At 39.8% G+C, this 72,089-nt stretch overlaps 1 non-coding gene and 1 pseudogene across 1 annotated transcript; both read right to left on the reverse strand.

The window, feature by feature from the left end:
- Positions 1 to 35,152: 35,152 nt before the first annotated feature.
- LOC149493677 (uncharacterized) lies at positions 35,153 to 37,027 on the reverse strand (annotated as a pseudogene).
- Positions 37,028 to 46,615: 9,588 nt separating this feature from the next.
- LOC119370685 (small nucleolar RNA R71) lies at positions 46,616 to 46,722 on the reverse strand. The gene has a single exon (XR_005178246.2). It is a non-coding gene; the product is annotated as a small nucleolar RNA R71 (small nucleolar RNA).
- Between the last annotated feature and the right edge of the window lie 25,367 nt (positions 46,723 to 72,089).

Raw genomic sequence — 72,089 nt, forward strand, 5'->3', positions numbered from 1 at the left:
ATATGCAACTCCTTTATGTATGCATGAACCTACTGAGTGCTAAGGTTTTATCCATGGTTTTGATCGATCTTTCCAAGGAAATCACTGAGAAAATGGCATTTGTTCTCCTGATCGATGTTTAAAAGAACTCATTACTCAGGCAAGACCAATAGCCAGGACATTTTCAAAATAGATGAGCAAGTCTTGATCAAATAAGCAGAGAGGAAGGTCTTGCATTCCTTAATCATATCCCCGAAACAAAAAGGAAGAGAAATTTGAAATTCCAACTCTTTATTAATCCCATTTCTTTCAACATTATACAGAAGTAAAGAAAACTATTTTAATACAATGGTCATTCATTCTAACTACTCATTTACCTATTCTCCTTCTAATCAAGTTGATGACATTGATTAACCAATCACAAATCTGTCACAAACGCATGGCATAGATTTCGCATTTAAACTAAGCACACGCGTTAATCCCGAAAGTTTTATTTGTTTTTATATTCTTATGCTCTAACTTTTGCCTAGGCCACCCTTTGCGGGTTTTCAACCTAGCGAGCTCATTTCTTGCCTAGGTCGCCCTTTCGAGTTTTCAACCTAGCCTCTTTTTTTTTTTTTAATCGAAATCATCATTTCAGACATAGAACCTTTTCATTTGGTCCTGATTTATAATCCGATTGACAGGCTTCCCTTCCATAGTGATCAATTCAGCGGCACCTTTAGCTAATAGCTTCTGAATTCTGAATAGTCCATGCCAGTTGGGTTTGAATTTCCCTCCAGGATCATTCTGGGATTCATGGTCCAACAACCTGATCAATACTAAATCCCCATTTTTCAAGGCCCTTGGGTGTACCCGTTTGTTATAGAAACGAGCAATCCTTCTCTTTCGCATCTGAGCCTGGAATCGGGCGTTCAATCTTCTTCCATCTAAGAGCGCCAAATCCTCATACCTTTTCTTGACCCATTCTTCTTCGGTCAGACCAGCTTCCATAAGAACCCTGAGAGACTTCTTTTCGAGCTCTACAGGTAACACTGCCTCTATCCCATATACAAGTTCAAAGGGAGAAGCTCCATTCACTGTCTTGAATGTAGTGCGATGTCGCCAGAGCGCGAAAGGAAGTTTCTCAGCCCAGCTTCTATACTGTTTGCACATCTTGGACAGGATTCTCTTAATCTCCTTATTCGCGGCTTCAACTACACCATTAGCTTGAGGTCGATAAGGAGAAGAATGGTGATGCTCAACCTTATATCTATATAGCAACTGACCGACATCTGCTTGAAAATGAGAACCATTGTCTGTAACTATGTGATGGGGAACACCATAGCGACAGAAAATATTTTGTTCAATGAATCTGGCCAAATGTTTGGCGGTCAAAATTTTGTAGGATTGAGCCTCGATCCACCTAGAAAAGTAGTCTACTGCAACCAAGATATACTGATGACCATTCGATGCTACTGGCTGTGAATACTCAAATTTTGTGGCTCAAAAAGCCTATTTTCCCGGACTGCAAATAGTCCGGCCGGACCGGAGGCCATTCGGAAAGTTCACCGAAAGTATGCCAATATGGTACTTGAAACGTCCGGAAAATTACAAGGATCACAGAACTGGTCCCGGAATATTTTTTGGAGGTCGGGAACTCCCGGAAAAGCCTCCGGAACGCAAAGATTAGCAAGTCCGACGGCCACGGCGGCGCCGGCCGCCGGATACGGCGGCAGCGGCCGCCCTCTGCAGCGGCAGTTGCCGCCCTCCAGTCCGAATTTTGCCTATAAATACAGCCCCGGCACTCCATTTTTACTCACTCAGTCTGTGTTGACGGACGCTCCTTCTCCCCTACGCTCCTTGCGATTCTTTTACTGCTTTTCTGCATTTTAGTATAGGCTTTTTATTACTCTGCTGTTGTGATATTTGGCCACTTAAATTAAATTAAATTAAATTAATATTCCCCAAACGAGGAGCTTAATCCGGAGTTTTTCAAGCTGAAGCTAAGAAGCGGTCGCCGATTAACTCAGGTAATAACTAAACACTGTCTATTTAATTTTAGCACTTCATGCATGTTTCTCTTCTACTCCTAATTCTACAACTGCATAAATGCATTCACGTCATCATTAGGCAAATAAACTGCCTCAATTAAATAAGTTTAAGCTAAAATGCCCGGTTAATTAATAATCGTGGTATTAAAGCCTAAATCCGACAATATTGGCTAAAAGTATCTAGTCAATTAATGACTATGGTATAATCGCCTTTATTTCGAGCAGTCCGGCTTAGGTCCAATTAATCAATAATTGTGGCTAAAAGGCCTTAATTAAACACGTTTTTCTTGGCAATAAATTGCCTACATTGCAATTCAATTGATCTCTTTTGGCAAACAAATTGCCTATAAGTAAGATTAACCATTTTTAGCGACAAATCGCTTAAATCGAATTTTTGGCAAAATGCCTTGAATTAATCAATCTTTTGGCTTAAAAGCCTTGAAATCACTCATTTTGGCGACAATCGCCCAATCAACATTCTTGGCAACTAATTGCCTAAATCAACTCATTTTGGCTAAAAGCCTTCAAATAATCAAATTTTGGCGACAATCGCTTAAATCACATCAATTTTTGGCAACAAATTGCCTAAATCAATCTTTTGGCTAAAAGCCTTCAAATCAACATTTTTGGCAACAAGTGCCTAAAACAACAAATCAATCAATTCTTTGGCAAAATGCCTAAACAAAATGCACAAAGCATACACACACCCATGCATAAAGCATACCCATTCAAAGCCCTTTTAAAAAGGCCTATCGAACTACGTTGACTTTGATCTTCCATTCAAACGGAAGTACGTAGGCACGTTTGGGATTTAACCCCGAGCGGCAGGTCGAAATCACTTAAACATTTTCATTGGTCCGATTACATCATTTACCTTGCAAAGCATTCATCGGTTAGTTAATCAGCATGACATAGTCTCGGGATCCACCTCGGGTTCGTAGATTGTGCCATAAACATTGGGATAATTAATCTAGTAAGTAGGTTAATTAAAATTGGAGTCAACTTAGGGTTTTTTCCTAGTTTACCCTAAAATAATTAAACAAGGTGGCGACTCACACATTCACGTGCATTTCTGCCCTTAGTCATATGCATTTATATGCCTATATTTTTGGGGGAGGGGTTCACAGTTTGGCTACTCTGCTGGGGAATATGTAATCATTTTACATAAAGTGGACTACGATTGTTGTGTAAACTAACCTGCCCTTCTTTAGGGTATTATTTTACTATGCTTTGTTTTGCAGGGTACCCTAACATGAATCGAGTATTCTTTCTTTAAGTATAAGAGATGAGGAAATTTGGACTCAATTTGTACAATTTAATTAAAACATTTTAACTTGTTGATTTATTTGCACGATTGAGAATCCTTTTCTCCATTGCATAAAAAATGAATTTCAAATGAATTTCTTCTCTCTCTATTCAAACTTCTGAGTTTGGATAGCAAGTAGCACTGATCGGCAGGTCTCTTTGATTATGTCGACGGACAGCCAAAGCGTCCTCCCTGTTACCGCAAACCATCCCTAATCCTTTTGGGGGTGGCCCATGAGTATGCGTACTATTGGACCCACGCGAAACTCTTTGTTTCACATGTGGTTAGGTATATCCTTACTCAAGGTTCAAGGGTCCCTTAATAAGCCAATTCTCTATTTGTGTCATAGCCTATAGAACCTATCCTTTAGGACTGTATGCACCCAATGATGTGAATCATATCATAAACGGATTATGACGTGATGTTGTGCGCATTCATGACATATCATCACATTAAGAAGAACATGAAATACCATTTTTAGTCATGCACAGTTAGACAAAGAGTCGATCTACCTCATATCAACTACCCTGATACACGAACCACTATACCCTAATCCAATTACCCTTATACTTACAGGTACCCACTGTTCGAGTGCCTATCCAAGTTCCAGTCACACCTACAGTGCTATCACCAACCTCACCAACTTCACCAATCTCACCAGTTTCACCAACTTCACAAACTCCAACTGCACCAATGGCATCACTTACTGACATCCAAAACCTCATTGAACAACTGGAAGCCAGAATGGAGGCTAGAATGAATGAGGCATTGGCTGCCCAGAGGACTGCCCTAATAGCTGAACTAGGTGGTGGTAATGGAAATGGGGCTTCCGCTGGGGGAAGTGGACCTGCTACCTCCAATCAGGGTCCTGCTGCTGAACCGACGAACCCTGCCCTTAACCTGGATGACATGCCCTCCAGAACTGCTTTTGAGCTGGAAGCTCAGAAAATGAGAGGAAAACTGGAACTATTGGAAATGTCTATTACTGCCCTTAAGACACACAAAGAAGTGGTGGACATGGACTCCTTGTCCTTGTTCCTCGAAGCAAGACTGCCCACAAAATTCAAAATGCCCAACATGGACAAGTTTGATGGAACCACTTGTCCCAAAACGCACCTGAAAATGTATGTGGGTGCCCTCAACTCGTTCGGACTGAACAGCGAGCTCCTTGCTCAGTTGTTTCAACAATCACTCACCGGTGCTGCTTTGAGGTGGTTTGTTAGCCTGGATCGGTCTAAAATGAAGACCTGGAAAGACATCTGCAATGCATTCAATACGCAATACCATTATAACATGGAGGTTGACGTTACTCGGAGGGAGCTGGAGACCACCAAACAGAAAAACAATGAACCCTTTTCCTCGTTCCTTACGAGGTGGAGGGCCAAGGCCGCCCAAATGATCAACCGGCCTTCTGAGCAAGAACAGCTGGACATAATTATAAAGAACTTGCTGCCTATCTACCAGCAACAATTGCAAACTCAGTACCTACCAACATTTCAGTCGCTCATTGCCACTACTACGAAGGTAGAAGATTTAATTCAAATGGGGCAACTGAAAGAAGACTCGGGAACCTCAAAATACAAGAAGCCTAGCCAAGTTAGCAAAGTCCACGAAGTGGCAAGCATCACCCCCACGAATCCTTTATGTGTGGGAAATATGAGAAATGGCAGTCAGTCGAGAAGGACATATACTGATCTCGGGATGCCAATCCTTTTGGTATTCCGAGAGGCTATCAAGGCAAACTACATCAAGCCTTTGGAAGCAAGGCCGCCACCCAACCCTTTACCAAGGAACTGCAGAACTGACGAATACTGTGAGTACCATCAGGGTAGCAGGCATAAGATTGAAGCATGCTGGACGCTTAAGAATCGCATCCAAGACCTGGTGGACAACGGTTCAATTATTCCGAGGAGTAAGCCAAACATTAGCACTAACCCCTTACCAAATCACGGGGTAAATGCTATTGTTGCTGACCAGGAATTGATCGATCCTTTCGAGCTATTCCTAGAAATGAATGAAATCTGTGTCCTGGATCTGAATGACCTAACTGAAGAGGTCGATGCAATAACCAGGAGCGGAAGACAGTATGAACCACTAGTCCTGGACAAAGTCCAAAATAACCCCTACCAGAGGGCAAATGAGCCAAAGGAAGACCCGGTACTCTCACAGTTGAAGAAGACCTAGGCTAAAGTGTCAATCTGGGAACTTTTGGCATCATCCTTTCCTCATCGCCAAGCTCTTTGCAAGGCTTTGAGTCAACTGCAAACATCGGTGGAGGTTAGCCCCGAAGTGCTGGTATCCACCCTCACCCAATCATCAAAGATGCAAAGCATCGGGTTTTCTGATGATGACTTACCCAAGGAAGGAGGCAGTCACAACAATGCCCTTTGTGTCACTGTTCAGACCAGAGATAAAACTGTGCCCATGATTCTCATTGATAATGGGTCACCACTGAACGTCTGCCCACTAAGGGTAGCCAGCTGTCTAGGGTTGGAAGAAACAGATTTCATTCCATCAGACCAGATAGTCAAAGCCTACGACAGCACCAGGAGGGAAGTGTTGGGGGTTGCTACGTTGAAGTTAACAATTGGGCCAACTGTGATGGAGGTCCCATTCCAAGTAATTGATGTACCAACTAGCTTCAACCTACTTCTGGGTCGACCATGGATACATCATGCTAAGGCAGTACCCTCTTCCTTGCACCAAAAGGTCAAGTTTCCTTATGAGGACAAGGTTATCACTATCCAGGGGGATGACTACAGCCAGCTCAAGAAGCCAAAGGGCCAGCCTCTCTTTGAGGTCAACCCTGAAACTGCTAATTTGCCCCTCTCGGGATTTCAATATGACACTATGCAGTTCATAGAAGGAAAGACTGCAAACTCTCGAATTCTCTTTGATTTCGGGACGGTGCAAATAAATTGCATAGTGCCTTCAATGCTAAAGATGTCCTATCTACCGGGAATGATTATGGCCAGGTCCGGAAAGACATACCCCACACTGCAAGCCTGGGAGTGTCCAGTGAATGAAGGGACCTTTGGATTGGGTTATGAGCCCACTGATGAAGACCTTGCTGAAAGGATCAGGAGAAGAAAGAAGGAGGGTATACAGATGCAGCCTTACCGTTTGACTTTGAATGGTTATTTCTGTAAACTGGGAGAAACAATTCCTTATTGTGGCTTCCAGGAACCATTCTACTTCCCGACAGCTAAGAAAATGCTGCCCGGGCTGGAAACATTTGCTGATACCTGGGATAACAAGCCAGAAGTGATAACTGAATTGGAAGTGGAAGACTTCATGCAGCCCAGTCTCTTTGACGAGGTTGCGGTCATCACAGGAAATGATTGGAACCAAGACCTGCTGAGCCTGATCAAGCCGAACAAAGGACCTCTCACCAACTGGTACGCCGAGGATGAGCACGCTGCTGATAAACCCCCTCCCGAGTCAAACCTAGAGTCAAAATCTATAATCAAGTCCTGTACTGAGTCTGAGTCTGACCCCGAGTCTGAAATTGAGTCAGAGTCCAATTCCAGTTCTGAGTCATCTGTGTCGGATTTAGAAAATCCAGACTTCAAATTTGATGTAATTTTTGAGGACGATTCCGTCCAAATCAATAAGAGCTTGCAAATTATTGGCTACCCCTCGTGTCTATCTTTCCAAGCATTTCCAAGCAAAAATAATGAAAATCAAATAAATGAAATAAAAAATGAAAAAGGAAAAATAATAATTGGCAAAGAAGAAAATGAACATACATACATTGCATCTGATTGTGTGAACAGGGAACAGGTCATTGAATGCTTGAAGAAGTTTGCCGATTGCTTCATGTGGAAGGCAAGTGACATCACGGGAATTGACCCAGCAATAGCGGTGCACAAGATTCCAGTATACCCTGAGGCTAAACCGGTAAAACAGAAGCTAAGAAGGCTGAAAACAGAATGGTCCTTGAAAATCAAGGAAGAAGTAGCCAAGCAACTGGAGAATAAGTTCATAGAACCCATTGCTTACCCAACGTGGTTAGCGAATATTGTGCCGGTGCCGAAGAAAGATGGCAAAGTCAGAATGTGCGTGGATTACCGGGATTTGAATAAAGCATGTCCGAAGGACGACTTTCCCCTGCCGCATATTGACTTGTTGGTGGACCGAATGGCTGGACACGAGATGGTCTCCTTGACCGATCTCATTGTCAGATACAATCAAATAATGATGCATTTGCCAGACAAAGAGAAAACGGCATTTATCACGGAGTGGGGAACCTACTGCTACAGGGTTATGCCTTTTGGGCTCAAAAATGTCGGGGCAACCTATCAAAGAATGGCAACGACCATCTTCCATGACATGATTCATAAAGAAGTAGAAGTGTATGTGGACGATATGGTTGTTAAATCGAAAACAGTTGAGGAACATACCACAGCACTTGAGAAGTTCTTCCTTAGACTTCGAAAGTACAATTTAAAGCTCAACCCGGCAAAATGTCTGTTTGGAGCTACATCCGGAGTATTTCTGGGGCATATGGTCAGTCGGAAGGGCATAGAGATTGACCCTTCAAAAGCCAAAGCCATTTTGGAAATGCCAACACCAAAGACGGAAAAGGAAGTTCGGGGTTTCCTGGGAAGGCTATAGTATATCAGCCGGTTCATTAATCAATTGGCCGATACTTGTGGTTCGATCTTCAAATTACTCAGGAAAGGGGTATCCGTCAAATGGAATGAGGATTGTCAGAAAGCTTTTTACCAAGTCAAGCAATATCTGTTATCCCCGCCGGTTTTACAGCCACCAAGGCTAGGAAAGCCTTTGCTATTGTACCTATCAGTGACAGAAGAAGCGATGGGTGCAATGCTAGCTCAACAAGCAGAAGATACAAGGGTAGAAAATGCCGTGTATTACCTCAGCAAGAGAATGCTAGACTACGAGTTAAAATACAATAAGATAGAGAAGTTGTGCCTAGCTCTAGTTTGGGCTTGTACAAAGTTGCAGCACTACCTCTCGTCCTACACCATATACGTTATTTCTGAATCGAACCCCTTGAAATTCCTTATGGAGAGGCCGGTTCTTGACAGTAAGATGGCTAAGTGGGTGTCAGTGCTCGCAGCCTATGATTTGAAATTTGTACAACGGAAGGCAGTGAAAGGCGGAGCCTTGGCTGATCAATTAGCGGAATTACCAGTCGAAGACCAAATGCCGGAGGTAGAATTTCCTGATGAAGACTTGTTGAGCTTGGAGAGTGAAGTCTGGGAAATGTACTTCGATGGAGCTTCAAACTACCATGGAAATGGGGTTGGAGTCGTATTCAAAACTCCTTGTGGAGAATACGTCCCAATCGCAGTCAAATTGGATTTCGACTGCACCAACAATGAAGCCGAGTACGAAGCTTGCATAAAGGGGTTAGAAGCAGCCCTGGAAAAGGGAATAAAAGTCCTCAAGGTTTTCGGGGATTCCAATTTAATAGTCTCCAAAGCTTTGAGAAAATGGAAAATTAAGGAAGAGCGTTTGGTTCCTTACCTACAGCGCTTGGACGAATTGGCTCAGCAATTTGAGGATTTATCCTTCCACTACTTGCCGCGAGCCAAAAATCAGTTTGCTGATGCTCTGGCTACTTTGGCCTCCATGGTTAATGTAGGGGGAGACCAAGTCATTCAACCTCTGCAGTTCGGCTACAGAAACAGCCAGCACATATCATGAATTTGGTGGATGACAAGCCCTGGTATTGGGATATACAGAATTATCTTCAGAATGAAGCCTACCCGGAGGGATCTGCCAAGACTGATCAACGGACATTGAGACAGTTAGCATCCGGATATTTCCTTACTGGGGAAGTTCTGTATAAAAGAAGTTGGAATGGCCTGCACCTAAGGTGCGTTGATGAGGGAGAAGCTCAAACCATCATGGAATCCTTACATAATGGGGAGTCTGGTCCACACATGCATGGGATAGCCTTGGCTCGGAAAATCGTGAACCTGGGTTATTACTGGTCAACCATGAATGCAGACTGCGTGAGGCACGCGCAGAAGTGCCATGAGTGTCAAATTTTTGCTAAGCTGCAAAGACAGCCTCCGGTCAATTTGAATCCTATTGCTTCACCATGGCCTTTCGCAACTTGGGGCATAGACGTGATCGGAAAAATCCACCCAAAGGCTTCCAATGGTCACCAATTTATCCTGGTCACTATTGATTATTTCACTAAGTGGATTGAGGCAGCCTCCTATTCGGTCTTGAATGCCAAGAAGGCAGCACAGTTCGTCCGTACTAACATCCTTTGTCAGTACGGAACGCCATTCGAGATTATTACTGATAACGGGTCCCACTTTCAAAGTGACTTTTCTGACCTGCTGAAGCAAAAGAAGATTCAGCATCACAAGTCTTCACCCTATCGGCCATAAACAAATGGGGCTGTGGAGGCTGCAAATAAGGCTATAAAGGTCATTCTACAAAAGACAGTTCAAAAGCATAAAGCTTGGCACGAACAGTTACCAAATGCCTTATGGGGATATAGAACTTCAATCAGAACGCCCACTGGAGCAACTCCGTATTCCTTAGTGTATGGTATGGAAGCAGTGTTGCCTATTGAGCTGGAAGATCAATCGGCGAGAATTATCCGGGAAAGCCAGATCAGCGAAGCAGATTGGGCTATGAATTATCATTTGCAACTCTTGGGTATGGATGAAAAACGATTGCAAGCGATCCACCAAACTCAAGTTTACCAGAGAAGAATGGCACGGCATTTTAATAAGAAGGTCAAAGGCCGAAAACTGGAAGAAGGTTGTTTGGTCCTGAAGGAAATTAGACAGCCAATCATAGACCCACATGGGAAGTTTCGTCCTCATTGGGCTGGACCCTATGTGTTGAAGAAAATATTGTCTGGCAGAGCCGTCATTTTGACTGATTTGGATGGTTTGGAATTCACTAATCCATGTAATTTAGATCAGTTAAAAAGATATTTTGTATAATAAGCATTGCATAATGTAAAATGAACTACATTAGACCTGATTCTCTTCGGAAAAAAGAAATTATGTATCGGAGATATATAGGCAGCCCTCATTGGGCACGGTCTAAGCATTAATAAAAAAAAATCATTTCATAATTCATTCTTCTTTGCCAAATAAAAAAAAAGAAACAAAAAAAAAGAAAAAGAAAAGAAAAAAAAAGAGAAAAACCCGCTATGTCGAAAACCCGAAAGGGCGGCTTAGGCAAAAGTCGGAGCCCGCTAAGTTGAAAACCCGAAAAGGGCGGCTTAGGCAAAAATGGGTAGCTCGCTAAGTTGAAAACCCGAAAGGGCGGCTTAGGCAAAAATTAGAGCTTGAATAAATAAAGTTGGAAAGTGCTTGGAAAGCTTAAAAGTCAAATGACATTCCCAATTAAAGCAATAAAGTCAGACAGCCCGAAGTCAAGCAGAAAGCAAAAGAGTCCAATAAATAAATAATGAAGTATAAGTCCAAAAAAAAAAACATACATCCAAAGCCAAAGAACAAAATCCAAAATCCAAAGTCAAAGAAACAACAAAAAGCCTATAAGAGTCTAGGTGTCTCGTCGCCTCCGTGGGGCAACATCCTCCGAGTCACCCCTAGCTGTTGAACTCTCTCCAACCTCGCCTGTCCGAGGATCCAATACAATCTCCTCGTCAGTCCCAACCTCATCATCAGCGTCAGCCTGAGCCCAGCCTTCAAGTACACTCAGCAGTGCGTTCCTCCTTGGCCTTTCAACCGGCCAGACAACGGCAATGAACCAGGTCCGATACTCAGGAGAAGTCTGAACACTAGCAGGATTAGGTAAAGGCCTAACCATATGATGATCTCTAACCCAAGCCCTAAGGACGGCTCGGGTAACACCCGGAGTGATGGCTGAATCAGCTGAAATGTCATCCATAATCGGAATAGTCTGGTCTATCCCCATCTGCCTCAAAACGTGCGAAGCGCAGTACCAAGTACAGTGTGTAAGGCCTAAAAGGTAAACCCAAGTATGGCGGAAGCTAACCTGGATAAAGCGGGTGATGTCATACCAGGAAATGTAGCACAGTACCTCATTTGGACCCAACACAATCAGCCATGAGGTCCATGCATCAGTAGACGGATAAGTGATCAAGATCCTCCGCATACGATACTGAGTGGGGCTATAGGGCAAGAGAGTAGGAGCAGCAACCACTTGGAGGTGGTCCTTTAACCAAACCTGAGTAATGGATCCTTTCTATTACAAAGGAATGAACCAAAAGAAAGAAGAAAAAAAAAGGAAAAAGGAAAAGGAGAAATACCTGGAGAATAATCGGAGATACCGTCCAGTCATCGAAGCCTAAAGCAGCTCTGTCAAGGCTCCTGATAGTCTCTGCCAGCACAATGCCGCCAATACAACCCATATCCTCCATCTGCCGAACCATGGGGCAGAGGCGCAAATCCCCAAAGCCTGGGTCCTGGTTGAACAAGAAACCAGTCAATAAGCAGAAAACCAAGGTCCGCATTCTCAGCCTCATCCGGTCTGGGTCGTCTGAATGGACCTCTGAAAATTCGTCGATCAGGGGCAACAGAATTGCTTTCTGGTCACCAACAATCATGGCCTTAGCTTGTGGTCGGCTGAACTGGAACAGGCTTTTAAACGACCGAACATACCCAATTTTGACCTCATGCTTGACTAAAGGGGCATTGGGATCGCACCCTATAATAGCGTATAATTCCTCAAAAGGAGGGCACATCTCCTCCATCATGGCCCCGAACCGAAAAACGTGGGCCTCCGGGTCCCAAAGTCTGATGCAGGCCCATAGAAAATCCCAGTCAATTACCACTCCCCTAAGGGTAACAATAGGAGAAAGAACGTACCTCCCTAAGTTGATCTTTTCGACTTTGGAGAGACTCTTAGTCCAGCTGTGCATGCTGTGGTTATAAAAAGGGTTCATCTATGAAAAGAAAAATCGAAAAAAAATGAAATCAAGGAAAAAGTCGGAAATTGAAAATTAAAAGGAGAAATTCTGTTCTTTCTTAATTGAAGTGAATAAACATGCATACATTTAAGTTGTTTAGTACTAACCAAATGCAGGTACAAATAAAGTACAGTACAGAAAATACAGGCAAAGAAAAGTACAGACAACAACAGAAAAACCTAGCAATTTGGCCACAAAGGCCCAGAAGTTCACATTTTGGCCCCTAAGGCCTAAAAAAAAATTTTTCAATTTGGCCCCTAAAGCCCAAAACTTCCCTATTTGGCCCCAAAAGCCCAGAAGTTCACATTTTGGCACCTAAGGCCCAAAAATTCTCAATTTGGCTCCAAAGGCCCAAAAATGCCTAATTTGGCCACAGAGGCCTAGAAGTTCATATTTTGGCCCCTAAGGCCCAAAAATTCCCAATTTGGCCCCAAAGGCCCAAAAATGCCCAATTTGGCCACGAAGGCCAAAAGGCGGGTCTTTTCGACGCGTCCGATTTTCGCTTTCAAAATTTGTTTTTCAGACAACCACCGACGCCCATAAATCATTTTTATGGTTGCCGGTGGGGGGCAACTGTGAATACTCAAATTTTGAGGCTCAAAAAGCCTGTTTTCCCGGACTGCAAACAGTCCGGCCAGACCGGAGGCCATTCGGAAAGTTCACCGAAAGTATGCCAATATGGTACTTGAAACGTCCGGAAAATTACGAGGATCACAGAATTGGTCCCGGAATATTTTTTGGAGGTCGAAAACTCCCGGAAAAGCCTCCGGAACGAAAAGACTAGCAAGTCCGACGGCCACGGCGGCACCGGTCACCAGCCACGGCGGCTCCGGCCGCCGGTAGCGGCGGCGCCGGCCGCCAGATGCGGCGGCAGCTGCCGCCCTCCAGTCCGAATTTTGCCTATAAATATAGCCCCGGCACTCCGTTTTTACTCACTCAGTCTGTGTTGACGGACGCTCCTTCTCCCCTACGCTCCTTGCGATTCTTTTACTGCTTTTCTGCATTTTAGTATAGGCTTTTTATTACTCTGCTGTTGTGATATTTGGCCACTTAAATTAAATTAAATTAATTAATATTCCCCAAACGAGGAGCTTAATCCGGAGTTTTTCAAGCTGAAGCTAAGAAGCGGTTGCCGATTAACTGAGGTAATAACTAAACCCTGTCTATTTAATTTTAGCACTTCATGCATGTTTCTCTTCTACTCCTAATTCTACAACTGCATAAATGCATTCACGTCATCATTAGGCAAATAAACTGCCTCAATTAAATAAGTTTAGGCTAAAATGCCCGGTTAATTAATAATCGTGGTATTAAAGCCTAAATCCGACAATATTGGCTAAAAGTATCTAGTCAATTAATGACTATGGTATAATCGCCTTTATTTCGAACAGTCCGGCTTAAGTCCAATTAATCAATAATTGTTGCTAAAATGCCTTAATTAAACACGTTTTTCTTGGCAATAAATTGCCTACATTGCAATTCAATTGATCTCTTTTGGCAAACAAATTGCCTATAAGTAAGATTAACCATTTTTAGCGACAAATCGCTTAAATCGAATTTTTGGCAAAATGCCTTGAATTAATCAATCTTTTGGCTTAAAAGCCTTGAAATCACTCATTTTGGCGACAATCGCCCAATCAACATTCTTGGCAACTAATTGCCTAAATCAACTCATTTTGGCTAAAAGCCTTCAAATAATCAAATTTTGGCGACAATCGCTTAAATCACATCAATTTTTGGCAACAAATTGCCTAAATCAATCTTTTGGCTAAAAGCCTTCAAATCAACATTTTTGGCAACAAGTGCCTAAAACAACAAATCAATCAATTCTTTGGCAAAATGCCTAAACAAAATGCACAAAGCATACACACACCCATGCATAAAGCATACCCATTCAAAGCCCTTTTAAAAAGGCCTATCGAACTACGTTGACTTTGATCTTCCATTCAAACGGAAGTACGTAGGCACGTTCGGATTTAACCCCGAGCGGCAAGTCGAAATCACTTAAACATTTTCATTGGTCCGATTACATCATTTACCTTGCAAAGCATTCATCGGTTAGTTAATCAGCATGACATAGTCTCGGGATCCACCTCGGGTTCGTAGATTGTGCCTTAAACATTGGGATAATGCATCTAGTAAGTAGGTTAATTAAAATTGGAGTTAACTTAGGGTTTTTTTCCTAGTTTACCCTAAAATAATTAAACAAGGTGGCGACTCACACATTCACGTGCATTTCTGCCCTTAGTCATATGCATTTATATGCCTATATTTTTGGCGGAGGGGTTCACACTGGCGTTATCTTGCCGATAATGTCTATGCCCCATGCTGAAAAAGGCCAAGAAGGAGCTGTTGGATGGAGTTCAGCAGTAGGCAAGTGGTTTTTGTTATCGTGATACTGGCAGGCTTTACAATAGCGAACATAGTTGCACAATCACCTTCCATCTGCACCCAAAAGTAGCCTTGCCTCATGATTTTTCTTGCCAAACTCTTGCCACTCAAATGATTACCGCAAACTCCTTCATGAACTTTCTTCATTATTTCTTCTCCCTCCTTACCTACACATCTTAACAGCATTCCATCCCAAGCCCTCCTGTATAGTTCACCATCGGCCAGGACATAATTCAAAGCCATTTTTCTTAGAACTGAACGGTCTTCCTTTGTTGCATCATCAGAAAAGGTTCCGTCTTTCATGTACCGCAGGATATCCGCAAACCAGGGTTCTTCCTCTGACTTCACTTGATTCACAAAATGTTCTTCATAGCATGGGATATTTGCCACGGTAATGATAAATGGCTTCTTTGGAACTTTACTTAAATCCTGCCAAGCTGACGCTAGGTTTGCCAAAGCATCTGGGATTTTGTTATGGATTCTTCCTATGTGAGTGAAAGTGATCGAGTCAAAGAGCGCCGCCTTCTTTAACAAATACTCAACATAGGGCTTCAACCTTTCTTCCTCCACTTTCCATCTTTCGTTAGCATGTTCGATAACCAACAGCGAATCTCCTGTCACCTCGACTTCCTTAGCGCTGATGCAAGAAGAGCCTCCGTTCCCATGATACATGCTTCATGTTCGGCCATATTGTTGGTAACTGGGAACAACAATCTTTTGCACATTGTCATGACCTCGCCATTGGGTGCTTCTATCACAATACCAGCTCCAGCTCCGTTTCTATTGGTTGACCCGTCGAAGTACAATTTCCAAACCCCTGTTTCAACACACAACAAATGTTCATCTGGAAATTCCAATTCCCATGACTCATCATCTATAATGGGATTTTCAGCCAGGAACTCTGCCACAACCCGACCTTTGACCGTCTTCTTCGTGACGAACTCTGCATCCACACTAGACATCTGGATTAGCCATTTGGACAATCATCCTTCTAGAGTAGGTGTTCTCTGAAGATACTTCATAGGATCAATTTTAGAAACGAAAGTGACCTTGAAGGAATCAAAGTAAGGCCTCAATTTCTTTATCGACCATACTACTGCCATACACGTTTTCTCTACCAAATTATACTTCTCCTCGATAGGCAGTAATTTCTTGCTGATGTAATAGATGGCCTTTTCTACTCCAGTAGCATTCGGCTGTGCCAACATAGCTCTAACTCTCGCATCCTCTATAGACAAGTACAGGATCAGAGGCTCTCCCGGTCTAGGCGACCTCAACACTGATGGATTCATCAAATACTTCTTTATGTGATCAAAGGCTTTCTGGCAGTCCTCGTTCCATCTAACTGGTTGATTCTTCTTAAGTAGCTTGAAGATCGGAGCGCATGTGATGGATAACCTAGAGATAAATCTGCAGATATACTGGATTTTTCCCAAGAAGCTTCTTACCTGACGTTCTGTTCTTGGCAGTTCCATATCCTGAATGGCTTTTATTTTGTCTAGGTCAACCTCAATCCCTTTAGGTCCTATAACAAAACCTAACAGCTTCCCTTTCGTTACTCCGAATACGCACTTTTTGGGATTGAGTCTTAAGTTGTACTGCTTGACCCGTGCGAAGAACTTTTCCAACATCTCCGTGTGTTCTTCCTGTGTTCTCGTCATGATCACCATATCATCCACATATACCTCCAACCCTTTATGGATCATGTCATGAAATAATGTTGTAGCCATTCTCTGATATGTTGCCCCGGCGTTCTTCAGTCCGAATGGCATCACCCTATAGTACAAAGTCCCAAAGTCAGTAGTGAAGGCAGTCTTATGTTTGTCAACTAAGGCCATCAAGATTTGGTTGTACCCGGAGAATCCGTCTATAATAGAATAACATCCCATTCCAGCGGCACTGTCGATCAAAACATCTATGTGTGGAAGTGGGAAGTCATCTTTGGGTGAGGCTTTGTTTAAATCCCTGTAGTCAACACAAACTCTTATTCTCCCATCCTTCTTCAGCACAGGGACTATGTTTGCCAACCACTCAGGATAATGTACTACCTCTAAGAATCCTGCATCTAACTGCTTCTGAACCTCAGCCTTGATCGTGTCTTGCCACTCTGGTTTGACCCGCCTCCTCTTTTGCTTTACCGGCTTAACACCTGGGTTAGTAGGGATGAAATGTTCTGCGATTGACCTATCGATTCCTGGCATGTCGGCATAGCTCTAGGCAAATACCTCTGAATTCCTCTTAAGACATTCTTGGAGATCCTGTCTAAGTTCAGGCTTAAAGTCCGATCCGATTTCGATTATTTTGGGATCTTCGGTGGTGCTTAGGTTAAATGCAAAATGATGCAATGCATTTATGTCAAATATGTGCGTGGTATAATCAATGCCATGAACGAAACAATCAGGAAAACAAGAAAACAAATAGTCAAAATTCACTTCCATTGATTGAAATAATAAAAGGAATCCATCTAAATCGTTCTCAAAACAATAATCAGAAAAGAAAAAAAACATGACTAATAACTTGTTCAATACATTCATCACAGCTGTCCTTTATAGCTTGAACCACTTCATCAACATCTGGAGCTTCCTTTGCTTCTGGGGCAGCTTTTTCTTTCGCCTCTTCATGCTCTGTCATCTTCATCACCTTCCTCTCTGCCTCTTCAGCATCTTCAGCTGCTAGTATTGACTGGAGGATCCTTGCCTTAGCCTTTTGTTCTTGCACCATTCTTGAAGCTTCATCCCCAATCCCCAGGAAATCCTCAAACTCAGGTATCTTCTGTGACCATTCTGTGCCACTGCCTGTTTGAACCACACCAACCATGAACTGTGTGCCTTCTACCAACTGTTCGAAGGAAGGCTCAGGGGACTTGACCAACTGCTCATCAAAATCTATCATGAAGATCTCAAGGCCAGGATAGGTCTTTCCTTTGCTTTGAAATTCCCCTGAAGCCTCTGGATAAAGAAAATCTTATTCAGTCCTGGCTCTTTTATAGGAGACTGGACTTCATATTTCTCCTTCTTTCTACTCTCTGAATACCCCAGCCCACGTCGACCTTGCTGTCCATGTGATGATGGCACAGGTTCAAACCTTCCTTGTAAATCTCGGCTAGCCCCTTACCGTATTGCCATTGCATCTTTTTCATCATTTTACGAGAAAAAGGGCTCATCCTGTTGACTGCACTTTTGTTTTCAGTAATTACAGCATCCTCAATCACAGCCACCTGAAAACCAGATAAAGGCACTGCCGCCTCTAAACCTTCTACAGCCGCCACATTCAAATCTTCTTGTGCATTGATAGTTACCACATCAGTGCCCCAAGGAACCTTAACTTTTCTGTGCAATGTGGAAGGGATTGCACCCAGAGGATGAAGCCATGGCCTTCCCAACAGTAGAGCATAATTGGACAAAATATCCAAGACGACTGTTTGTACCCAACTTTCTATAGTCCCCGTCGAAATCTTTGCCCTGAAAGTTCCCCTAGCATTACTCATGGTGTTGTCATATGCTTTAACTACCATGTTAGACGGCTCAAGTTCCGACTCAATCTTAAATTTGGACAGCATTTTCAGTGGGCACACACACAAGGCCAACCCATTATCCACCATCACATTGCGGGTTTCACGCCCATTAACAGCAACCTGGATGTACAGAGGCTTGAAGTGATTCCTTCCTTCCGGAGGGAGATCGGAGTCAAAGAAGGTGATCTCACCGATCCTGCGCTGTAACACATTGATCATATCCACACTCTGGATCTTGGCAGGAACCCTAACAAATGTCATAGCCTCTAACAAAGACTCTCTGTGCTCCTTTGAGGCTATCAATAAATCCCACAGTGAGATATCTGCCTTAGTCCTCTGTAACTGGCTTAATACTGAATTTGCTATTACGCCGCTTGGTATTTTATTTTGACTACTTTCACCCACTTCAGTAGTCTTCCTTTGTACCTTTCCCACTTCATCTTCCTTCTTCTTTTCCTTGGGCTGTTCTTTACCCTTATCTGATGCTCTCTTTCCTATCCCATCGATGGCAACTCCTTTTCCTTTAGGCTGAGCATTGTTGTCTGGATTATACACACGACCACTTCGGGTTAAGCTCTGGATGCCAACTTCATTTACATCCTCATCACTGCTATAGTATCATTGGTCTGTTTGATCAGCCAAACTTTGTTGGATTGCCAACTGAATCTGCTCATCTTCGCTTTCTGGTACTTCACCCACCTTAACTGTGATGCTCTTCTCAATTTCAAACTTCACAGGCCTCTTTTGTTCTTCCTCCTCACTGCTGCAATCATCCCAGATGTTCAACATGGCACACATCCTTTCCTCCCATTCGGCTTCTATCAATACTAGCTCTTTTGTCAGACCGCTCCCAATTGCATTAACCGATCCACCCGTTTGAGACTTATGGGGTGGATAGTTGTACTGGTATTGTGGCAATGGATTATTCTTAGTGCTCGGCTTATTCCTTTCAGAAGGTTTGGTAATCTTCCCACTGTCTATTACATCCTGTATATCGTGCCTTAACTTGAAGCAGTCATCAGTAGTATGACCCTTGCACTGATGATACTCACATTCCCCATCCATAAACCTACCCCGAACAGGCTTAGCTGGATTGACTAGTAATTTAGATAGCACTCCATTCTTGATACAAGACCTCATGACTGTGCTTAAAGGTCTGCCCAAGTCAGTGAACTCCCTTCTTACTTTCTCGTTAACAGCTCCAACTGTGTTACTATTCACTGACTGGTTTGTGGCATTATTTCCAGCATTTCTATCAGTGTAGGAGGACCGGTAGTTACCAAACCCTCGGTTCTTCTTTTTTTCATCTTTGTACAGCTCTTCGATATTCAACCCAGCCCTTTGAACTAGAGCAAAACCAGTGAGAGGTTGGGCCAGCATCCTCTCCTTGAAGAAAGGTAGGAGGCTTCGACTGAAAATCCTGATTAGCTCTTGGTCCTTTGGCCTTGTCTGGACCATGAACAGTTTTGTCCTCCACCTCCTGCAATAGTCCAAGAAGCTTTCATCCTTTTCCTGCCTTAAACTTTCCAAGTCACGCAGGCCGAACTCATCACTGTCATCCGTCTTGAAGTGCTTGAGAAAAGCAGTCTGTAGCTTAACCCAATTTCTCTGTGTCTCCATATCCAAGCCATCATACCATCTCCTATAACTCCTGTGCAGTGTCTGAGGAAATGCTCGTAGAACATCTTCCTCATTATATCGGTTCATTTGGGAGACCCGGAGGAACTCAGACAGATGGGATCGCGGGTCATTGTCTCCTTCAAACAAAGTATGCTTGAAAGTCTTGAATGAAGTGGAACTTGTTGGATGCAAGATATATTCAGCCACGTGGAAATTAATGACTGGGTCCTTCTCTTTTGCAACAGACATTTTCTCCACTTTATCCTTCAGCTCTGCAAGCTGCTTAATTAGATCATTCTTAACTGGGATAGCATTACCAGCAGAGGCCTGATTATCTGAAGTGGGTTCTAGAAGTTCCCTTTCCTCAACCATAGGCTGATTGTTTGAAGCAGGAGGCACCTGATTATGTGCCCTCTCTTGGGCGAAGGCAGCAGCTATTATCTCAGTAATGGTCCTTAGCTGGGCTAGAGAGAAACCAGTCTCATTCACAGTGTTGTCAACCATTCCTACCAAATCTGAATCAGAAGCCGAATCCGATGAACTTGAACGAACCACAGGACGAACTGGAGCAGGCTCGGGGATTGGGGACACTCTGACCAAATGTTGACCAGGGCGTCGGTGCCAAGCTCTCGAAGCGATTTCCCAGGATGGATCAATTCTGACTGATAGATAGAAATACCTGAGTTAAAGTAGGTCCTGCATGTATGCATGAGAAATAGTAGCACATAGAATGAGGAATGCAGTTCTAATGTGCTAGTGATCGATATGGAAATAAGATCTCGGTTTCAATGACTGGACCCAAAATTCGGTGTGAATAACATACCAATAACTTATTTTGTATTCAAACATTTCTGGCATTATCTGTCGTCGACTGTTCCTTTTGGATTTTACAGTCGGCTATTTTCTCTCAAATTCCTAACTTTTGCCTTGGAGTGAAAGGACTTCCAAGCGGAACACTTTTATTATCATTTTTTTGTATCCTTACTTTTTGCCTTGGAACATATGGTCCCAAGCAGGATCTCATTTTGATTTGTTACAAATTTTGTAATCTCACGCTTACTTTCAGATAATGCAAGAAATGTGAAAATACAAAGGAATCGCAACCCAGTTATAACTCCCTTTTCTTTTGGGTATTAATTCACTATAAACGATTGCATTATGTTATTCAAAACAAATTAGAGGTCCACTCTCAAAAACAAGATCAAACATCCATACCGAAAATTAGCTCTTATAAATGCATGGCTGAAACGAAAAGTATTACATGGTGCATGAATGTCACAGCAGATGAGCAATTTATAACATATAGGGGAACGGGAGTTGGGACATGCATGCCTTCCAACCTTATCTCTTCCACATACGAGTTTCGTTGGTATAAATTCTGACATCTGTTTCCTAGGATTTAGTCTAATCTCGACAACCAGCGGGGGGTTTTGAGATTGACGATATAAACTCTCGGAAATGAATGCGACAAAATAACAGCAAACAGAACCAGGTGTTCCTTAGGGGAAGTAACTAGGGTTTTTGACTACATGCATGGGCTTTTGTCTATTAGGCTTACAAAGTCCGGGTTCCGCAAACAAGATTCAGGCTTTTTTATGGGCCTACTCCTTTTGACGCACCTTTAAAGGTATTAGGCTTGCGGTTGGTACATTTGCTAATTCTTGGGTGGATGTACCTAAAACGCGAGGTTTAGGCTGGATCCACCTTTGAAATTAACAAAAATAACGAAGGCATCATGGGTAGAAAGTGGTGAGAAGAGAGAAATGCTGTATGAATGCAAGATCCTAGAAAAATAAAGGAAAGCACATAAACACATACGGACGATTAAAGAATTTTCCAACGGCTTTCTAATTAATTTTTATTTAGAAAAAGTAGGTTTTAGAGTCAATTCCTAATTGCAACCATCTAGTTATTAAAAAAATAACCAAAGATTCTGGGTTCGATCCCCAGTGAAGTCGCCAATCTGTTTTTGCACCGCCCCCGAGTGATCCGGAAAACGTTCGATTTTATTTTTAATGGAAAAGGTAATCTTTATTTTGAACAGTGGTGACAAAACCTTTTAGGAATACGATGCCGATAAATCGGTCTTCTAAAATATTTGAGTCACCACCCATTATTTCGGCAATGGGGCCGTTTCCAATTAAAAGTGACTTCATTTAAAACCCAATTTTTATTTAAGGCCAATTTAGAGAACTGGTCAGACGCACCGAGTGCGATTCTGGATAAGGGAATTAGGTACGTCGGTTCGTTGGAAGCCGATGCCCGGAAAACCGGCCTCTTTAACCTACAACTTCTAATTCATTTTAATTTAGAAAAGCCAATTTATTTATACAAACCCAACCTGAATAGATCGAACCGAGTTCCTATGCGGAAAATTATTTAATCATCCCAATTAAATTCATTCATTGCATTCATAATCATTCAAACCACACCAACCATTCAACCCACAACAGTTAAGTCAAAGTAATCAAAAGACCCGCTCTTGCCTTATGGTTAAAGGCGGGCCACAAACCGAACCTAAAATACATTCTACCCAATTTAAATCCAAGAAACCCAAAAAACCCAAAATCATGCATAACATAATATTAACGTACTAGACTTGATTAAACCGCAATCTGCCCACAATTGGTTGTCTCTTGAATTATTAAAAGAATTGGATATTAATTTGATTGCACCAAATTATTATTTTAAAAAGGATAAAAATTATTTCTAGAACCCTAGAACAGTCGCATCATGCAGCTGTTTTATGGAAGAACAGTTGCGTGACGGATCCAACAGTTGGGTGACGCAGCTGTTCATGATTTTGGAAAAACCTTCAGATTCATCAGTCGTTTATTTCAAATACAATATTAAACAAAAAATAAAAGTAAAATAAAATCATAAATACGAACAGTTCCGTCACGCAACTAGTCGGGGTTATATCATTATGTTTTGGACATGAACAGTTCCGTCACGCATCTTGTAGTTGCATGACGCAACTGCCCTGGTTCGTAACTACTTTTCAAACAACCCTTTTTACGTTTTCCTTTTATCAAAACTTGTTTTAATATAACTTAGAAACATCCAATAATGGGCAGGGTACCGTTTAATCAATATCACACTACTAAAATATCAACAAAATAAATAATAATAATGAATTAACAACTAAAAATACCAAGAAAAGTTTTAGATAATTACCTAACCCTCAGATTGAGGATTGCAAACAATCAGAACGTCTTAAGGAACGAGATTTCAAAGTCCCAGAAGTCTTTGTTCACCAAGCTTTAACAAATATCCCCTTCTCTTTTGCTTTTCTCCTTTTTTTTCTTTTTATATGATTTTTGTTTTAATCTAATTAATCACTAAAAGCTGTTTTTCGTCAGGATAAATCAGAAGAGTTTCTGTAGAAAAACCTAGCTGCAATTGTCTCTTTTTTACACCCTAAAAATCCCCTCCATTAAGATAAAAAACGCAGTATTTATATGGGTAGGGCAACAGGGGATCGCTGCGTCACGCAACTGACGGCTGCGCGACGGACTCGATAGCTGCGTGACGCAGCTCACTTTCTGGACCGTTGCCACGTATCCAAACAGAATGTAAAACCGTTATGTCGGCTTTCAAGGTGACGTCATCTTAATTGGAGTTGCATGACGCAACTATCATTGCCGTCACGCACCTTATAGCTGCGTGACGCAACTCTATTATAAATCAGTCACCCTCAATTTGGCTTAAATCAATCCTTGGGTTTAAAGACTTTCGGTCAACCATGATTCCTCATTCCGCGTCCTCGTATCCTCATCGGGTTAGGCGGGGGCATAAAGACACGCGTCAACACTTTCTCGGTAACAGCTCCAACTGTATTGCTACTCCCCGATTGGTTTGTAGCAGCATTTCCAGCATTTCTACTTTGATCACTGTAGGAAGACTGGTAGTTACCGAACCCCCGACTTTTCTTCTTCTCTTCTTTGTACAGCTCTTCAATATTCAACCCAACCCTTTGCACTAGAGAAAAGTCAGTGAGAGGTTGGGCCAACATCCTCTCCTTGAAGTAAGGCAGCAAGCTTCGACTAAAAATCCTGATCAGCTCTTGGTCCTTTGGCCTTGTCTGGACCATGAACAGCTTTGTCCTCCATCTTCTGTAATAGTCGGAGAAACTTTCATCCTTTTCTTGCCTTAAGCTCTCCAAATCACGCAGGCCAAACTCATCACTGTCATCTGTGTTGAAGTGCTTGAGGAAAGCGATCTGAAGTTTGACCCAATCTCGCTACGTCTCCATATCTAAGTCGTCATACCATCTCCTGTAGCTTTTATGCAATGTTTGAGGAAATGCCCGTAAGACATCTTCTTCATTATATCGGTTCATCTGTGCAACGCGAATGAACTCAGACACATGAGACCTTGGGTCATTATCCCCTTCGAATATGGTATGCTTGAAGGTCTTGAAAGAAGTAGAACTTGTGGGCTTCAGAACATATTCAGTCACATGGAAATTGGTAACCGGGTCTTTCTCATTCGAAATGGACATTTTCTCCACCTTATCTTTTAGTTCTGCTAACTGCTTAATTAGATCATTCTCAACTGAAGCAGCATTACCAGCAGATGCTTGATTACCTGAAGTGGGTTCTGGAGTCTCTCTTTCCTCAACTACAGGCTGATTACTCGAAGCAGGAGGAACCTGATTCTGTGCCCTCTCTTGAGCAAAAGCAGCTGCTATTATCTCGGTAATAGGCCGAGGAAAAGCCAGTATCATTCACATTACCGTCAGCCATCTTAACCAGGTCTGAATCAGAAACCGCAACAGGCAAACTTGAACTAACCACAGGACTAACCGGAGCAGATTCGGGGATTGGGGACACTCTGACCAAACGTTGACCAGGGTGTCGGTGCCAAGCTCTCGAAGTGATTTCCCGGGACGGATCAATCTTGGCTGATAGATAAAAGGACCTATGTTAAAGGAGGTTCTGCATGTATGCATGAAAAATAGAGGCACATAGGATGAAGAATGCAAGTCTAATGTGCTAATAACTGTATGGAAATGAGATCTCATTTTTGACGACTGGACCTAAAATTCGGTATGAATAAATGGCAACAATTTACTTCGTACTCAAACATTTCTGGTATTATCTTTCGTCGATCGTTCCTTTTGGATTTTTCGGTCGGCTATTTTCTCTCAAGTCCTTAATTTTTACCTTGGAATGAAAGAATTTCCAAGCGGGATATTTTTCTCTTTTTTTGTTTTCGATGTCCTTACTTTTTGCCTTGGAACAAATGGTCCCAAGCAGGATCTCATAGTGATTAATTACAAAATTTCTGTAATCTCACGCTTACTTTCAGATAATGCGAGAAACGTGAAAATACAAAGGAATCGCAACCCCCTTATAGCTCCCTTTTCTTTTGGGTATTGATTCACAATAAACGATTGCATTATGTTATTCAAAACTAATTAGAGATCCAGTCTCAAAATCAAGGTTAAACGTCCATACCGAAAATTAGCCCTTATAGATGCATGGCTGAAACGAAAAGTATTACGTAGTGCATGAATGTCATAGCAGATGAGCAATTTATAACATACAGGGGAACGGGAGTTGGGAAATGCATGCCTTCCAACCTTATCACTCCCACACACGAGTTCCGTTGGTATAAATTCCGACATCTGTTTCCTAGGATTTGGTCTAATCTCGACAACTAGCAAGGGGGTTTTGAGATTGGCGATACAAACTCTCGGAATGAATGCGACAGAACAACAGCAAACAGACATCGGGTTTTCCTTATGGGGAAGTGACTAAGGCTTTCAACTACATGCATGGGCTTTGGTCTATTGGGCTTTACAAAGTCCGGGTTCCGTAAACATGATTCGGGCTTTTACATGGGCCTACTCCTTTTGACGCACCTTTAAAGGTACTAGGCTTGCGGTTAGTAAAATTGCTAATTCTCGGGAGGATGTGCCTAAAACGCAAGGTTTAGGCTGGATCCCCATTCGAAATTAACAATGATATCGAGGGATAGTATGGGTAGAAAGTGGTGAGAAGAGAGAAATGCAGTATGGATGCAAGAATTTAGAAAAATAAAGGAAAGCAAATGAACAAACAAGGACGATTAAAGAATTTTGTAACGGCTTTTTAACCAATTTTATTTCCAATTTTAGAAAACATAGGTTTAGAGTTAATTCCTAACTGTAACCGACTAGTTATTTAAAAAATAACCAGGGATTAGTGGATGATTCCCCAGCAGAGTCACCAATCTATTTTCGTCGACCGCCCCCGAGCGATGCGAAAAACATTCCCTTTTTGTTTTGATGGAAAAGGTGATTTTTATTTTTGAACAGTGGCGACAAAACATTTTGGATACAATGCCGATAAATCGGTCTTATAAAACATTTTGAATCGCCACCCATTATTTCGGCAATGGGACCGTTTCCAATAAAAGTGACTCCATTTTAAACCCAATTTTATTCAAGGCCAAATTCTTTAAAAGACTGGTCAAGCGAACCAATGCGGTTTTGGGTAAGGGAATTGGGTACGGGAATTGGATACGTTGGCCCGTTGGAAGCTGTGAATACTCAAATTTTGAGGCTTAAAGAGCCAGTTTTCCCGGACTGCAAACAGTTCGGCAGGACCAGAGGCCATTTTGGAAATTTACCGGAGGTATGCCAATATGGTACTTAAAACGTCCGGGACGTCGCGAGGATCGCGGAACTGGTCCCGGAATATTTTTTGGAGGTCCGGAACTCCCAGAAAAGCCTCCGAAACGTAAAACTAGAAAGTGCGCCGGTCGCTGCGGCGGCGGCGGTCCAGCCGCCGAACCCGGCGGCCCGAGCCACCGAAACAGTCCGTTTTGCCTATAAATACAGCCCCGGTGTGACCTTTCAATTCACTCAGTCTGTGTTGACGGACGCTCCTTCTCCCCTACGCTCCTTGCGATTCTTTACTGCTTTTCTGCATTTTAATTTAGCTTTATTGCTTTCTTGCTTTGCTATTTGGTCATTAAAATTAAATTAATTAATATTCCCTTAACGAGGAGCTTAACCTAGAGTTAAGAAGTGGCTAGGACGTCGCGAGGATATGCCAATATGGTACCGGAGGCCATTTTGGAAATTTACCGGAGGTATGCCAATATGGTACTTAAAACGTCTAGGACGTCGCGAGGATCGCGGAACTGGTCCCGGAATATTTTTTGGAGGTCCGGAACTCCCGAAAAAGCCTCCGAAACGTAAAATTAGAAATTGCGCCGGTCGCTGCGGCGGCGGCGGCCCCCCTTCACGGCGGCGTTAGCCGCTATCGCCGACGGCGGCTGCGGCCGCCCTCACCGGCGGCGGCCGCTGGACCTGGCGAACCAGGCCGCCATGTCGCCGCCGGGCTCCGGCGGGCTCCGACGGCCCAGCCGCTGAAACAGTCTGTTTTGCCTATAAATACAGCCCCGGTGTGACCTTTCAATTCACTCAGTCTGTGTTGACGGACGCTCCTTCTCCCCTACGCTCCTTGCGATTCTTTACTGCTTTTCTGCATTTTAATTTAGCTTTATTGATTTCTTGCTTTGCTATTTGGTCATTAAAATTAAATTAATTAATATTCCCTTAACGAGGAGCTTAACCTGGAGTTAAGAAGTGGCCGTCGATTAAATCAGGTACATAAACTAAACTCTGCCTATTTAATTTTAGCACTTCATGCATGCTTCTCTTCTACTCCTAATAATTCTACAATTGCATAAATGCATTCACGTCATTATTAGGCAAATAAACTGCCTCAATTAAATAAATTTAGGCTAAATGCCCGGTTAATCAATAATCGTGGTGTTAAGCTTAAATCCGACAATATTGGCTAAAAGCCTAGTTAATCAATAACTATGGTGAAATTGCCTTTATTTCGAACAAATTCGGCTTAAGTCCAATTAATCAATAATTGTGACTAAAAGGTCTTAATTCAAACACGTTTTTTTCTTGGCAATCAATTGCCTACATTACAATTCAGTTAGTCAATTTTTGGCAAACAAATTGCCTATAAATTAGGCTAACCATTTTAGCGACAAATCGCTTAAATCAATTCTTTGGCAAAAATGCCTTAAATTAATCAACTTGTTTGGCTAAAAGCCTTCGAATAATAAACTTTGGCGACAAATCGCCGAACCAATTTTTGGCAATAAATCGCCTAAATCACATCAACTTTTGGCAAAAATTGCCTAAATCAATCTTTTTGGCTAAAAGCCATTAAAATCAACATTTTTGGCATCAAATGCCTAAAAATCAATCAATTATTTGGCAGAATGCCTAAACAAAATGCACAAAGCATACACACACTCATGCATAGAGCATCCCCATTCAAAGCCCTCTAAAAGAGGCCTATCGAACTACGTTGACTTTGATCTTCCATTCAAACGGAAATACGTAGGCACGTTTGGGATTTAACCCCGAGCGGCAAGTCAAAATCACATAAACATTTCATTTGGGCCAATTACATCAATCACCTTGCAAAGCATTCATTGTTTTGGTTAGTTCATCAGCATGACATAGTCTCGGGATCCGCCTCGAGTTCGTAGACCATGCCTTAAACATTGGGTTAATTAATCTAGCAATTAGGTTAATTAAAATTGGAGTCACTTAGGGTTTTTCCTGGTTTACCCTAAAATAATTAAACAAGGTGGCGACTTATACATTCACGTGCATTTCTGCCCTTAGCATATGCATTCATATGCTATGATGTTTGGGTGGGGGTTCACAGTTTGGCGACTCTGCTGGGGAATGTACTTATGTAATCTTTTTTGCATAAAAGTGGACTACAATTGCTGTGTAAACTAACCAGCCCTTCTTTAGGGTTTTATTTTACTATGCGTTGTTTTGCAGGGTGCCTTAACATTGAATCAAGTATTCTTTCTTTAAGAATACGGGATAAAGAGAATTCGGACTTAATTGTACAATTTAATTAAGTCATTTTAAATTGTTGATTTATTTGCACGATTGAGAATCCTTTTCTCCATTGCATAAAAAATGAATTTCAAATGAATTTCTTCCCTCTCTGTTCAAACTTCTGAGTCTGGATAGCAAGTAGCGCTGATCGGCAGGTCTCTTTGATTATGTCGACGCACAGCCAAAGCGTCCTCCCTGTTACCGTAAACCATCCCTAATCCTCAACAGTCCGTTTTTGCCTATAAAAGTAGCCCCGGGCCTTCTGTTTTCCTCACTCAGTCTATGTTGACGGACGCTCCTTCTCCCCTACGCTCCTTGCGTTTTCTTTTACTGCTTTTCTGCATTTTCAATTTAGCTTTTATTGCTTTCTTGCTTTAATATTTGGCCACTTAAATTAAATTAATTCTAAATTAATATTCCCCAAACGAGGAGCTTAATCCGGAGTTTTTTTCAAGTTGAAGCTAAGAAGCGGTCACCGGTTAACTCAGGTAAATAAACAAAACTCTGCTCATTTAATTTTAGCACTTCATGCATATTTCTCTTCTACTCCTAATAACTCTACAACTGCATAAACACATTCATGTCATCAATTAGGCAAATAAACTGCCTCAATCAAATATGATTAAGCTTAAATACCCGGTTAATTAATAATCGTGGTATTAATGGTAAATTCGACAATATTGGCTAAAAAGCCTAGTTAATTAATAACTACGGTTTAATTGCCTTTATTTCGAACAGTCCGGCTTAAATCCAATTAATCAATAATTGTGGCTAAAAAGCCTTAATCAATCACGTTTTGGCAACAAATTGCCTACAATTAAGTCAACCACATTTTGGCAACAAATTGCCCACGGTTCAATCAATTTTTGGCAAACAAATTGCCTATAAATTAGATTAACCACTTTTTAGCGACAAATCGCTTAAATTAGAAGCTTTGGCAAAATGCCTTAGAATTAATCAATCTTTTGGCTAAAAGCCTTCAAACAATCATTTTGGCGACAATCGCCTAAATCACATCAACTTTTGGCAAAAATTGCCTAAATCAATTCATTTTGGCTAAAAGCCTTAAATAAAGCATTTTGGCGATAAACGCCCGAACAATCACTTTTGGCAAACAAATTGCCTAAATCTTTCAGCTAAACGCCTTCCAATACCAACTTTTGGCACAAATGCCATAATCACTTTGGCGACAAATTGCCTAACCAATTTTTGGCAATAAATTGCCTAAATCACATAAATCTTTTGGCAACAATTTGCCTAAATCATTCTTTTTTGGCTAAAAGCCTTAAATCAACAATTTTGGCATCAAATGCCTAAAAATCAATTTTCAGGCAGAATGCCTAAACAAAATGCACAAAAGCATACACACACTCATGCATAAAGCATCCCCATTCAAAGCCCTCTAAAAGAGGCCTATCGAACTACGTTGACTTTGATCTTCCATTCAAACGGAAGTACGTAGGCACGTTTAGGATTTAACCCCGAGCGGCAAGTCAAAATCACATAAACACTTTCATTGGTCCAATTGCATCTTTTACCCTGCAAAGCATTCATTGTTTTGGTTAGTTCATCAGCATGACATAGTCTCGGGATCCACCTCGGGTTCGTAGACTGTAACATCCCTTCCCGGTCCACCCGTTCACCCGAATGAACCGAGCCGAAACGCTACAATCTGGTTGAACTTATGTCTTGTCATGCTGATATCATCCTGTATGCTAAATATGAATATAAAACACTCCCAATTAAACATCAAACTTTCAATATCTCCAACTAATCATCATAACACAACAACACTATATATATGTAGTCATAACTGTATAAATCCTCAATAGCAGTTAATATCCAGCAATTAATGTCATTCATGATCTATATCAAGTCTTCATGACCTAATCATACCAACTATAGTCAAATATTTCATATTAAATCATTTCCTCCAAATACTTACACCAAAATAATTACATGCTTCAATTATATTTCCCATTTACATAAGCTTTGACAAATGTAATAATTATACATGCCATAAATCTTAATACATGCCATACTTCATAATTATACAACTCTCAATCTACTATGACCAAAATAAGCACTTCTGCTTTGATAGTACTCCTCAAGTCTTCAAGTAGCAACCACGATCTTCAACCTACGCGTGATAAAAATCGACGCGCTGAGTATAAAACTCAGTGGTGCTCATAATTCACGTACTTAACAAAGTGTGATGGCAACTAACTTAAAATACAAATTTCATAAAGCGTTGATACTCATAGAATCAGTAAATTTCAACATGAATGTCTCTTTGTAGCAACGAATAAACTTCTAATTCATAAACATAATTAATTTAGTTCTACTTATCTCATAACTCCTTTACATGAACCTTAAATCACACATTATGATACTATCATGATCTTACCTGCTGTTCATTGTGTTGTATGAATGAAATCAATAAACATGTAAGATTACATAACAGTATATGTTCATTGTCTTACTTGCTATTCATTATGCTGTATGACTTATGCACTTTTAGTCACATCATATAAGTTATGATTAATAACATCTCATGACTGTATGGCTCCTTAAGGATTCAATAAAGAAACTTGTAAGCATATATAGCATTATACTTTCATGATCTTACCTGATGTTCTTTATGCTGTATGAATTCTGCAACTTTGATTAAACTCAGTGAATATCACAATGACTAAAGAAACATATAAGCACATACATATGTAGAAATAAACATGTACTCACATATGGAATGTAAGCACACATATCATGATACTTTCATTTTACCTTGATGATCTTTCTTGTTGTTTAGTATACTGTATGATTCATGCAATGTTATGTCAAGATATCTGTATGGCTCCATAAGGTTATAGTGAAACCGAAGTGATAAGAAAACTATATGAAACTGGATGAAACTGTATGCTTGGCTGCTATGGCCTATATAATCATATCCACTCAACGGCCTGTAGCCGGAGTACCAAACTGTATGGGGCGCAGATCTGCTATTCTATGTCGCGACATAGCCTTATCTACATGGTTTCTACCTAACCTCAATGGAGCATAATGTTGGTATGTCAATAGTATAACACAACATCATATTAATGGTTTCATAACTTCATAAATCATAATGTTTATTTGATTTCATATCATTTGCATGCTTGGATGTTGTTTTGATACATGTTCTAATGTTGTCTTTTTGTTTAAAAATGATTGGAGGCATACAAGTTGAGCAAAGGAATGCAATTGCATAGAAAATGAAGTCCAAAAGTGCATGAAAACACAAGTCGCGAGCGCGAGATGCAAAAATGAGAGTCAGTGAGTTCCCAGGCCAAATTAGCGAGCGCGCAATGAAAGTCGCGAGCACGTAAAGCACCAAATGAGAGTCAGAGAGTTTTCAGGTGAAAGTCGCGAGCGCGCAAATGAAATTCGCGAGCGCGCGACGTGTTTTCCAGCCTGCGCAGTCTGTACGCTGTTGGTCATATCTCTCAATTTACAACTCTGATTTGGGTGATTCAAAAACCCATGTAAAGCTAACACATAGAGGAACAAATAACTCTTCTATGACACTTCCTAATTCCATCATTAAATAGGGTCAAAATCAAGGTGAAGTTACTGGTTCTTTTTCCAGCAAAACCTGTTTCAGCATAAACTCAATATCTACTTCATTTATTCATTTCATCTCATGCTTTTTCACCATTTTTAGTCATCTTTCTCAACATTAAACAACATATCTCCTCATTTCAACACATCACACAAATTATCATGCAAGAAAATGAATTAAACTAAAAGAGATAGCACACCTTCACTCCAAAAAGCTTGAACTCTTCTTTTTAGCTTCCTTCTACCTTTGAGCTCACTTCTCCTATACATAAGAACTCTTATGAATACTCTAAAAATATCACCAAATGATTCAAGTATGAAATTCAAGAAGGTTTACTAGAATAGAAGTTGAATTAATGCTTGAATCCCATTAAAATCTTCACTACCATTAAAAGTGATGGAGAAAGGAAAGTGGAAGAGGAAAGTAGAGGAAGAAGATGAAGATAAGGATGAAGAAATGAAAATGAAATGGAACTCATGGGTAGGCTCTAGAAGATTAATGATTTTTATGTGAAAATTACCAAATGGTACCTCAAGTGTCAAAATGGTACAACTCAATACCTCAACTTTATACTTTAGTGCAAGCAAGTCCTAATCCTTATACTTTGATCTTTTTGTTTCCTTCAAGTAAGTCCACTTCTTCTCCTTATTTCAATCACATCCCATTCTAGCCCACTCTAGACTCTAATGGATCGAACCGGGTTTTAGATCAGCCCGACTCGACTCTAAGCATCAACTCGATTCAATAGAAAATGGGACGTTACATAGACCATGCCTTACATTGGGTTAATTAATCTAGCATTTAGGTTAATTAAAATTGGAGTCACTTAGGGTTTTTCCTAGTTTACCCTAAAATAATTAAACAAGGTGGCGACTCACACATCACGTGCATTCCTATCCTTAGTCACATTCATTCGTATGCTTATGTTTTCGGGGGAGGGGTTCACAGAAGCCGACGCCCGGAAAATCGGCCTCTTTTAACCTTACGATTTCTAATTTATTTTAGTTAGAAAAGCCAAATTATTAATTTACTTAAACCCAACTCGAATGGATCGAACCGAGTTCTTATGCGGAAAATTAATTAATCGTCCCAATCAAATTCAATCAAATTCAATTATCGCATCCATAATCATCCAAACCATTCAAACTAAAGCAGTTAAATCAAATAAATAAAAGACCCGCTCTTGCCTTATGGTTAAAGGCGGGCCACAAACCAGACCTAAAAATACATTCTACCCGATTAAAATCTTAACCCGAAAACCAAAAAAACCCAAAATCATGCATAATTACATTTTAATATTCTAAACTTAATTAAATTGCAATCTGCTCACAATTGGTTGTCTTCGGATTTATTAGAAAAATTAATTTTTATTTTGTACAAAATTCTTTAATTTTTGAAAGAACAAAAATTGTTTTTGGAGCCCTAGAACAGTCACATCACGCAGCTGTTCTTTGGAAGAACAGTTGCGTGACAGATCGAGTAGTCACATGACCTAACTGTTCTTAAAACTCCAGATCCATCAATCGTATATTTTAGATCCACAATTAAAAATAGAATATCAAAAATAAAATGAAACCGTGAATATGAACAGTTTTGTCACGCAACCTCTAGATCCGTTACTGATCTAATAGCTGCGTGACGCAACTAATTTGGGTAAAGAAACGATATATTGGGCATGAACAGCTCCATCACACAACTGCCAGGTCCGTTACGGATCTACTGTCTGCGTGACGCAACTGCTCTAGTCCGTGCCTACTTTTCAAACAACTTATTTACATCATTCTTTTATTTAAACATGCTTTAATAAAATCTAAAGACAACCAAGAGTGAACAGAATACCGTTTAACTAAGATCAGACTACTAAAACGATAACAAAATAAACAATACTAAATAAAAATACAAAGAGAGGTTTAAAAGAGTTACCTAACCCTCAGACTGAGGATTGTAAACAGCTTAAACGCCTTAAAGAATGAGGATTAATGGATTCCAGAAGCTCTGTCCACAAGGATTTAAACGCTCACCCTTTTCTCTCTTGCTTTTTCTTCTTTTATGATTTTCATTTTAACCTAATTGATGTCTAATAGCTGTTTTTCTTCAAGGGAACTCAGAAGAGTTTCTGGAGAAAAACTTAGTCGCAAGTGTATTTTTTTGATGCCCTAACCACCAGTCCCGAATAAGAGATAAAACGACGAATTTATAGAAGTAGGGCAACAGAGGATAGCTGCGTCACGCACCTTATAGCTGCGTGACAGATCCGATAGCTGTGTGACACAGCTCACTTTCTGGACCGTTGCCACGTACTCAGACAGAATGAAAAACCGTTATGTCGGCATTCACGGTGATGTCATCTTGATTGGAGTTGCATGACGCAACCGACAGTGCCGTCACACACCTAATAGCTGTGTGACGCAACTCTTATGCAATCCATACATATTTAAATTTGTCTAATTTAAATCCTTGGATTAAAATACTTCTAGATAGTAATAACCCTTCATTCCGCATCCTCGTATCCTCATTGGGTTAGGTGAGGGCATAAAGACACGCGTCAACACCCATAACCCTCAGTGTGAAACTTATAACCATTTACAAAGTGGCCAAAGTAGGCATTAGCAAACGGTAGAGGTCCCCTTGCTAGATTAGTAATGAATCTGTTATCAACATCGCTTCCTGAGCTTCGAGCCTATGGGAAATATTAATGACACGAGTGAAATCTAAGAATGTACACATATATGTTGTGTAACTAGAAAGTTACTTACGTAAAGTTTGAACCATTCTACAAATTCAGAGTCCAGTTTTGCATCAACTCCAGCATCAGTCAAATTGGGATTTTGTAGCCGCAAGCTTGATATATTTCCTGTTTATGAACGAACAAAATTATCATAATTATGATTTAACTATGCTGTATTGGGTTTAGACTCTCTACACGATTTATACTTACTGTACAAATGGTGTAATCTCTTCGCAATTCAACAAAATATAGGTTTGAGCCGCTTGTATCTCTGCATCAGTCAATCGTCTTTTTTTTATTTACCAATCATATGCCCAGGATAGGTGAAAATTGTTAGATTCCCTTCTAATTCAGATTCTATTCAATCTCCTCCGTCATCATTACGTGGCACTTTTCGATGCTTGGTGTAAACATATGGTTCGAAGTAGTGTGAATAGAAGGTGGAAGCTCCTTGCACCAAATATGCATTGCAAATTGATCCCTCAACCTTTGCCTTATTGTGCACATTCTTTTTAATTTTCTGCAGGTGTCTGTAATTGTACAAAGATAATATGTAAATATGAGTTGAAATAACATTGTAATGATTAGAATGGGATGTTAGTGATTCACCTCTCAAATGGATACATCCATATATATTGTATCGGTCCTGCTATACGACATTCATAGGGCAAATGAACCGAAAGATGCTCCATAGAATCAAAGAAGTCGGGTGAAAAAATTTGCTCCAATTTGCATATCACTATTGGGATTTCTCGCGCTAATTGGTCCATATCATTGCATCGGATAACAGTCATCGTCAATTCCTTAAAAAAGAGACTCAATTCTGTCATTGCTTCCTAAATTTTTCCTATCAACAATTCTCGAAATGCCACAGGAATCAATCTTTGCATGAAAACATGACATTCATGGCTTTTCATTCTAAACAATCAGTATTTCCTCATGTCAACACATCTACCCATATTTGAACAGTATCCATATGGAAACCTTAATGATCGGACCCATTCGCATAATACTTGCCTTTGGGGTTTATCTAAAGAATAACATGCCTTTGGAAACTTTCCAGTAAGTATAGATTGCTTGAGTTCTGGTCAACGACAAATTTTCTTCATGTCTGCTCTTGATTTTGCACTATCCTTAGATTTCCCCTCAATTTTCATGACAGTGTTGAACAGATTTTCAAACACATTGTTTTCTATGTGAATCACATCAAGGTTCTGACAGATAAGAAGTGAACTCCAGTATGGCAAATCCCAGAAGATGCTTCGCTTTTTCCATCCGCTATTCCTGCCAATTCTACCATTTACCTCTTATACACCTAACTCTGTAACTTTCATAAGCCCCAGATCTTCAATTTCTTGTAATATTTTAGCTCCAGACTTCACAAGTGGAGGGGGATCAACAATAGTTGTTTTCTTTCTAAAGCATTATCGATTTCACCTCAAAGGGTGAGATTCTAGTAAGAATTTGCAATGACAATCAAACCAACATTGTTTACCTCCATTTTTTAGTGTAAATGCATTAGTGTTTTCCATGCAATGAGGACAAGCCAATTTGCTTGCCGTACTCCAACCAGATAACATTCCAAATGCAGAAAAATCACTGATGGTCCAAAGCAAAGCAGCTCGTATTATGAAATTCTGATTGGTCGAAATATTAAACGTTTCAACCTCATACTCCCATAAATAATTAAGTTCGGCAATCAAAGGTTGCAAAAACATATCAATTTTGTATTTCGAATTATTAGGGCCACGTACAATAACACACAAAAACATGTATTCATCTTTCATACACATTGAGGGTGGTAGATTATATGGTATGACAATGACAGGCCATGATGAATATTGATGTCCTGATTGGCCAAATGGCTGAAACCCATCAGTACAAAGCCCCAATCTCACATTTCTCATATCAGCAGCAAACATAGGATGATGGTTAGCAAAGTGTTTCAAGGCTTCAGAGTCTGACGGATGAGTCATTATACCTTCCTCATATTCATGCAAAGCATGCCATCTCATGTGTTCGGCTATCACCTTAGATGCATATAACCTTTGCAGGCGAGGAACTAGAGGGAAATAATACATCTTCTTGAAAGCTTCTCTCTTTGTACTCTACCAGTCCCTTGACCCCGTCGTTGATATTTTGGAAGATTACAAAACTTGCATTCTCTTAATTTAGAGTCAACACCCTAGTATATCATACAATTATTTCGACAACTATCAATCTTTTCCACGGGTAGTCCTAATGCCCGAACTAATTTTTTTTTCTAGTAAAAATTATCCACCATCGAATGGTCTTCAAGCAACATTTCTTTTGATAACTGCATAAAATCATCGTAACACCTTTCTAAAAAATGGTGCTCCGCTTTCATGCGTAGTAATCGTGCCACTACAGATAGAACTAAATGATTCTTGCATCCAGGCCACAGTTCACTATTAGATGCACTTATCATGTCAAATAATTGTTATGCTGCATAGTTTGGCGATTCCTCCAAATTATCCTAATGAAATTCTGTGGGTCCCGTATATGTATGGCACAACCCAAGAGAGGGGGGGTAAATTGGGTTTTCTAAAAAAAAAAATATAAATTTTAGAATTTAAAACAAAATATAGAGTTCTAAGTGCAGCGGAAAAAATAAAGAACTTGTGAGAATAGATTATGGATTAGAACTTTCTCACAATGTTCTATTCATAAAAAAAATAGAAAGACTATGCAAAGTGCAGCTATTTATTAGAACTGCTTCACAATATCTTATTCAATATCAGAACTGATTTATGACAGAAAGCTATTGTAATTAGAACTTCCTCATAAAGTTTAGAAAATCATATAAGACTGTGTGAGAGACAGTTATTAAAATTAGAACTGCTTCATAAAGCTTTAATCAAGTTTAGAAAACTGATTAGAAACCCAAGTAGTGAAATATACTGTAAATAGAAGAACAGTTTAGAACTTGGTATATTCACTTATCAGAATTCCAGAGTTCTAATATTCAGAGAAGATAAGGCTTATTCTAGTTTTAGAACATCAGAATCATTAACAACTTTAGCATCTCTAAAATATAAACAGAAGTGTAAGTAAAGCAGTATCAAGCAAAACTTCAAAAATTAAAAGGATCAACACAGTGATTTATAATGGTTCGACACTAACTCGCCTACATCCACTCCCCAAGACTCATCTTGAGATCCTCAACGATGTTATCTCTTTTCAAGGGTAAGAGACAAACCAATAGTACAAGGCAATAGATCAACACCTAGATCTACCCTTTATCCCACTAGATTTTCCAAAGGTTCTAGTTAACCTCAACCCTTTCTGTTTTTGGCAGAGTACAGAAACTCAATTCAAAACATTAGAATCACTCTCACGGAGAAGGTTGCTTGATAACCTCTTTCACTATAGCTTCTCACCCAAGCTATTACACAATTGTTTATCAAATAAAGACCTGTCTACTAAAGATTACAGAAGCTAAATAGACAGATAGAAATGCAAATATAAGCACAGGAAAAACAATTTTTCAGATTAGAGAATCGTTTAGAACACAGAACCGTTTTTCAACAGTAGTTATAAAAATTCTTTTCTCTTTAAAGATAAAAACGTGAAGTGTAAAGATGAAAAGAAAAATGGGGGTAGAGAGTAAGTTTTGAGAGATAAAGGATGTGATCAATAGGTGAATACTCTTAAAACGAAAACTCTTTCTTCCACTTAGTTCAAAGAGTGAACACTCCTTTTTATAGAGAGATTTGTGACTCTCGTTTTTAGAAAGTGGATATTTCATTTTGAAATCAGAATATTTGCTTTCCTTATTTAGAAGATACGAGAATCTTAGTTACCAAAAATTTGTTTTATCCTTTTGGTAAGAAAATAGGAGACGATCTTCCTTTCCTTAAACATAAAGATTTTCCGAAAGCAATTTATTTGAGAAATATTTTTCTAAAAGATTCTACTTACTAAAACGAAAAGAATGAGATCTTCCTTCGTTTTAGGTAAGAGAATAAATTAAAATTCTTTAGATCTTCATAGAGGATTTCCGAAAAAGAAAGCATATGATTTATTACCAAAATCGTTAGAGACATAATCTCTTTAATTTTAGGTAATTGAATCATTTTGATTTCTTTTAAACGAATTTCGAAAACAACTATGACGAAAAGATTTATTTTGAAGAATCTAATTTTCGAAAAATATTTTTGATGAGAGAAAGATTAGTTTTTGTGCTTATAGATGAATTTTCTCTCTATCCTACAATGTATCCTAAGTACGTAACCACTAGAGTCTTCGGATATCTTCACACACTATGGATTTTTGTAGGACTTGCCTTGTTCATTTTCTTTCCATAAGAATTCTGCATAAAATAATATTAGCACAAATAATATAATTTAAATTTATTTGTTTTGTTTTAATCATCAAAATTTCGAGATTAGAATTTGACCCTTGAGCCAACAAATTCTACTCTACCCGCATCGATTACTGTATCATTGCATCGATTACCGTACTGAAATTGCAAAAGTTGACCTTCTAAACTTATAGAAATAGAGTGGCCTGACCCACTAGAAACTCGAGGTTCACCTTGATGTATCCATTCATAATAATTTCCATGAACCCATTTGTGCATAAATGAAGTTTAATTGGATCGATATCTAAGAAGGCTCTATTTTGACACTTTTTGTGATTACATGGACACCTTAACTTATTACCATTCATACAACTAGGATTACCAACTGCAAACTCTATAAACGATTCCAATCCTTGCAAGAATTCTTTTCTTAATATCCCATTGACCTCGTACCTCCAGTACGTCCAATCTCGATTAGTCCGCATTTTTTTACGTAATTAACACTCTGTTTATAAAGGGCAAATTATATGTAATTGCATTAGTCCTAAATCATCCTTAAAACAGACCAATAGTATTGTTCCATTTACATTTCTAACTTACTAAGGTTATTTCTATAATAAGGGTAGCTATATATATGTAAACTCACTAGGTTATTATTTCTAACTAAGGTTAACTATATATATATATATATATATATATATAAACTTAGTATAATATCAGTAAGTGTACGATTCCTTATATTTATTTTTTAAAAAAATTTCGACAGCACTTCAGTATAACATAATCAAATCTCAAGTCAAAACACACTCACATAAACACTTCTATATAATCCCAACATTCTCCAAAGTCAAAATGGCCACTACTAGGCCTTTAACTCAAACGCATCATTTATGTGATTTCCAATCAAATGATAACACAAATCAATATAAACTAATTTCAAAAAAATAAATTTAAATACATAATATAGAAGTTGGTTTTTTAAATTTGATTTTTATAAATTTTGATTACTATTAAATCATACTCAGTAATCGAATCAAACCGTTACATATATATGTTTTGAACTTTTAAATTCAATTTAACTTTGTTGAATGAATTTTCCTTTGTATTGATTAATTTATATTGGATAGTAAATTATGAGATTAGTTTATATTGGATAATAATTGAATAATAATTTTTTATAGAAATTAGATAAATTATATAATTATTTTATATAATATTCAAATGTTAAATATTTATATAAAATTAGATTAATATATATGCACAAACTATATGAGTAAAACTATAGATTTTTATAATTGTTTATAATTTTTAACAATAGACGTAATTAAATCAAATTTAAATTCTATATTTATAAATTGCTTAATTATTATCTTTCTGAATATATAATATTTTTTATACTATACTAAGAATATACATATATAAAAATTAATTTAAAAATTTCTAATACCTATTCAAAATCATGTGTATTTATGGCATAATTTTAGTAATTTATTTTTCATATTTAGTATAATGTTAATCTTTTTCTTTCTTGTTAACTAAATGAATGAAGAAGTTTAATTTCTCTTATTTCAAACCGCCTAAACAGTCAAACCAAACAACCGTCAAAGGTTTTGTTTGCTTTGAAATTTTGATGGTTTGATTTGATTTTAATTTTTTTTAAGCCGTCACTTTAGGTTTGACAATTATTATATTCAAACCAAATCAAACCGAAATACAAACAGCCCTCCACCCACCCTAAATCAGATTGATAAGAAAACCAAAACCAAGAGCAAAAAACTGTAGAAACTTCTCTTCAGGTAAGAGAAGGATACTGACAATAACAACACAACGCAAAAAAAAAAAAAAAAAAAAAACAACAATAATAAATACAATAATAGCAACACTTCGTTAATTCCATTTCATGTAACTACAATAATGACTACAAAAAACGAAATTGCATTCAGCTTCAAAACGAAATCCACAAAAAAAACCAAAAAAAAAAAATGACAGCAACAGGTGTACCTAACCATCGAACGCGAACGAAGAAGAAGAAACTGTGACAAGAGGTGCTTCTTCGGCGACCGGCTGTGAACCCCTCCCCACAACATCATAAGCATACAAATGCATGTGACTAAAGGGCAGAAATGCACGTGAATGTATGAGTCGCCACCTTGTTTAATTATTTTAGGGTAAACTAGGAAAAAACCCTAAGTGACTCCAATTTTTAATTAACCTAATTATTAGATTAATTAACCCAATGTTAAGGCATGGTCTATGAACCCGAGGTGGATCCCGAGACTATGTCATGCTGATGAACTAACCAAAATAATGAATGCTTTGCAGGGTAAAATGATGTAATTGGACCAATGAAAGTGTTTATGTGATTTTGACTTGCCGCTCGGGGTTAAATCCCAAACGTGCCTACGTACTTCCGTTTGAATGGAAGATCAAAGTCGACGTAGTTCGATAGGCCTTCTTTGAAGGGCTTTGAATGGGTATGCTTAATGCATGAGTGTGTGTATGCTTCGTGCATTTTGTTTAGGCATTTTGCCAAAGAATTGATTTTTAGGCATTTGATGCCAAAAATGTTGATTTTAGTGGCTTTTAGCCAAAAAGATTGATTTAGGCAATTAGTTTGCCAAAAATTGATGTTTGGGCTTATTATTGCCAAAAAATGGTTAGGCGATTCGTCACCAAAGTGATCAAGGCATTTGTGCCAAAAGTTGGTATGGGAAGGCGTTTAGCCAAAAGATTTAGGCAATTTTTGCCAAAAGTGATTATTCAGGCGTTTGTCGCCAAAATGACTGATTTAAGGCTTTTAGCCAAAATGAATTGATTTAGGCAATTTATTGCCTAAAAATTGATTGATTGGGCGTTTGTCGCCAAAATTGATTGACTTAAGGCAATTTATTTGCCAAAAGCAATTGTTTGAAGGCTTTTAGCCAAAAATTGTGATTTAAGCGATTTGTCGCTAAAAAGTGGTTAATCTAACTTATAGGCAATTTGTTTGCCAAAAATTGATTGAACCGTGGGCAATTTTTTGCCAAAATGTGATTGATTCAATTGTAGGCAATTTGTTGCCAAAACGTGATTGATTAAGGCTTCTTAGCCACAATTATTGATTAATTGGACTTAAGCCAGGCTGTTCGAAATAAAGGCAATTAACCGTAGTTATTGATTAACTAGGTCCTTTTAGCCGATATTGTCGGATTTAAGCTTAATACCACGATTATTGATTAACCGGGCATTAAAGCTTAATCATATTTAATTGAGGCAGTTTATTTGCCTAATTGTGATGTGAATGCATTTATGCAGTTGTAGAGTTATTAGGAGTAGAAAAGAAGCATGCATGAAGTGCTAAAATTAAATAGACAGAGTTTAGTTCATGTACCTGATTTAATCGACGGCCACTTCTTAATTCCAGGTTAAGCTCCTCGTTAAGGGAATTTTAATTAATTTTAATTTAATTTAAGTGACCAATTATCACAACAAGAAAGCAATAAAAACTAAATTAAAAATGCAGAAAAAGCAGTAAAAGAATCGCAAGGAGCGTAGGGGAGAAGGAGCGTCCGTCAACACAGACTGAGTGTCGAAAACAGAAGGTCCGGGGCTGCTTTTATAGGCAATTTCGGACTGTTTCGGCGGCTGGGCCGCCTGGCTCGGCGGCTGGGCCGCCGGGCTCGGCGGCCAGGTTCGGCGGCTCAACCGCCGGAGACCGGCGGCTGGGCCGCCGGAGCTCGGCGACTCGGCCCGCTGGAGGCAGGCGGCAGCGGCCGGAGCCGCCGCCGTGAAGGGCGGCTGCTGCCACCGCCGCGGCCGGCGGACTTTCTAGTTTTACGTTCCGGAGGCTTTTTCTGGAGTTTCGGACCTCCAAAAAATATTCCGGGACCAGTTCCGCGATCCTCGCGACATCCCGGACGTTTTAAGTACCATATTGGCATATTTTCGGTAAATTTCCAAAATGGCCTCCGGTCCGGCCGGACTGTTCGCAGTCCGGGAAAACTGGCTTTTCGAGCCTCAAAATTTGAGTATTCACACCGGCGCTGCAACAAAGAGGAGGCGGCTGGAAACGGCACTGCAATAAAGGAATGTGGAGAAGAGGTGCTGCACTCGTGCCTAAGGCAACCAAGGGTTTATAAGGCCCTACTTTTTTACGACCGATTCGTTAACAAAATCGGTCGTAGTTTTTAATCCTGCGATGTCATTTTACTGTCAGCCAAATTGTGACCGACTTGAGACCAAAATAGTCGGTCGCAAAATATAGGTTTAAAATCTATCACTAATTGGTCGCAAACCACAAACTAAATTTGGTGCTGAAATTCAGTAGGCAATTTTGCGACGGACTGTGAAACGACCGCAAATCCATCGCAAAATTTGTCGCAAATCCGTCACAATTGAGTTGAAAAGTGGAAACCAAACTTGTGGGAGTTATTAGCTTTTTAATTTGCGATGAATGTTCTAGAGGTCGCAATTCCATCGCAAATTCTGTCGCACTTTAATCGCAAATCTGTCAGTGGATATTCAATTTCCTAATCATCGCAATTGGTCGCAATATTGCGACTGATGTACGTCAATCACAAAAATCGGTCACAAAAGTGCATTTTTTTGTAGTGAAATTTACCAAGAAACCATTAAAAAGTTAAAATATCCAATAAATTAATGGTATTTGGTATAGTATTTTTTGCAAAACTTACAATGATAGAAAATAAATATATCAATGGCTATTTATTAATATTCTTAAAAATCCCTAAATCACAATAGTCCTAAATATTTTTTAAAATGATCTTGCGAAAGGCACCCCTTAGAATCAGCCTCTGACAGAAGCTCTTGAATTTGCCTAGCCATTACAACACCACCGTCTCTTACACCACCATAGCTATAAGATCGTCATCTCTATCGAAAGTCTATGTACAACTCATATTATGCTTACTTTGATGTTGGCATGAAAGAGTTTTCAGTTATTATGATGAAGAGGATGGAAGCTTTTGCCACTTCGATTTCAATTTGGAGAATTTCGATGATATGTGCATAAATTGCCTCTTTTATTCTTAATATTTTTGGTATTTTTAAGTTGTTTTCAAGCTTAAATCAGTTGGTTGAACAATTTTTATCAATTAGACATGATCTAAGTTATTTTTTGAATAATACCATTTAATTGAGGAATTTTCAGCATTGTTAATATTTTGACCATTGTTTGCTTCTTCAGGCATAACTGAATGTATAGATGTTCAAATTGATTGATTTGTGATTTGTTAGGAAGATAGAAAGGAGCTCTACAAATTTCTAAGAGGAGGCAAGATTCAATTTAGCCTTGAAATTCATCAAAAAGAGCTCTGAATCTAGAACAAATGTCATGAATGAACATGCATGAAGGGGTTTTATTGTTTAAGACATATCTGGATCTCAAAGAGTCAAAATTAGCTCAGCATGGGCCCATTTAAATCTTAGAATATGGTCCTACAGTTGCTATGAAGACAACTAAATGAAGTGAAGTCATTTTTATTGTCAAAAACGCCATAAAAGATTACGTTTTGAGCAAAAATATCTGCTTCAACCTAATTTGGTTTTTAGATCATATCTTCTGCTGTGAGTGTCTGTTGGGCGAGCCTTAGTTTGTTAGAAAGGTGAGAAGGAGATATGCAAGTTTGTTGAAGAAGTCAGAATCAGATTCGAAAAGGAAGTTGCTGAAAAATGAGAGAGAATCAGCACAATAAAGATTTCTGTTGACTGTTTTTTTACAGTTCCCAAGTGATTAGAGATTCTTTAGGTCTTTTGAGAGGCTATATATAGTTACGATTCTAGAGCAGCAAGAGGCATGTTTTTCGTCCCACATAGTTCATCATCTAATTTGAGATTTTGTTTCGTATTCGTTTGTTTTGGTGATTGAAAGCCATGAATATGAGTGACTAATTTCTTAGTTCAGTTCAAGGCATTCAATTTCCATATGTATAATTGTGAGGCCTGTTCTTAATTTAAATAATTGTTCTTTGAATATCTGTTGTTTCTTGCAATTAAGGTGTTAATTCTATTGGGTGATTTGCTAAAAAGGCCTATTAGTTAATTATTTGGTAGGATTAAGTGCTATTTCATCTTCATAATCCGTAATTGTTGTGAAAGATTGAGTGTTAGTAGCAATTAGGTTTTATTGATTATGTTCCAAGTTTTTGGTAATAATCTAAAGAAACAATAGGGTTGAATTAAATAATTTATGCTTTTAAATTATTGTTGAAATTTAACTACTTCATGTCCTTACTGTTTTATTAGATTGAAAAAGATTGCTTAATACCTGCTCATTTAATAATTAGAGTTAATAAAGGTGCTGGGCTCAAATTAATTGTAATAGGGGAGTCAGGGAATTTATCATGCTTGTTGGTAAGTTTCAGTTAAGTATTCAAAGAGTAATTCATTCAAAATTTGTCTGTGATCATTTATACATTGGATTATAAATTGCCTTGAATTGAATGTTTATTAGATTGAGTTTCAATTTAAGTTTAATAGTCAGTTTTATTTTGATTTCTCTAAGTGAATTTTCAAAAGCCAACCCCCCTTTTTCTCTTTACAAAATATCACAAAATTTAAGATTTCAGTCTCTAGGGTTCGACCTGAATTTACCACTTCTGCAATTAAAATTCAGTAATTAATTTTCGGTGGAATCGACAACCATCAAAATTTTGGCGCCATTGCCGGGGACTGAAAGATTATTATATTTTGTGTTTTTATTTTGTTAAAATAGTTTTCTTACCTTTGTGTAGTGTTGTGGTTTTAGGTTTGTGGTAAAATTTGTAGAATTGAAGGAGAATTGAAGTCATTTGGTTTATGACAAGAAGTTCTCAATCTGGTGAAATTCTTTTTGATCCTAAAGTAGAAAAAACAGATAAACGTTTGAGGAAATTAGCTAAACAAGCTAATTTGAGTCAAGCCTCATCTGAATGGACGATTACTGATAGTTCAAACAATTCTCCGAGGGAATCAATTTTGAGATTCAGATTCTGGAATTGATACCATGGCTGCCAGAACCTTGAAAGAATTGGCTACACCTGACCTAAATCAGCAACCTTTGTGTATTCAATTTCCTACTTTAGATGCTGCTTTTAAATTAAAATCTGGACTAATCCATTTGTTGCCTAAGTTCCATGGTCTTTCAGGTGAAGATCCACATAAGCATTTAAAAGAGTTTCACGTGGTGTGTTCTAGTATGAAACCTCAGGGAGTTTCAGAGGAGCAAATTAAGCTTCGAGCTTTTCCTTTCTCATTGGAAGATAAAACAAAGGATTGGTTGTATTACCTTCCTTCCGGATCTATCAACTCATGGAATGAGATGAAGCGAATGTTTCTAGAGAAGTATTTTCCTGCTTTAAGGGCTACCAACATAAGAAAAGAAATTTGTGGCATTCGACAATACAATGAAGAGAGTTTGTATGAGTATTGGGAACGGTTCAAAAAGCTTTGTGCAAGCTGCCCTCATCATCAAATTAGTGAGCAACTTTTGATCCTATATTTCTATGAAGGACTTCTACTAATGGACCGTAGCATGATAGATGCTGCTAGTGGAGGGGCTTTGGTTGACAAAACACCGGAAGATGCAAGGAGGCTGATTGCTAACATGGCAGCAAATTCTCAACAGTTTGGAATGAGAATGGATCACACACCTAAAAAGGTTAATGAGATAAGTACATCTAATCTTGAGAGATAAATTTCTGATTTAACTTCTTTAGTGAGACAATTGGCTGTAGAGAATATTCAAACTGTTAAGGCATGTGGAATTTGTTCTGCTTCGGGTCAGCTACTGATATGTGTCCTACACTCCAAGAGGATGAATTAGTGCAACATGCCAGTGCAGTAGGTAATTTTGGACAGCAACAACGCAGGTATGACCCCCTATTCTAACTCTTATAATCCAGGATGGCGAGACCATCCAAATTTGAGCAATGGGAATCAACCGGTACAAAATCGATACCAGTAGCAAAGACCACAAGTAACTCAATTGCCTTCCTCTTCCCAAAATCAAGGTATGTCACTTGATGAAATTGTTAAGGCTTTAGCTCATAATACACAACAATTTCAACAAGAGACTAGGAATATCATTCAGAACATAGAGAAGCAAATTGGTCAGTTAGCTTCATCTGTGGGTAAACTTGAAGCTCAAGGTTCCGGTAAGCTTCCATCACAAACAGTGATAAACCCTAGAGAAAATGCAAGTGCTATAGTTTTACGAAGTGGGAAAGAAGTTGATAATCAAGTTATACACGAGTCAAGGAAAAAGAAGCAGCAGAGTGCAAAGGATTGTGAGGTTCCTAAAGTTGAGGTAAATTCTAAACTTAAAATGATGCTAATAATTATGTTCCTCCATTTCCTAGTAGGTTGGCCAAGACAAAGAAAGAAGAATAAGAACAAGAGATTTTGTAGACTTTCAGAAAAGTAGAGGTTGATATACCTTTACTTGAGGCGATCAAACAAATCCCCAAGTGTGCAAAATTCCTTAAAGAATTGTGTACCTTACAAGGCGCAAGTTGAGGAATAATGAAAAAGTTAGTGTCGGGGAAAATGTGTCAGCATTTATTCAATGGAAATTACCCCCTAAATGTCAGGATCCAGGTTCATTTTCTATCCCATGTAGAATAGGTGATTCTAAATTTGAACGAGCAATGGCAGATTTAGGAGCATCTATTAATGTTATGTGATATTCAGTTTTTCAAACTTTGAATTTGAACACTTTGAAGGAAACCAGTGTTATTATTCAATTGGCTGATCGTTCTAATGCTTACCCTGTGGGAGTAGTTGAGGATGTTTTGGTGTAGGTTGGACAATTAATTTTTCCAGCAGATTTTTACATTTTGGATATGGGGGATGCTGTTCCCACATCAAATTCTGCTTTGATTTTATTCGGAAGACCTTTTCTAAAAACTGCCAAGACAAAGATTGATGTGGATGGTGGCACTTTAACCATGGAGTTTGATGGAGAAGTTGTTAAATTTAATATTTTTGATGCCATGAAGCATCCTACTGATGATCATTCTATTTTTTCTATTGATGTAATCGATACATTTGTGCAGGATGTCTTTGAGTTAAGCAATGAGGATGAGTTAGAGTGGTGATTAGTCAAGGAATTCATGAAGATAGTACCAATCAGCCACTAAGTGCAGAGGTTCAAGATGCAGTAATGGCATTACAGTCATTACCATTAATTGCAAAAAGGTATGGAGTTTCTAAGATTGATTTACCTCATCACACAAAACTATTGCCTTCTATTTTAGATGCACCAGTTCTTGAACTCAAACAGTTGCCTGAGCATTTGAAGTATATTTACTTGGGAGATAATGAGACACTTCCGGTTATCATTTCAAGTAAGTTAACAAGGATTCAAGAAGAAAGATTGATAAGAGTTTTGAGGATGCACAAAGAAGCTATTGGTTGGTCATTAGCTGACATCAAAGGCATAAGTCCATCAGTGTGTATGCATAGGATTTTGTTAGAAGATGATGTTAAACCAAGTAGAGAGGCTCAAAGGAGGTTGAACCCACAAATGATGGAAGTTGTGAAGAAGGAAATCTTGAAGCTATTAGATGCTGGGGTGATTTACCCAATTTCAGACAGTAAATGGGTAAGTCCGGTTCAAGTTGTGCCAAAGAAATCAGGTGTCACTGTTGTAGCAAATCAAAATAATGAGCTTGTTCCAACAAGGATTCAAAGTGGATTGCGTATGTGCATAGATTACCGCAAGTTAAATTCTTCAACAAGGAAGGACCACTTTCCATTACCATTCATTGATCAAATGCTTGAGCGGTTAGCATGTAAGTTTTATTTCTATTTTCTTGATGGCTTTTCGGGATATAATCAAGTTGTGATAGCACCAGAGGACCAAGAGAAGACTACCTTCACTTGTCCTTTTGGAACTTTTTGATACGGAATCGATACCACTCAACCATAAAGTTCAAGGAAGCATGGGGAACACCTAAGTTTCTCACATTATTGAAAGCACATGTTGAGTTGGACACGTCTGCTACAGTAAATTTGACTTTTTCTACAGTAACTTTGACTTGAAGGCTTGTAGAAGCACGCCCGTGCAAGATAGCACGCCCCAGACCGTGCACTCTACTGCCTCTCGCAAGGGAAACTCATGCATGCGCGCACGCCCGTGCCAATTAGCACGCCCCAAAACCGTGCACTTCTCTGCCTCTCGCGAGGGACACACAAATATGCGCGCACGCCCGTGCCAATCAGCACGCCACAGGCCGTGCACTTCTCTGCCTCTCGCGAGGAACACTCATACATGCGCGCACGCCCGTGCGCCTTGGCACGCCCTGGACCGTGCAACTGTCTGCCTCTCATTAGTTAGTTAGCTTATTTTGTGTTTTTGCAATGCTAATGGGTTGGGCCTCCAATATTTCGGCCACCCTTGAATAATTAGCCTTATTTTGATTAGATTTAGTCAATCTTTAGTGGATTTGGATTAGATCTCCAAATCCTTAAGTTGTTATGATTTTGTTAGTCAACTCCTTAGTTGGTTTAGATTTGCTAAATCCTACTCCTTAGCTAACTCTAAATCCTCTAAGGATCTGGACCTCTTAGATTAGTATAAATAGCTTGTTATTTTGTAATTATTCAACAATTATTCAATGAATTAAAGACTACTTCTTCATGCTTAGGCGTGTTCATGTTTTTAGAGAGTGTGAGATTGCATTCTTCTAATTGCATCAAGAATCAAGGTAAACTTATCAATTCTTTGTGGCGTTTATCTTATTCTTTTACTCTATTATTGGTGTTCTTGCTTCTTTAAGCTTTGGGTGCCATAGAGGGGAATTTATTCTAGATCTTTGATCTCTTCCAAAACTTGTCATTGAGTTCATGAAATTTATTTTCATTGGGTTCCGCGTCACTTTTGCATTTAGAAGAATGTCATTCGGACTTTGTAATGCACCTACAACATTTCAGAGATGTATGGTTAGCATATTCTCAGATTTTATTGATAATTGCATTGAGGTGTTCATGGATGATTTTACTGTGTATGGAGATTCATTTGATGCATGTTTGCATAATTTATCTTCTGTTCTTGAGAGATGCATTGAAAAAAATCTTGTTTTGAATTATGAAAAGTGTCATTTTATGGTAGAACAAGGAATTGTTTTGGGGCATGTTGTTTCTAATAGGGGTATTGAGGTAGATAAGTCAAAGATTGATTTAATTGTGAATTTACCTTACCCCACAACTGTGAGGGAATTGCGCTCTTTTCTTGGTCATGCAAGTTTCTACCGAAGGTTTATCAAGGACTTTTCTAAGATAGCAATACCTTTATCTAGGCTCTTGCAACAAGATGTTAAATTTGAGTTTGGTGAAGAATGCAAGGAGGCTTTTGACAAGCTAAGGTTAATATTGTCATCACCTCCTATTATTCAGGCTCCTAACTGGACTAAACCATTTGAAATAATGTGTGATGAAAGTAATTATGCAGTGGGAGCTGTCTTAGGGTAGCGTGTGGAAAAGCTTTTTCATGTGATTTATTATGCATCCAGGACATTAAATTCAGCACAGCGCAATTATTCCACTACTGAAAAAGAGTTTTAGCTATTGTTTTTGCTTTAGATAAATTTCGGTCATATTTGCTTAGTTCTAAAGTGATTGTGTTTTCTGATCATGCAGCTTTAAAGTTTCTCTTAGCAAAGAAGGAAGCAAAGCCAAGGTTAATTAGACGGATTCTTCTTTTGCAAGAATTTGATCTTCAAATTAAAGATAAGAAAGGTGCTGAAAATTTGGTAGCAGATCATTTAAGCAGGTTAGTAACACAAGAGGATCCAATTCCTTTGCAGGAATTATTTCCTGATGAGCAGCTTTTTGAACTACAAGGTATGATCCCTTGGTACGCTGATTTGGTAAATTATTTGGTTACTAAAACCATGCCTTCTGATTTGAATAGAGCTAAAAAGGAAAAATTGAAAAGTGAGTCTAGGTTATGTATGGGATGAACCATATTTGTGGAAATTTTGTTCTGACCAAATTATTAAGAGGTGTGTTCCTGATAATGAGATTAAGTCAATTCTGGTTTTTTGTCATTCATTTACATGTGGAGGCCATTTTGGACCTAAGAGAACAAGTAGGAAGATATTGGATTGCAGTTTTTATTGGCCTACCATATTTCGTGATGCTTATATTTTCTGCAAAAATTGTGAACAATGTCAAAGAACAAGAAGTATATCTCGTAGAAATGAAATGATTCAAACCTCAATACTTGTATGTGAGATTTTTGATGTGTGGGGTATTGATTTCATGGGTCCATTTCCTTCTTCTTTTGGTTTTACTTATATATTGCTTGCTGTAGATTATGTTTCTAAATGGGTGGAAGCTAAAGCCACCAGAACTGATGATTCTAAAGCTGTTGTAGATTTTATCAAGTCAATCATTTTTAGCAGATTTGGAATTCCAAGAGCTTTAATTAGTGACAGAGGCACTCATTTTTGTAATAGAGCTATGGAGGCATTATTAAAGAAATATGGTGTTTTTCATAAAGTGTCTACAACTTATCATCCTCAAACAAGTGGGCAGGCTGAGGTATCTAACAGCGAGGTGAAGTCTATCCTAGAGAAGACAGTGAAGCCGAATAGAAAGGATTGGAGCCTTAAACTTGATGATGCTTTGTGGGCTTATAGGACAGCCTATAAGACAACCATAGGTATGTCCCCTTACAGGCTTGTTTTTGGTAAGATGTGTCACCTTCCAGTTGAGATAGAATATAAGGCTTATTGGCTATTAGACATTGTAATTTGGACCTAGATACTGCTAGTGTGGAAAGGAAGTTACAATTGCAAGAATTAGAGGAAATTCGGCTTGACGCTTATGAGAATTCTAGGATCTATAAGGAAAAGACAAAGGCATTTCATGATAAACTCATAAGGAAGCAGTTTGTGGTTGGGCAAAAAGTTTTATTGCATTGTGAATACTCAAATTTTGAGGCTCAAAAAGCCTATTGGTTGACTTTGCTACAGTAAATTTGACTGTGCTACAATGAATTTGCTACAGCAAATTTAATTGTGCTACAGTGCATTTGCTACAGTAACTTTGACTCACAAGGCTCAAAGAGCCAATTTTTCCGGACTGCAAACAGTCCGGCCGGACCGGAGGCCATTTCAGAAGTTCACCGAAAATATATCAATATGGTACTTGAAACGTCCGGAATTTTACGAGGATCGCGGAACAGGTCCCGGAATATTTTTCGGAGGTCCGAAACTCCCAAAACAGCTCCCGAAGCGACACACGGTGGCCGCACCGGCCACGGCGGCGCCAGCCCCCACCAAGCACGGGCGACAGCCCTCGCCCAGCGCGGGCGGGGCCTGGCGCCCAGCGCGGGCGAGAACCCTCGCCCAGCGTGGGCGGGGACCCTCGCCCAGCGCGGGCGAGGCCCCTCGCACCGCGCGCGGGCGAGGCCCCTCGCGCCGCGCGCGAGCGAGACCCCTCGCCCCGCGCGGGCGAAACCTCTCGCCTCGCGCGGGCGAGGCCTCCCGCGCCGCGCGCGAGCGAGGACTCTCGCCCCGCGCGGGCGAGACCTCCCGCACCGCGCGAGGGCGAGGCCTCTCGCCCGCGCGGGCGAGGCCTCCCGCGCCGCGCGAGGGCGAGGCCTCTCGCCCCGCGCGGGCGAGGCCTCTCGCCCCGCGCGAGCGAGGCCTGTCGCCCCGCGCGCAGGGCCTGGCCCCCCCCTCGCGCCCTGGGCGAGGCCTGCCGCCAGCACACGCGGGGCCTCTCGCCCTGCGCGGGCGGGGCCTGTCGCCCCACCGACAGGGCGGTAGCTACCGCCGAGCCTGGGCGGCAGCTACCGCCCAGATTTTCTGGCGGTGGCTACCGCCATGCACAGCGGCAGCCACCGCCCGGGACCCGAAAATGGCCTATAAATAGGCCATTTTCAGGCTGTTTTTTGGTACACCTTGTCCGTTTTGACGGACGAATCCTTCTCCCTCTCACGCTCCTTGCGTTTTCTTTACCGCTTTTTGCATTTAATTTAATTTTTTATTGCTTTTTTATTGTGATATTTGGACATTAAAATTAAACAAATTAAAATTAATTAATATTTCCTAAGCGAGGAGCTTAATCGGGAGTTAAGAAGCGGTCGTCGATTAAATCAGGTATGTAAACAAAACTCTGCCTATTTAATGTTAGCACTTCATGCATATTTCTCTTCTACTCTTAATAATTCTACAATTGCATAAATGCATCCACGTCATTATTTTTTGGTAAATAAACTGCTTTAATAAAAACAAACATGATTAAGCTTAACGCCCGATTAATTAATAATTGTGGTAGTTAAGCTTAAATCCGACAATATTGGCTAAAGAGCCTAATTAATTAATAACTACGGTTCAATCGCCTTATTTCGAATAAATCTGGCTTAAGTCCAATTAATCAATAATTGTGGCTAAAAGCTTTAATCAATCACGTTTCGACAATAAATTGTGATTAAGCTCGAACGCCCGATTAATTGATAATCGTGGCATTAAAGCCTAAATCGCACATTTTTGGCAAACTAATTGCCTAAAACAACACATTTTGGCCAAAGGCCTTAAAATCAACCATTTTAGCGACAAATCGCTTAAAATCGACATTTTTGGCAAAATGCCTCAAAATCAATCATTTTCGGTTTAAAACCGTAAAATCAACCATTTTAGCGACAAATCGCTTAAAATCGACATTTTTGGCAAAATGCCTAAACAAAATGCACAAAGCATACACACAAAATGCACAAAGCATACACACACTCATGCACAAAGCATACACACTCATGCATTAAGCATACCCATTCAAAGCCCTTCAAAGAAGGCCTATCGAACTACGTTGACTTTGATCTTCCATTCAAACGGAAGTACGTAGGCACATTCGGGATTTCACCCCGGGTGGCAAGTCGAAATCACTCAAACATTTCATTAATCCATCATTCACCTTGCAAAGCATTCATTCATCGGTTAGTTCATCAGCATGACATAGTCTCGGGATCCATCTCGGGTTCGTAGATTGTGCCTTAATCATTGGGATAATTAATCTAGTAACTAGGTTAATTAAAAATGGAGTCACTTAGGGTTTTTTCCTAGTTTACCCTAAAATAATTAAACAAGGTGGCGACTCACACACATTACGTGTATTTCTTCTCATTCATCATATGCATTATATGCCTATGTGCTTTTGGGGAAGGGTTCACAGTTTGGCGACTTAACTGGGGAGGTTATGTAATCATTTTGCATAAAAGTGGACTACAATTGTTGTGAAAAACTAACTGGCCTTTCTTTAAGGTATTATTTTATTATGCTTTGTTTTGCAGGGTACCCTAATACGAATCAAGTGTTCTTTCCTTAAGAATACTTGATAAATCCGGACTTAATGGAAAAATGTGATTAAAACATTAAAACTTGTTGATTTATTTGCACGATTGAGAATCCTTTTCTCCATTGCATAAAAAATGAACTTCAAATGAATTTCTTCTCTTTCTGTTCAAACTTCTGAGTCTGGATAGCAAGTAGCGCTGATCGGCAGGTCTCTTTGATTATGTCGACGGACAGCCAAAGCGTCCTCCCTGTTACCGCAAACCATCCCTAATCCTTTTGGGGGTGGCACATGAGTATGCGTACCGTTGGACCCACGCGAAACTCTTTGTTTCACATGTGGTTAGGTATATCCATACTCAAGGTTCAAGGGTCCCTTAATAAGCCGATTCTCTATTTGTGTCATAGCCTATAGAACCTATCCTTTAGGACTGTATGCACCCGATAATGTGAAGCATCTCATCAAAACAGATTATGATGTGTTGTTGTGTGCATTCACGACATATCATAAGTATTGGGGTAAACGCATGGAGAACACATAAGATATTCTGTTAGTCATGCACAGTTGGACAAAGAGTCGGTCTACCTCATATCAGTTACTCTGACACACAATACCGCCCACTATACCCTAATGCCATTACCCTTACGCTTACAGGTACCCCTTGTTCAAGTGCCAGCCACACCTACGGTGCTATCACCTGCTTCACTAGCCTCACCAGTTACACCAGCTTCACCTATAACTTCAACAACCCCACCTGCATCAATGGCATCACTTGCCGATATCCAAAACCTTATTGAACAACTGGAGGCCAGACTGGAGGCCAAAATGGAGGCCAGAATGAATGAGGCATTGACTGCCCAAAGGACCGTCCTGATAGCTGAATTGAGTAATAGTAATAGAAATGGGGCTTCCGCTGGGGGAAGTGAACCTGCTACCTCCAATCAGGGTCCTACTGCTGAACCAACAAACCCTACCCCTAACCTGGATGACATGCCCTCCAGAACTGCTTCTGAGCTGGAAGCTCAGAAAATAAGAGAAAAACTAGAAACCACCAAACAGAAAAACAATAAACCCTTTCCCTCGTTCCTTACGAGGAAAAGGGCCAAGGTCACCCAAATGATCAGCCGACCCTCTGAATAGGAACAAGTTGATATAATAATCAAGAACTTACTGCCTGTCTACCAGTCACAGCTTCAAACACAGTACTTGCCTACGTTCCAATCGCCCATTGCGACTGCAACTAAGGTGGAAGACTTAATCCAAATAGGGCAACTGAAAGAAGACCCGGGAACCTCAAAATACAAGAAACCTAGCCAATCTAGCAAAGTCCATGAAGTGGCAAGCATCACCCACACGACGGATCCTTTACGTGTGGGAAACGTGAGAAACGGCAGTCAGTCGAGAAGAATATATACTGATCTCGGTATGCCAATCCTTTTGGTATTCCGAGAAGCTGTCAAAGCAAACTACATCAAGCCTTTAGAAGACAGGCCACCACCCAACCCATTACGAAGGAACTACAAAGCTGATGAATACTGTGAGTACCATCAGGGTAACGGGCACAAGACTGAAGCGTGCTGGACGCTTAAGAACCGCATCCAAGACCTGGTAGACAACGGTTCAATCATCCCAAGAAGGAAGCCGAACATTAGCACTAATCCCTTACCAAATCACGGGGTAAATGCTATTGTTTCTGACCAAGGAATTGATCGATCCTTTCGAGCTATTCCTAAAAGTGAGTGACATCCGTGGCCTGGACCTAAATGGCTTATCTGAAGAAGTTGAAGCAATAACTGAACTGGAAGTAGAAGACTTTATGCAGCCTAGTCTCTTTGATGAGGTTGCGGTTATCACAGGAAATAATGGGGATCAAGACCTGCCGAGCCTGATCAAGCCGAACGAAGGACCTTTCACCAACTGGTATGCCGAGGAGGAACACGCTGCTAATGAACCCCCTCCCGAGTCAAACCTAGAGTCAGAGTCTGTAATCAAGTCCTGTACTGAGTCTGAGTCTGACCCCGAGTCTAAAACCGAGTCAGAGTCCAGTTCCAGTTCTGAGTCGTTAGTGTCGGATCTAGAAGATCCAGATTTCAAATTCGATGTAACTTTTGAAGACAATTCTCTCATAATCAATAAAGGCTTGCAAATTCTTGACTACCCCGCGTGTCTATCTTTCCAAGCATTTCCAAGCAAAAATAATGAAAAAGAAATAAATGAAATAAAAAATGAAAAAAAAATAATAATTGGCAAAGAAGAAAATGAACATACATACATTGCATCTGACTGTGTGAACAGGGAACAGATCAGTGAATGCTTAAAGAAGTTTGTGGAAGGCAAGTGACATCACGGGAATTGACCCGGCAATAGTGGTGCACAAGATTCCAGTATACCCTGAGACTAAGCCAGTAAAACAGAAGCTAAGAAGGCTGAAGACAGAATGGTCCTTGAAAATCAAGGAGGAAGTAGCCAAGCAACTGGAGAACAGGTTCATAGAACCCATTGCCTACCCGACATGGTTAGCAAACATTGTACCGGTGCCGAAGAAAGATGGCAAAGTCAGAATGTGTGTAGACTACCGGGATTTGAATAAAGCATGTCCGAAGGACGACTTCCCCCTGCCGCATATTGACTTGTTGGTAGACCGAATGGCGGGACACGAGATGGTCTCCTTGACCAATCTTGCTGTTGGATATAACCAAATAATGATGCATTTTCCAGACAAAGAGAAGACGGCATTCATCACGGAATGGGGAACCTACTGCTACAGGGTCATGCCTTTTGGGCTCAAAAATGCCGGGGCAACCTATCAAAGAATGGCAACGACCATCTTCCATGACATGATTCACAAAGAAGTAGAAGTGTATGTCGACGATATGGTCATTAAGTCAAAAACAGCTGACAAACATGCAACCGCACTTGAGAAGTTCTTCCTTAGACTTCGAAAGTACAATTTGAAGCTCAACCCGGCAAAATGCCTATTCGGAGCTACATCCGGTGTATTTCTAGGGCATATGGTCAGCCAGAGGGGCATAGAGATTGACCCTTCAAAAGCCAAAGCCATTTTGGGAATGCCAGCACCAAGGACGGAAAAAGAAGTTCGGGGTTTCTTAGGAAGGCTACAGTACATCGGCCGATTCATCAACCAATTGGCCGATACTTGTGGACCGATTTTCAAATTGCTCAGAAAAGGAGTGGCCGTAAAATGGAATGAGGATTGTCAAAAAGCTTTCGACCAAGTCAAGCAATATCTGTTATCCCCGCCAGTTTTACAGCCACCAAGGCTAGGAAAGCCTTTGCTGTTGTACCTATCAGTGACAGAAGAAGCGATGGGTGCAATGTTAGCTCAACAAGCGGAAGATACAAGGGTAGAAAATGCCGTGTATTACCTTAGCAAGAGGATGCTAGAATACGAGCTAAAATACAATAAAGTAGAGAAGTTGTGTCTGGCTCTAGTCTGGGCCTGTACCAAGCTACAGCACTACCTCTCGTCTTACACTACGTACGTTATTTCTGAGTCGAACCCCTTGAAATTCCTTATGGAGAGGCCGGTTCTTGACTGTAAGATGGCAAAGTGGGTATCAGTACTTGCAGCTTATGACCTAAAGTTTGTACAACGGAAGGCCGTGAAAGGCGGTGCTTTAGCTGATCAATTAGCTGAATTACCAGTCAGAGACAAAATGCTGGAAGTGGAATTTCCTGATGAAGATTTGTTAAGCTTAGAAAGTGAAGTCTGGGAGATGTACTTCGATGGAGCTTCGAATTATCATGGAAATGGGGTTGGAGTTGTATTCAAAACTCCTTGTGGAGAATACATCCCAATCGCAGTCAAATTGGATTTCAACTGCACTAACAATGAAGCCGAGTATGAAGCTTGCATAAGAGGGTTAGAAGCAGCCTTGGAAAAGGAGATAAAGATCCTCAAGGTTTTCGGAGATTCCAACTTAATAGTCTCCCAGGCTTTGAGGAAATGGAAAATTAAAGAAGAGCGTTTGGTTCCTTACCTACAACGCTTGGATGAATTGGCTCAACAATTTGATGATTTATCCTTCCATTACTTACCACGAGCCAAAAATCAGTTTGCAGATGCTCTAGCCACTCTAGCCTCCATGGTCAATGTAGAAGAGGATCGAATCATTCGACCCTTGACAGTGCGGCTACAGAAACAGCCAGCACATATCATGAATTTGGTCGACGATAAGCCTTGGTATTGGGATATACAGAATTATCTTCAGAATGAAGCCTACCCGGAGGGATCTACCAAAACTGATCAACGGACATTGAGACAGTTAGCATCCGGATATTTCCTTACTGAGGGAGTTCTATACAAAAGAAGTTGGAATGGCCTGCACCTAAGGTGCGTTGATGAGGAAGAAGCTCAAACCATCATGGATTCCTTACATAACGGGGGGTCCGGCCCACACATGCACGGGGTAGCCTTGGCTCGAAAAATCATGAACCTAGGTTATTACTGGTCAACCATGAAGGCGGATTGTGTGAGGCATGCGCAGAAGTGCCACGAATGTCAAATTTTTGCCAAATTGCAAAAACAGCCTCCGGTCAATCTGAATCCTATCACTTCACCATGGCCTTTCGCGACCTGGGGCATAGACGTGATCGGAAAAATCCACCCGAAGGCTTCCAACGGTCACCAATTCATTTTGGTTGCTATAGATTATTTCACTAAGTGGATCGAGGCAACCTCTTATTCGATTCTGAATGCCAAGAAGGCAGCACAGTTCGTTCGTACCAACATCCTTTGCAGGTACGGAACGCCATTCGAGATCACCACGGATAATGGAGCTCACTTCCAGGGTGAATTTGCTAATTTGTTGAAAGAGACGAAAATCCAACATCATAAGTCCTCACCCTATCGTCCACAAACGAACGGGGCTGTAGAAGCTGCAAATAAGGCCATAAAAGTTATTTTGCAAAAGACAATTAAGAAGCACAAAGCTTGGCATGAACAGTTGCCGAATGCCTTATGGGGATATAGGACTTCAATTAGAACACCTACTGGGGCAACCCCGTATTCCTTAGTATATGGCATGGAAGCAGTATTGCCTATTGAGCTGGAAGTTCAGTCGGCGAGGGTTATCCGGGAAAGCCAGATCAGTGAAGCAAATTGGGCCGAGAATTATCATTTGCAGCTCTTGGGTATGGATGAAAAGCGGTTGAAAGCAATCCACCAAACCCAAGTCTACCAAAGAAGAATGGCACGGCATTTTAATAAGAAGGTCAAAGACCGAAAACTAGAAGAAGGTTGTTTGGTTCTGAAGGAAATTAGGCAGCCAATTCAAGATCCACGTGGGAAGTTTCGCCCTCATTGGGCACGGTCTAAACATTAATAAAAATCATCATTTCATCATTCTTTCTTCTTTGCTAATAAAAAAAATAAACAAAAAAAAAATAAAAAAAAATATAATAAAAAAAAACAAAGAAAAACCCGCTAAGTCGAAAACCCGAAAGGGCGACTTAGGCAAAAAGTCGGGGCCCGCTAAGTCGAAAACCCGAAAGGGCGGCTTAGGCAAAAATGGGTAGCTCGCTAAGTTGAAAACCCGGAAGGGCAGCTTAGGCAAAAAATTAGAGCTTAAAGGAATAAAGTTGGAACGTGCTTGGAAAGCTTAAAAGTCAAACAACACTCCAATAAAAAAAAAATAAAGACAAACAGTACAAGCAAAAAGCCAAAAAAAAAAAAAAATAAAATCCATGAAACAAAAATACATCTCAAAACCAAAGAATAAAAGCCTATCAGAGTCTAGGTGGCCCGTCGCCTCCGTGGGGCAACGTCCTCCGAGTCATCCCTAGCTGTTGAACTCTCTCTAGCCTCGCCTGTCCAAGGAGTCAACACAATCTCCTCATCAATCCTAACCCCCTCACCAGTGTCAGCCTGAGTCCAACCCTCAAGTGCACTCAGCAGTGCGTTCCTCCTCAGCTTTTCAACCGGCCAGACAGCATTCACGAACCAGGCCCGATACTCAGGAGAAGTCTGAATACCAGCAGGATTAGGTAAAGGCCTAACCATCTGATGATCTCTAACCCAAGCTCTAAGGACAGCTCGGGTAACTCCCGGAGTGATGGTGGAATCAGATAAAGAGTCATCCATGATCGGTACAGTCTGATCTATTCTCATCTGCCTCATAACGCGCGAAGCGCAGTACCAAGTACAATGGGTAAGGCCTAAAAGGTAAACCTGAGTATGGTGAGAGCTGACTTGAATAAAGCGGGTAATGCCGTACCAAGGTACAAACCACAACATTTCGTTTGGACCCAATTCAATCAGCCATGAGGTCCAGGCATCAGCAGACGGATGTGTGATCAAGATCCTCCGCATGCGATACTGGACAGGGTTATAAGGCAGCAAAGTAGGAGTGGCAACCACTTGGAGATGGTCCTTCAACCAAACCTGAGTAATGGATCCTTTCTATTACAAAGGAACAGGCTAAAAAGAAGAAAAGATAAGAAATAGAAAAAGAAGAAATACCTGAAGAATAATAGGAGAACCGTCCAATCCTCAAAGCCTAAAGCGGCTCTGTCGAGGCTCCTGATAGTTTCTGCCAGCACAATACCACCTATGCAACCCATATCCTCCATCTGCCGAACCATGGGACAAAGTCGCAAATCCCCGTAGCCCGGATCCTTGTTGAACAAGAAGCCAGCCAATAAACAAAAAACCAAGGCCCGCATCCTTAGCCTCATCCGGTCTGGGTCATCTGAACAGACCCCTGAAAACTCATCAATCAGGGGCAACAAAATTGCTTTCTGATCACCAACAATCATGGCCCTAGCTTGTGGTCGGCTGAACTGAAACAGGTTTTCAAACGACCGAACATACCCGATCTTGACTTCATGCCTGACCAAAGGGGCATTGGGGTCGCACCCTATGATAGCACAGAACTCCTCAAAAAGAGGACACATCTCCTCCATCATGGCTCCGAACCGGAAAACATGGGCCTCAGGATCCCAAAGTCTGATGCAGGCTCATAAAAAGTTCCAGTCGATCACCACCCCCCTGAGCGTAACGATAGGAGAGAGACCGTACCTCCCCAAGTTGATCTTTTCGACTTTGGAGAGACTCCTAATCCAGCTGTGCATGCTGTGAGTAAAAAAGGGATTCATTCTTTGAAGATAAGAAGAAGAAGAGAGAAAAGGAAGGATGAATGAAAAACCAAACAAGAAACTTGTTTTTATAGAAGAATGCGCCGAATGATGGCGGCAGCTGCCGCCAAATTGCCACCGAACGAGGGCGGCAGCAGCCGCCAAAACGTCAGCGGCAGCAGCCGCCGACGGCGGGGGCCATAAAAAAAAAAAAAAAAAAAAAGTACATCCGAAATGGTGAAACCCCATTCTCATTTCAAACATGCATACATATTTTCAATACTAACCAAGTGCAGGTACGAATAAAATTCAATACAAAAGTACAATGCAGAAGCACCATCAAAGGGGAAGTTTTGAAGGGTAATCATGGAAAGGATCCAGCAAAGGGTACGCAAGACTTCAAACAGTACCGAGGCAAAGCCGATTCAAGGGGTTAGGGCCAGAATGATTTCTCCGAAAACCCAGAAATGGAAGATGCTCCGACAGAGAGGTGTCTGAATTTTGAGCTTAAAAGCGACAGAATAAAGAAGTTATGGTTGGGTCTGCACAGTCACGATGCTATCCCTACACTACTCAAGTCATCTCAGAATCAAGTTGCCTCGACATTCTTTATGGAGAGGCTGCTTCTAAAAAAGAAAAAAAAAAAAGGAAAAATGGGTCAAAAGGAACCTCTGCACAAAAGAAAGAAATCAAGGACAAAGCTACAGGAAATCAAGTTGTCAAAAAACGGGTCAACTGCAAGCTCTCCGTTAAATTCAAACCCATCAAGGGTAGATGACAAATCATCTCAGCCATAAGGACAAAGACCACAGCGGCTGCTCACATTTTGAAAAGCAAGTTAAAAGAAGCAGTCATTTCCACAAATTGGATGACAACAAACAACTTGAAAATGAAGCGCCTAGCATGGTATAAGTACAAGTGTCCTTATAAACAAGGATCATTTCTCAAAACAAAGGAAGGGAAGAGTCTCCTCAAAATTCCTTATGGAGAGGAGAACCATTGAGGAAATAAGTTTCAAATTCAGAGGAAGATAAAGTTCAAGAAAAAGAATCAAATTAACCTCAAGAATTCAAACATGGTGAAGCCAAAGCATAAAAGCTTCTTCAACACTCAAGCCACTCAAGTTACCACCACAATGTGGGTATTCAAAACTCTTTGTGATGAATACAAGTCATATTTCAGTCAACCAGTGGTAAAACCACTACAACAACAAAGTCAGATTCGCCTAAAGTCATCACTATCATACGAACTCGAGTCAATAAGTTGATTCAACATCAAATCGGGAAGGAATCCCGCGAAGAAATCAAGCCAGAAATGAATTCTGCATCAACACCCAGTCGGGAAGGAATCCCGCGAAGAAATCAAGCCAGAAATGAATTCTGCATCAACATCAAATCGGGAAAGAATCCTGCATAGACATCCAGTCGGGAAGAAATCCCGCAAAGACATCAAGCCGGGAAGAAATCCTGCAAAGACATCAAGCCGGGAAGAAATCCCGCAAAGACATCAAGCCGGGAAGCAATCCCGCGGAGAAATCAAGTCGGGAAGGAATCCCGAAGAAATCAAATTGGAAATGAATTCCACAATCAGCATTAAGTCGGCATTGAATTTTGCCTCAACAGCAAGTCGGAAATAAATTTCACACCAAGACGGAAAGGAATTCCGCACTAACATCAAGCCGGAGATGAATTCCGCATCAGCCGAGCACGAAGTTCGCATCCTGGAAGGAACTACGAAAGACCTGATTCTCCCCATCCCCCGAAGAGCTCTTGGAGATACGTAGGCAGCCACAAAGGCCCGGTCACAAACATAAGTTTGCATCATAAATAACATTTTCTCTTTGCCAACATAAATCCATGCATTTGATCATTTCATTTAAAAAAAAAAAAAAAAAAAAAAAAAAAAAAACAACGGCGGGGTTTCCTCCTCTGCCCATCCTCAAAATTTGCGTTTCGGACAACCACCGACTCCCATAAATCATTTTTATGGTCGACGGTGGGGGGCAACTGTGAATACTCAAATTTTGAGGCTCAAAAAGCCTATTGGTTGACTTTGCTACAGTAAATTTGACTGTGCTACAATGAATTTGCTACAGCAAATTTAATTGTGCTACAGTGCATTTGCTACAGTAAATTTGGCTTTTCTACAGTAACTTTGACTCACAAGGCTCAAAGAGCCAATTTTTCCGGACTGCAAACAGTCCGGCCGGACCGGAGGCCATTTCGGAAGTTCACCGAAAATATATCAATATGGTACTTGAAACGTCCGGAATTTTACGAGGATCGCGGAACAGGTCCCGGAATATTTTTCGGAGGTCCGAAACTCCCAAAACAGCTCCCGAAGCGACACACGGTGGCCGCACCGGCCACGGCGGCGCCAGCCCCCACCAAGCGCGGGCGGGGCCTGGCGCCCAGCGCGGGCGAGAACCCTCGCCCAGCGCGGGCGAGGCCCCTCGCACCGCGCGCGGGCGAGGCCCCTCGCGCCGCGCGCGAGCGAGACCCCTCGCCCCGCGCGGGCGAAACCTCTCGCCTCGCGCGCGCGAGGCCTCCCGCGCCGCGCGCGGGCGAGGACTCTCGCCCCGCGCGGGCGAGGCCTCCCGCACCGCGCGAGGGCGAGGCCTCTCGCCCCGCGCGGGCGAGGCCTCCCGCGCCGCGCGAGGGCGAGGCCTCTCGCCCCGCGCGGGCGAGGCCTGTCGCCCCGCGCGCAGGGCCTGGCCCCCCCCTCGCGCCGTGGGCGAGGCCTGCCGCCAGCACACGCGGGGCCTCTCGCCCTGCGCGGGCGGGGCCTGTCGCCCCACCGACAGGGCGGTAGCTACCGCCGAGCCTGGGCGGCAGCTACCGCCCAGATTTTCTGGCGGTGGCTACCGCCATGCACAGCGGCAGCCACCGCCCGGGACCCGAAAATGGCCTATAAATAGGCCATTTTCAGGCTGTTTTTTGGTACACCTTGTCCGTTTTGACGGACAAATCCTTCTCCCTCTCACGCTCCTTGCGTTTTCTTTACCGCTTTTTGCATTTAATTTAATTTTTTATTGCTTTTTTATTGTGATATTTGGACATTAAAATTAAACAAATTAAAATTAATTAATATTTCCTAAGCGAGGAGCTTAATCGGGAGTTAAGAAGCGGTCGTCGATTAAATCAGGTATGTAAACAAAACTCTGCCTATTTAATGTTAGCACTTCATGCATATTTCTCTTCTACTCTTAATAATTCTACAATTGCATAAATGCATCCACGTCATTATTTTTTGGTAAATAAACTGCTTTAATAAAAACAAACATGATTAAGCTTAACGCCCGATTAATTAATAATTGTGGTAGTTAAGCTTAAATCCGACAATATTGGCTAAAGAGCCTAGTTAATTAATAACTACGGTTCAATCGCCTTATTTCGAATAAATCTGGCTTAAGTCCAATTAATCAATAATTGTGGCTAAAAGCTTTAATCAATCACGTTTCGACAATAAATTGTGATTAAGCTCGAACGCCCGATTAATTGATAATCGTGGCATTAAAGCCTAAATCGCACATTTTTGGCAAACTAATTGCCTAAAACAACACATTTTGGCCAAAGGCCTTAAAATCAACCATTTTAGCGACAAATCGCTTAAAATCGACATTTTTGGCAAAATGCCTCAAAATCAATCATTTTCGGTTTAAAACCGTAAAATCAACCATTTTAGCGACAAATCGCTTAAAATCGACATTTTTGGCAAAATGCCTAAACAAAATGCACAAAGCATACACACACTCATGCACAAAGCATACACACAAAATGCACAAAGCATACACACACTCATGCACAAAGCATACACACTCATGCATTAAGCATACCCATTCAAAGCCCTTCAAAGAAGGCCTATCGAACTACGTTGACTTTGATCTTCCATTCAAACGGAAGTACGTAGGCACGTTCGGGATTTCACCCCGGGTGGCAAGTCGAAATCACTCAAACATTTCATTAATCCATCATTCACCTTGCAAAGCATTCATTCATCGGTTAGTTCATCAGCATGACATAGTCTCGGGATCCATCTCGGGTTCGTAGATTGTGCCTTAATCATTGGGATAATTAATCTAGTAACTAGGTTAATTAAAAATGGAGTCACTTAGGGTTTTTTCCTAGTTTACCCTAAAATAATTAAACAAGGTGGCGACTCACACACATTACGTGTATTTCTTCTCATTCATCATATGCATTATATGCCTATGTGCTTTTGGGGAAGGGTTCACATGCATAATTCTAGATTGAAATTAATGCCAAGTAAGCTGCATTCTCGTTGGATTGGACCGTTTATTGTTACTAATGTATTTTCTTATGGTGTTGTTGAAATTCAAAGTTTAGGAACTAATAAGGTGTTCAAAGTCAACGGTCAGAGACTTAAGCAATTTTATGAGGGGTTTCAAGAGCATTCATTGGAGGAAATCAAATTGAGTGATCCAATTTATTTGGATTGAAGAAGCTTTGCTATGACTTTGTCGAGCTAACGACGATAAACAAAAGCGCTGCTTGGGAGGCAACCCTTGGTGGCTAGCTGCCACAATAAGATTTGTTTTATTCTTCCTCTGATTTTATTTTGTTTGCTGTCAAATTTTTATTTATTTATTTGTTCGTTTATTTATTTATTGGGGACAATAAATGAACTATGTGGGGGAAGGGAATTAGAGTTTGAAAGCTGAGATTTGGTGCTAAAATTCATTTTAAATGACAGATTAAGTGGCTGGATGGGTAAAATTTAAAGAATTTTTATCTTGACTTAGAGCAGTCCTTTGAGAAATTGAAAGACTTTCTTGATTTGTTTAGAAAAGTTAAATTGAGTAGCTGGTTTCTCTTGTGCATCTAGAATAACTTGTTGAATTTATTAGTTCTTTTTGGCATAAGGTTTGAGGCTTGACCTAATGATGGAGAAACTAATGAATTGCATGAACATAACTCATAGCCATTACTTTTAGAATTCTTGAATAAACTGCTTAGGCATGGAGATGAGCGTTGTGTGTGTGTTTAAATGAAAAAAAAAAGGAATAAAAAGAAATAAAAAAAAGAAACAGCAGTTAAATAAAGACTTGAGCAGTTGAGTTACTCCGCTGTCCGGTAATGGATAAAGAGTAGTGTTAGTCTAGCCACTTGAGTTTGTTCCTTTCTAAGTAGCCGGGTACGGGTATTAACAATATGCGTCCTCGCGTCAAACGGAAAATGGCAAACTCAGGCATTCAATAAATGCTCAAGTAACTAATAAAAAAAAAAAAATTTAGCTTATTGAATTTTGTGTGGTTGCGATGAATTTTAGTGACCTGGCAGATTATCAAATAATTCTTCAAGCAATGGTTTAATTGATATGAAACTTAAATTGCATGCTTTAAATCACAATATTTGAGCCTTGTCTTTTATGTTAGAAAGAATTTTAATTCAATTCTTTATTCCTATGGACTTCAGATATGCTTATTCAATTTAACTTTACTTTGTAATTAAGATAGTTTTTCTTAAAATGTTCTTTTGAGGATTGTGAAGAGTTGGATGAATTTTCTTTTGGACCATGTTGATAAGTTGAGTTATGCTTGAGGACAAGCATGGGTGAATTTTCTTTTGGACCTCTGACAGAAGCTCTTGAATTTGCCTAGCCATTACAGCACCACTGTCTCTTGCACCACCATAGCTACAAGATCGTCATCTCTATCGAAAGTCTATGTACAACTCATATTTATGCTTACTTTGATGTTGGCATGAAAGAGTTTTCAGTTATTGTGATGAAGAGGATGGAAGCTTTTGCCACTTCGATTTCAATTTGGAGAATTTCGACTTCTTTTTTTTTTTTTTAAAAAAAAGAAAAAATTAGAAGCAAGTGATGTTATAGAGCTGAATATCTATGCATGTGTCCGTATGTGAGAAAGATCTAAATTGAGATGGAAGAAGAGTAGGAGACAAAGAAAAAGATAATTAAATTAAAATAAAAATTAAAAAATTAAAAAAGAGTAGGAGACACAGATTCGTTTTTGAAATATACTATAATTATATTATCGAAACTTTCGAAATTTAATTAAATCAAAAATTTAGATTTTCGATTGCATGGGCTGCAAATATCAAAAAATTTTAATCCAAATCCAAATTTACTAGTTGGGCCCAACCCAAAGTATATTATCGCAACTCCTATTTGAGAATCTTCTAAACTTCTCAAGGATTATTATTGGACGTTAAATATTAAATTAATTATTATATATATATATATGCCTACTATTTTAATTAATTATTCTAAACTCAACTATTATTATTATTATTATTATTATTGAGTAAATTGAAAAAAATACTAGAACCTAACTAAATCGATAAAATAAATAAATAAATCAAACAGTAAACCTAGAAGCTTTATTTTAGTTAGTGGAGATTCTAGGGCTAACTAAACAAATCGAAAATCATTTAAACCAGACTTAAACCGCTCAAAACCATAGGAAACCGAGTATAAAGTGATTTAAACCAGAGAATTCTCTAGAAGCAGAGTTGAACCAAACCCATCTGAGTTGGACCAAATCAAGTGAGTATACCAATCAAATGAGGAGAGAGAAAGCCAACAAAAAACTTTCTTCTCCTCTCCCTATGATCGATGGTCCTCTCCCTTTCTTTTCCATTTTTTGGTCAAAAATGCATAGAATCTGGCAAGTGAGGGCTCTAAAACTATCTACTCAATGCAAGAAAGCACAATCAAGCCTTAGTTCACGCATTAGTAGCCTGGATCAAGAGAAATCGCGTAAAAAAGAGAAGAGTTTGGTACCGTCGTAGTACCATTTTCCCGCGATTCACGCCGTTCCTCATGAGTTCAAGCCTTAAGGCTAGTCCCAATCAATTCTTCTTTCACTCTAGAATGATTTCGCTCCATCTATTTTGGTGACAAAGTTTGGATGATGAAACCACCATGATTGGCGGTGGTACAGCTGCTGTCTTGGGTTACTTCCAGAAAATTGACGCAGTGACTCCACAAATCGACATCATATTTGGGTTCCCCATAAAATTTTGAGCAAAGGGATGTGACAGCCACTCAGTTCCCACGAAGCTCGATTTTTCGACTACTGTGTGCGACGGCGTCTAGTGATCGAACAACGAGACTTCAAGATGCAGAATTTAGTCCTTTCCATGGTGATCACAGTTCTTCAATCAAATTCTAATCTGGTGAGCTCTAGATTTCGATTTTATATTATCTTGTTAAGTTCCATTAGAGTCTATTAATTTAACTTAGCCAGAGCTTTTTTAATTAAATAAAATATTTATTAAGTGAATATAACTAAGTTGTAAAAGAGTTTAATTTAGATGAGATACTGAACTTAGATTGAGATGTGTATATTTATATACATACGCAAATTAGGTTGGTATTTGGTAATTGTGAACCACCATTATATGGCGAAATGTTTACCGCTTCTGGATCTTAAGTCGTGTAATTAGCTTAATCAAAAGTATGATGTGAATTCTGAAAAAGGAAGTAAAACATTCAATTTTGATTTTATAGAATGAGTATTCTTGAAGACGAATGGGCTTATTGAGCTATTTTGCCAGATGGATCGACCGTGTAAATTGAACAAATAATATTGAATGTTGCTATTGTTTGAACAAGTAGATAACTTTATTTTAGGGGATATGCTGTCAGATTTTCGGTTGGACAAACCTAAAGGATGAGATTATATAGCCTTATTTTTAGTAATTAGAATTTATGAGAATTGCGTAGCCAAAGACATATAATGGACTTAGATTAGTTTATAACACATGAATTAGGATAGGTGATTTAGGATTAGGATAATCAAAGTAAGAGACTTATGATAATCTTGAATGTCCAGATTAAACGATCAGGAAGAGATAGGTACAATACTATTAAAAGAAAATTTAAAATCTAAATATAATAGTTGGACTTCATTAATGATAAAGTTCATTTTAATTATTTCTTTAGATATGATTACGAGTCCCTAAGGAACCAAGTGTCTGATGGCAGGATACCGGAGAAGGAACGTAACCTCTTGCTAAGCTATAAGCTATGAGTAGTGTTAGATAATTCACATCGTCTAACTGCATTTGCATCCATGCATACACGATTAAATGCTAGACATCCATTACTTAATTAAATTATTATCTTGTGTTGCATTATTTGTTGCTATTGGAAATGGTTTGATTAGTTGTGATGTGCTTCATGTATGCTTCGTGTCACGACCTGAAACTATGGGCTAGACCGACACTAGGGCCCAGGTAAACATAAGGCTCCCGAGGCCCGTAGTAAGCCTAAACCATTAAAGTTCAATCATATCAATATAAATTTCAAACAATCAGCCCATATTGCTATGTATGATCAATCTCATAGTTATATTATACTTTGGCCCAAATGTAATGTCTTAAACATTTTATAGTTTGGGCCCAATTATAATACAAAACATCCTTAATGTGGGCTAATAGATTCATGCATTCATAAAAATAAATAACTAAACCTCCTCATCAGTTTATCGGTTACAATCTTACAACTGCAGAGTTCACTAACAGATAAATATAAATATATTTTAATACATATAGGTACATAACTTAAATAACTGTAGATTCTAAAAGTTACTTTTCTAGCTCTGAAGAGAGAGCTTTAATCGGAACAAAGAAGTGTCTACTACTTGGAAAAGTTAGACAAAGAAATGTGAGTCTAATAATGAATTGTGATTATTACATAACATAAGCATTCAGACGAAATGCTTATATTACTAAAATGAACACTCATCCAATCAAATAAATGGCTCATCATCAGCACCCACAAATAATCACATCTTCAAGTAATCAAACACGTGGAGATTGGTCCGTGGCATCATTGAAACTCCCGATGAGCCGTCCTCACACATGGCTCATCCTCTCATGACATGTGCACCAGGGAGCCGATCCCCCATACCTGGTCGACCAGTCTAATCCTCACTTGACCAGCCCTCTCATTTTTATACTCTCTTTTCTTTTCCATACCAACAGGAGGCCATCCTGTGGTTTTCCATATAATCCATATCATCATGTGCACATGGGGGTGCCGATCTCCCCATACATGGCCGACTGTCGAATTCCATATTTTCATCATTTCCAGAACCTTCCTCACAAACCCATGGTGACCCACTTCATCCCAATTCCATACAAACAAGACATAGCAATGTCACGATACAAATAATCAAACATCGCATTTAAATGCAAGCATATCAATTAATTAAACCCTATCATGCAAGAGTGCAAATGGACATTCACATACCAATTCAAACAAATATAAGAGTATTAAATAATAATATAATATAATAATTGTGACTTGAAAAATAAATAAATAAATAATAAAAATAAATAATTGAAGACAATGCTCTATATAGTAATGATTTATGTATGATGCAACTGGTAATGCACTATTTATTATTATTTTCTATACTAGATAGGAAAAAACTCAAATTTCGATTCTAACTTATTGAATCAGTGAACCAACTAGAACAATCTAAACGAAATGGAAATTCAAAGGGGAGAAAAGAATTGAATAAAGTATTCTGCTAAATAAAAATAAAGGCTTGTCCTAAATAATCCAATAGCCTATTTAAAAAGTAAAACTAATACAGATTATGTCGAAATTTCAACAGAATCTGCCCTATAAATAAGACTATCCACCTGTTTAAATATAAATAATTTCATTAAATATCCATTCAACCTACAAAGACGATCCGTCGGGCAATCAATCAAGTCAAATTGTCCATCCTCCTTTAATAGCCATATCACCATACAATAATAAATTCTCATAGCCCATCCATCGGGCAATTCACAACAACTAATCCCGTCCGCCATAACCAATATTCTTTCATCTAAACATTTACTCAATTCATAATTAATACCAACTAACATCATATTCTTAGTTTATCAAAACACTATATAATTACATTATCAAAATAAACAAACCATAAATAGTTCTTTTTCCCTTTATAGTGAATAGCTCAACTCATCCATATTTGAGCTATAGGTTTGTACATTCTTTCACTACAACTAAATTGTATTTTAATTAAGAACAGTAGTTGTTTGTTCTTAGGTTTATAGTTTATACTTGGAAGTATTAAGGTTCAAGGTTATATTTATATAGAACTAAACTTCCTCAACTTTAACTCACAACAGTAATCGATTCTAGTTAAACTAAATTAACAATCATCTAATTAATTGATTAAGTCTTTCTGAGGCTAACTGCTATTTCATTTATTTCTGCGATTTTTTAACTTAGAAGCCTGTGTACCAAATTTGCATTACTTCGTAGTTTATTAACTATTCTAAGTTTATTAACTATGTTTCCACATATATAGAATTAAGTAGCTAAACAATTCTAATTGCATATTCTGAGTCCATATGACAAATCCAGCATTCTGCCTAACATTTCAAAGTCCTTCAATTAACTATTTATTCGAAATCAACTAAACCAACCAATAATTTTAAATT

This window comes from Jatropha curcas, chromosome 9 (assembly GCF_041381405.1).
Source record: "Jatropha curcas cultivar XTBG-Jc1 chromosome 9, XTBG_Jcur_1.0, whole genome shotgun sequence".
Lineage (NCBI taxonomy): Eukaryota > Viridiplantae > Streptophyta > Magnoliopsida > Malpighiales > Euphorbiaceae > Jatropha > Jatropha curcas.